We start from the raw sequence: 72,089 nt of genomic DNA on the forward strand, positions 1-72,089 counted from the left end.
TGCCTTCTAGAGCCATGCTTCCATCTTCATTCAACTAGCTACTTGAGTAGCATGGAGTAACTTGTGGCAGTCCAATGTTACCATTGAGAATAACCAGAAAGGCAGATAAGGAGAGAGAGCTGCTGAAGCACTAAGGATGAGGGGCTAAGATTCCATGGAGAGATTAGCTAACAGTTATGGCTACTTTTCATAACAGTTACAAGAGCATTTGCCAAGGCAGGGAATCTGTATTTTACCAAGGTAGGAGGTCACTGCCAGGAGATAGAGAAATCACTGTTGATTGGTGCTGTGGGAATGAAGAGACAAAATTGGAAATTAGAAGGGCCATGCCCCCATCAAGAAGAGAGGGCTGGAGAACTCAACCTACATATAATGAGTTTCCTCTTCAAAACACCAGCCGAATTATGCAGCTGCATGGGGGTAAAGGCAAAAAAAAAAAAAAAAAAAAAAAAATCAGAAAGCCTCTTAAAAGCAGAGCTGTGGTTTTGGCAGGCTTTTTGCTTTTGTTCTTGTTTCATAAAGAGACTAGAGTTATAGTTCATGACTGCTGGGAGAAAATTGAATAATTTTTTAAAAATTATTTCGTCCAGGCCGGACACGGTGGCTCACGCCTGTAATCCCAGCACTTTGGGAGGGCAAGGCGGGTGGATCACGAGGTCAGGGGATCAAGACCATCCTGGCTAACACAGTGAAACCACGTCTCTACTAAAAAATACAAAAAATTAGCCGGCCATGGTGGCGGGTGTCTGTAGTCCCAGCTACTCGGGATGCTGAGGCAGGAGAATGATATAAACCCAGGAGGCAGAACTTGCAGGGAACTGAGATCGCACCACTGCACTCCAGTCTAGGTGACAGAGCGTGACTCTGTCTCAAAAAAAAAAAAATTGTTTCATCAAAAAAAGAGCATAAGACAGGGGGACAAAATAGGGAGGAAGAAAGCAAGATAGTAGAAACAAATTAAAATTTGTCAATAATTACAACAGATGTTCCAGTTCAAAGACAAATGATTGTCAAACTGGTAAACAAACAAACAAACAAAAAACTGTATACCTCATATATGTGACATATCTTAAATATAAGGACACAGAAAGTTTGAAAAAAAAACATGAAAAGAGAAACACTATGTGAAAACTAACCAAAAGAATGTTTGCAGAACTCTGCTCATGGAGAAAGCAGACAAATGGACAAAGCAGACTTAAGGCATGAAGCATAACTAGAGATAAAAAGAGAAATTTTTGAAACAATGAAGGAGGGTTCAATACATATCATAAAGATACATTATTCATCCTTTGTAATTTCCTCAGTATTTGCAAGAATTCCCAGAGTAGAGTATGCTAATATTCCCTGGGCTGTTACTCATCACCCCTCCCTCCTATTTATTGCACACAGCTCAATTCCTGATTAACTTTTGTCATGTTGGCATCTTGTCTGCTTGCTTCACTGCTTTATCCAAAGAGCGGACATAGCCATCTTTCTTCATTTCTCACAAACACAACACTATCGCTTGTAGCAGATGATTGCTCAGGTTTGGGGATGATTAAAGGGGATTACTGCACAGAAAATGAAACAACTTTAAACAAGATAACAGAGTTCCTTAGTTGTTTTTCCCAAAGGGGACTCCACCACAGTCACATTTTTCCAAGCCTGGTCAGCCATCTATTGCTGTCTCATTTTCTCTTTCCCCTGGATTTCAGAACCCTAACATTCTATCCCTCAAAATGCCATGAGAAAAACTAAAAAATTCCTAATTCATTTTATAGTAAACTTTTTTCTGCTGTCCCTTTGTTTCAAGCTCACCCTTCTAATATTGTAGACTGAATGGCTGTAGGGGCTTGCTAGGGTAACAGTCCATCCCAATATCCTTCTAAGTACAGCAGCAGTCTTCCTTCCAATGAGTGATCTTAGGATGTAGAATCAGTCCAAGTCTTAAAAGAGCATCACCTCACCCCTTTATTTTCTGCTACAGATGCCAAACGAAATGGAGAGAGGGTGAGTAGGAGCAAAATTTCTCATGAGGTAAGAACAATTTCTCATGGGATCTACAGTACAGGATTTGCTTTTGTAATAAAGTATTATCTTCTGTGAGATTTTTGAGATGAATAGAAAGAAAAGATGAACAGTGGGGAGCAGGAAGACACATCAGATATGTTGGAATACAGAGTATCTGACAGCTTTTATTTGCAGATGAGCTGCTTATTACTGATATGCCAAAGAAGGTCGCAAATTTCTATTATAAAGGAATTTGGAATAAACTGATCTCTTAATGAAGGTTGTAAATTAAGAAGCCAATGGCCAAAAGTGAAAATATAAATGGCAAAAGAATTTCAAAATGAACAGTGCTGAAGTTGAAGTTTAGTTTAACTCCAAAGAGAGCCAAAACATAAAGTTTAGGGGCAGAAGAATCATAATTGCTGGTTTAAAATATTAAGATGGAGGGAGGACGCAGAAAATAATGAGCCTTAGAAGTTGACAGAATTGCAACTCTGTTGGCTCTTTACATGAGATTTCAAGCCTGCTAAAATCTCACCCGCCCAGATCTCCCTTCTAAGGCAATTTGGTTCTCTGCCAAACTTTTGTTAATAAAAAGAATCTAGACTCCTCTGAACACAGAGCTGCAGCTCTTCAGGGAAGAAATCAAAACAAGACCACAAGGTAAGACTGAATATTCCGGGAGATTTTTAGTCAGATTTTGCAAAGTAAAACCTTGGGAACCATGGAGAACTGTGTTTTTGTTTTTTGTTTTTTTCCTGAAAAATAAACGATAAGGCCAGTTTGTTATTATTGCTAATAGCAATAAAAGTCGATGAAAATAGCTGTTACTTACATAATTCCATTTGCTTTCCTTTGGGTGATTTCTAAAATTAATAAATTGCTAAAAGAGATTATAATGGTTTTTATAGTAAATTCTGCTCCCTCCATGAAACTTTATTTTATTTTATTTTATTTTATTTTATTTTATTTTATGTTTTTTAAGAGAAGGGATCTTGCTCTATAGCGCAGGCTGGAGCACAGTGGTGTAACCCTAGCTCACTACAGCCTCCAACTCCTTGGCTCAAGCAATCATTCTGTCTCAGCTTCCCAGGTAGCTGGAACTATAGGCACACACCACTGTGCCTGGGTAATTTTTTAATTTTATGTAGAGATAGGGTCTTTGCTTTGTTGCCAGGCTGGAAACTTTATAAAGCAAGTTGATACTTCTACTTCAAACTCCTAATGCTTACTTAAGACAAACATGCTTGCAATTGTTTACAAGGGGTTTTCAGTAAAGGGGGGACATCGCCAAGCGTGGTGGCTCAAGCCTGTAATCCCAACACTTTGGGAGGCCGAGGCAGTGGATAGCCTGGGGTCAGGAGTTCATGACCAGCCTGGCCAACAGGGTGAAACCCCATCTCTACTAAAAAAAAAACACACACACACACACACACACACACACAAATTAGCTGGGTGTGGTGGCGGGTGCCTGTAATCCCAGCTACTCGGGAGGCTGAGGCTGGAGAATTGCTTGAACCCAGGAGGTGGAGGTTGCAGTGAGCCAAGATCATGCCATTGCACTCCAGCCTGGGTAACAAGAGCTAAATTTGGTCTCAAAAAAAAAAAAAAAGTAAAAGTGGAACAAACATGTAATTGCCCAATGGGCTCTTCCTGCCCACTGCACAGACAAAACCAATTCGCTGAAACCATGGCATGGCAGTGAAGAGTTTAATTGACCCAAGGCCAGCCATGCCACAGAGGATTTAAAGTTATTACTCAAATCTCCCCAAAAATTTGGAGGCTAGGGTTTTTCAAGGTTAGTTCGACAGGCAAAGGGCTTAGGGGAATAGGTGCTGCTGATTGGTTGGGAATAAAATCATAGACAAGTGAAAAATAGTCCTCGTGTGTGCGCTGAGTCTATTTCTGTGTGGGGGCCACAGAGGAGTCACTGGTCATCAGAAATGCAAAAACCTGAACAGACATCTCTAAAGGTCAATCTTGGCTTATGCAATAGTGATGTTATTTACAGTAGTCACTGGGGAAGTTGCAAATCTTGTGACCTCCAGAATAATGGTTGGTAATCATTTTTCTATGCCTACATCTTGGCAGAATTCAGGCCCCTCTCTAACTCCTAACTTGGTGGTCTTTCATTAGTTTTACCAAGATGGTTACTTTTGGGGAAGGGTTATTATCATTTAAACCATACACTAAATTTCTCCCAAAGTTAGCTTGGCCCAAGCCCAGGAATGACCAAGCAATTTGGAGGTTAAAAGCATGATGGGGGTTGGTTATGTCAGATCTCTTTCACTGTCATAATTTTCTCACTGTTACTTCTCACTTTCAGTTTCAAATACAAGAACTGAGAGGTACCATCCCCTCAAAAATAAACTTTTGTGGAAAAATAAGGAATTGATACCCTAAATGGAGAAACTAAAAAGCTCATCAGTTTTGCTACTATTCTTCATTTACAGACTCTTTTGAAGATTGTTTTCTTTTCTTTATTCCTTGCTCTCTGCCTCCTCACAATTTTCTCTGCCTTTTCTTTCCACACATGAATATATGCCTCCATACTATTTTAATTAAGAAAATAGCACAAATCCAAAAGTATGTCCTGTGGCTGCATACAAGTCCGAGACTTGAGAGTGAAGCGTCTAGGGCAAAGACCCGTACTTCCTCTTCTGCGCTGTGCTTCTCCCACCTGAAGCATCCTTCTGTGCCACACTGAGGTCCTATACTGTTTCCAACATTCTTACTTATTGCTTCTCAAATTTGTTTTTTGAATACTTAATGCTCCTCTTTTGATTTCCACCCAGAAAATGTACCGCTCTGAGTTCAGAAAACTTCAGAATCCTCTATTTCCCAAAGTTTAGGGTGCTTGAACTGAATAACACAGCTCGGTAGTGTCTTAAACAGTTAAGAACTTCTAGCACAAGCATCACACTTCCCTCAGTTCAAATTTCACATTTTCTCCATTCTTCTCTGAAAGGATCCTGGACCTTCTACCAATCTTTGGTTACTTCATAATTGATTTCCTAAGCAACCTAGATATTTATCTCTTTCCCATCACTGTCTAGCTTACAGTATCTACAGCCAGAAAGTACCTCTTTCCCTTTCCCATTTATAGAGAGAAAAGAATCCTGAGGCAAACTTTCACTTAGGGGTTGAAATAGCCAGAACTGAAAATAAGGGAAGAGACTGAGAAACAGGAAATGTCACTCTTGGCCAGGGTTTCCCAGGAATTAAGGAAATAAAGCTTACAATTAACTTCGGGGAAAGAGGCATGAAATTCAATTGTGAAAAGTTAAGCTCCATCAGGGAATTAAATCATTACAAAGAAATACTGAAGAGGGGTCAGCATTGGGAGAAAGATAGATAGATAGATAGATAGATAGATAGATAGATAGATAGATAGATAGATAGATAGATATCCATATAGATATTCTCCATATATATGTGTATGTATATATATGTCTACATCAGAAAATACATATGTCAGTAAATCTGATACCATAAGGGTTTTTCTGGAGATGTGAGTCAGACTGTGCCAAAATCAATGTATCTTTCATTCAAGTTGAAATTTTGGCAAACATGGTGGAAATCAAGAGGATTATTGGAATTCACCTTCTTTGTATCTCAGTTTGTAGCAGGAACATTTAGAAACATTAAGACCAAATATGAACTCCTGGAACAGCAGAAAGAAATGGACCTTAATTCTATCAACAACAAAATGATTGGGTTGGGTTCAAGAACTTCAGGAAATCATGGTAGAACCTCTAATCTCTTCAGTTTCCTGTAGGTTCTCTGGTGCTGACATCTGCAAGCAAAAGTAACTTTTAAGGGGACACAACCTTAGTGGGCCTCAAAAAGTTCAGGCAAAGTTCAGTATGCAGGGAGTGGTAAGGGGGAGTGAGGAATTGGGGGTGCTTCCTGCCTATAGCGGACTCCTGGCACATGCTGCTCATGTTATTATTGGTAGATTACACTATACCTATGAAGGTATTTATTTTTGTTTCGTATGTTTTTAAGTGAAGAGTGCAATATAGCATAATAGTAAAAACACAAATTTTTAGAGGCAGTCAGGCCTCCAGTCCATCATCCATCATTGATCAGCTGTGTAATTTTGGATCTTACTTAACTTTCCTGAGCCTGAATTTTTTTCTTCTGTGTAAAATCTGAAATAAACAAGCAACAAAATCCCACTCAAGACAGGTGTTGTGGTGGGTAAAACAAGTTAGAAGCAGTCATCAAAGGTAGTTTAGTAATCCCTGACCATTTACTAAAAGTGAGACTTTTACCTTCCACATTATCCCTCACAGCACCTCCGTGAGGTAAATATTATCTCCATTTATGAAATTGAGACAGTGGGATTTGAAAAGATTGTAGTACTAACCCAAAATCATAAAGTCAGTAAATTTCAGACCAGAGATTAAAGTCCAGGGTCAGGTCCCATTAAGAAAAAAGAACTAAAGAACAATTCCAAACTACTTCATTTAGTGCATCTCTAATCCTCTTCGTGAAGCTATTTTTTTACTCAAAGTTTCCATCATTTTCAAATATGAAAATATTAATGAGGTGACATTAAAATCTTCTATCTATTTCCTTCAGGGCTACATTCACTGTTGTGTGAGGGAAAGAGTTTCTGCCAGCCATCGTTCTCTTCTGTAACTTTTTTTTTTTTTTGCCATTCCCATTGCTATTTTCAGAACAAAGGAGAAGTTCACTTACAAGCTTGGCTGAGTGCTTTACTTTTAATCAGCACCCAGTTTACATCTAATTCCCCTCCACTTTGAACACTCCATAAATTAAACGATTGTCATAATTTTCCCTAGCCATATTAGTGCATCTGAGACCTTTTGCAATGGTAAGAATGTTTTGCTCACTATTTCCCACATAGTTCCTAGCAAATATTCAATAGTTCCTTAAAAAGTTTCACAGAACTTCATAGTTTTGTGTGTCTGCTGTGCTCAAATCTCAGCCACTCTAACTTCTTAGCCTGCTGACTTATTAATGGCAATTGTTTAAGAAATGCTATTTAAGTTGTTTATAATTTCTTTTTAGAGGACTATATGCTTTTCTTCACTTGTTCTTTTCTTTGGAGAATTATTAGACCCAAACATGAACTTCCTCAAATCTGAATTTACTAGTTTCAAAGATTTTCCCCCCTAAATTTTATTTTTCCATTATCTCTTATACATATATATTATTTGTCCACGTTCTTTAACAATCCTGTTTAACAATACTTGATCAGTAGTCAGCATAACTACTTCATATTGGTAAATAATAATAATTATTATTATTTATTTTTGAGACAGAGTCTGTCACCCTAGCTGGAGAGCAGTAGCTCAATCACAACTCACTACAGCCTTCACATCCTGGGCTCAGGCTATCCTCCCACCTCAGCCTCCTAAGTAGCTGAGACCATAGGCCTGTGCTGCCTCACCTGGCTAGTTTTTTTACGTTTTGTAGAAATGAGGTCTCACTATGTTGCCCAGGATGATCTCAAACTCCTGGGCTTAAGTGACCTTCCTGCCTCAGCCTCTCCAAGTGCTGGGATTACTGGTGTGAGCCACTGTGCCTGATCCATAATTTTAAAGTTTCCTTTAGTAATATTTCATCCTAAACTTTTGAACAAGTTTCAGGCACAGAAATAAGTGCCAATATTCATTCTTATGTAATTTAATGACTATCTCCAGCTTCCTGTTTTTTCCCCCATAAGAAAAAAGGTCCATACTACCTGAATGTATGGCGGCATTATTTTTTCTTCACTGACTTATTCAAGAGCCATATGGTGTGTGGAACCTTAATCATAATTGTCAGTATGTAGTGGTCATTTAATATAATAAATTAGATGCTATTAAATCAAAGGAGTATAAGCTGTTTTACAAAAAAATGTTTGGAGGATACCATGCCTAGGATGTGACAGGTAATGCTTACATCTGGCTGTCCAATTATTATTACTTTTCATTATGTCAAGTGGAAGAATTTCTGCTCAGTGCTATAAGGCCCATGAAAGCAGATTCAACATTTAGAAGCATTTAAAGTCATTTGCACTGTGATGTGACAGAAAAAAAATTTTTAAGTCTTTATATTTCTTAATTCATAAAAGCATAAAACTTAGACAGAAGTCTATTATTTTGTCAGCATTCAATTTTTTTCTAGGTATTTATGGCAAAAGCTGGTAAAAGGGCATCTGGGTTTAGACCCATTGGTTCTCCCTACTATCTAGGTGGAACCATGCAGCAACTAGTAACCTCTAGAATGGCAGTTCACTGTACCTATTTTATGAAAAGTCTCTTGGCAAAGGAAAGGCTACCAGTTATATTTATTTCTCTGTACATCAGTGGGTACACTCAAGAAGAAGTCATCTGTCCACAGTGGGAAAATAATTTAGTCTTATCTTTGGGGGTTAACAGAGTCTTTTCACTTTAGTAGATTTCCCACTAAGCCCAGCTACCAGGTAAGTAAGGCTGAGCCAACTAAGAATTCCACAGAGAAATAATGAAGTCAGCAATTTGGGGAATAGCTGGAGCAGCCCATGAAGGAGGCAAAGTGAAAAGCTTGTCATACTATGGTGCTCAAGCTTCCAGACGTTTGAGCTGCATTTTCAGATCACCGCACAAGGCAGTTCTGTTAAAACTTTATGGAAATGAAATATCCAGGGTGTAGATTGTGGCTTATTTTATTCAGATAAATGGCCAGAAAGTTTCATATCTATGAGAAGAAGGCCTCTATACTCTTAAGTTTTAAATGGCTTGTAATAATCACATTTAATTTCATCTAATAATGTTGTGTGTTAGCAGGCAGCCATTTGGTTGTACAAGAAAATCTCATGCTTTCTACTCAGGTGATATTCAAAATATTTAATAGCTGGCATGGCATTAGCAAAGACAAATAAGAAAGGAACCAGCCTTGCAGCATACCAGCTAAATACCAGCATTGGGAGGGACTCTCATTTTGGCTTTTGACTATGCCAGATAAGTTGGATGGTGTGGCAGTGAAAGTGTTGTGGAATATATTACATGCTTTATAAAACTTTTAATAACCTGTGCCATAATATCAGTTATTTCTGTCACTATTCAATAAGCATATCTCAAACACAAGAAGAAAAGCCTGCAAAAGTTATGCTATCTGTAACTTTAGTCTTGGCACAAGGAAAAACTTTCACATATTTTTTTGTTTTAGTCAAATTGTCACCATTTAGCACATAGAATCCCCTTTATACTAGCTCATTTGTTCTTTTAAAATATAACCACAGAATTTTAAATAATGCATTCCTGCTGTCAGGCAGCAATTTCTTTTTAATTTTGAAAGTGTTGATGTTGTATTAACTGCTTTTTTTTTTTTTTTTTTACTTGGTAGCTACATTTGTTCCTGGAGGTTAGGGAAGTCTGCTTAACAGTTGACTTTATGAGTAGAATGTTAACTGAAGATTGATTTTCTTTCTTTCAAGCTTTTTAATTAAGAAATATATCATACACATAAACTAATATATGGAATGTATATGTAAGTGTAAGTTCTGGAGAAAAATAAGAAAACAAATACCTGTGTATTTATCATGCAGTTTAAAAAATAGAATATTTCTTATACCTTTGAAGGCTCTTCTGTGTCACTACCTAATTGCATCTCCTTTGGTTTCCCCCAGACGTAACAACCAAGAATTTATGTTTATTATTCCTTCCTTTGCTTAGGATTTTATGAAGTTTGATTTTCAAAGTCTTGGTAAGTCATTTCATTTTGTCACTATTTGTCCCACGATGACTTAAGGCATGACTTACATGTATATGATATTCATAATCATTTTGTAGACAAATTTAAATACACTAAATGTTTTGTAAACAAACATAACTGATGTTTTACTGTTTTGCAAAAATAAAATAGTAATAACAGTACTATTACTGGTAATCTGCACTTGTTTTTTTTTTAAAAGAGTACCTCAAAGAGTTACTTATAAGTTTTTAAAATCTTGTTCTGATACAACAGATTTTCAGTTTATTTTTTCTATTTTTTGATATATCATGCTTTTCTATCATATTTAATATTATTTTCTTGATTTTTAGCACAGGAATTTACATATCCATGTTATACTAAAATTTTCTTTAAAACATAACATTATTTAAACATTAAAATGTTTAAACAATTCAACTATAATAAAGACATTATTAAAGCAATGTCCAGAATACATTAGTTATTTGCCATTTCTTTTTAGGATTTAGAAAAAGTCAACGCACATTACACTTACACAAAAAATAAAGAGAATTTATATCACTTGATATACTTTTACCTGCAACTGGGGAACACAAAACTGAACGAGGCTTAAAACATAAGGACACTTTTTGCTCACTTAATCAGAAGTTTAGTCGGGCAGTCTCAGAGTTGGTGTCAAAAATCAAGGATATCATCAAGGACTCAGGGTCTTCCCACCCTTCTACTCTACCATCCTCAGAGCATCTACAATCTCTCTTCATGGTAAAAGATGGTTGGCCCAGCTCTGAGCATCAGATACTCAGAGAAGCCGAAGGAGTAGAGGCCAAGAAGCACTTACTCCTCACATGCCCCTTATTTCAAGCAGAAAAATGTTCCCAGAAGTCCCAGGCCAACCCCTTCTCTTGGTCCTAAGTTGGTTTTTTTTATTGTTGTTTTTTTTTTAAGACGGAGTCTCGCTCTGTCCCCCAGGCTGGAGCGCAGTGGCCGGATCTCAGCTCACTGCAAGCTCCGCCTCCCGGGTTCACGCCATTCTCCTGCCTCAGCCTCCTGAGTAGCTGGGACTACAGGCGCCTGCCACCGCGCCCGGCTAATTTTTGTATTTTTTTAGTAGAGACGGGGTTTCACCGTGTTAGCCAGGATGGTCTCCATCTCCTGACCTCGTGATCCGCCCGTCTCGGCCTCCCAAAGTGCTGGGATTACAGGCTTCAGCCACCGCGCCCGGCCCTTCTTTCCCTATTTCTATAAGCATCTAATTCATCTTTTCAGAAACTCCTCTTGTTATTCCTTGTTATTTCCTAAAGCTGCCTTCAGATGAAGTCTCCCAGAATCAATTCCAGAGGCATCTAGTGGCATCTCTACGTAGTGGGAATAGAACTTAGGCACACTTTCACTGGCTCTAACTATATAACGGTAAAATCTGGAATAAATCTCTTATTAATGTTTTATGTGTTTGAAAAATGTGCCATACCCAAATTAGCCTGCTTTCCTACAAAGAAACTAATTTAAAAATATATATTGTATTCTGTTTCGAAGATGGGTATCAAAATCCAAAGCTTTGCCATCTGAAAATCTCATGCTTCTCTTTCAAAACAAACAGCAAATCAGCTGATAGGATTTAGAGTACTGCCCAAAGAACTATTGTTGTTAGCTTTTGTAATTAAGTCATGCAAACCACTTTAGGCTTTAGAATCTGGGTACTATTCCCAGAATCAAAAGTGACTTAATAGTTAAGTTCTCATCCTTGGTTAAGCAATTTGTTTGATTGTACTGTTGCCAATTACAAATGCTCTCTTACTTTTTGGCATGTATTTGTGATGAATTATGTATAGAAATAATTTTTCATGCATGCATGCACATACATGCAATAGTATCTTTTCATGAATAAACAGGGTGATAAACATTTTGATACATAGGCATTACCTACCCTTGCAAATTGTTTTCCTTTGTGGATCTAAGATACGAACTTTTCAGAAAGCAAACTAAGCCAGGTCCAAAGCAGTGAACTCAGGCAGAATAGATTCTTTTATTTTACAGTTTTGTGAATTTATTTGACCTACTGACTCAGGTATATATAATACATGCTGTGGCTTGGCACCTGCCTTTCCCCTATGTATTTCTCAGCAGTCTTTGTGTGTGCTGAGATTTGCACCTACCTCTTGTTACCCTTACCACCTTCTACAGAATGCTGTGCCATAACTGATTTCCATGACTCAGATTTAATCACATTTTCTAAAACTTTCTTACACTCCCCTCATACTATGTTATAAGCTATAAGGAAACAAATCAAGACTGCATCCCCTTACCCCCATCCAAAAATGTGAGCAGTTTCATTGGTTCCTGGCGATGGGATATTGCACTTTGTAAGAATGTATTCAGTTATTAAATTCTATACATGAAACATAAGGAATCACCAAAAAGTTCCAATGTAAACTGAAACTCTACTTTTCTTCACATTTTGTTTTTCTTTGTTGCTGAATAAAGAAATGGCAGCAGGATAGAGGGAAGAGCAGTCACAACTATTGCTCTGTGAGTTAAGAGACCTGAGTTCTGGTCCTGGCTCCACCACATACCCATTCACTAGCTGTGTGACCTTGGGGAAGACCCTTTGCCTGCTCTGAGTGGCACTTTCCTCATCTGTAAAATAAGGAGTTTTAAGCCACCTCTGCAGTTTTTAATAATGCTCAGTTGACTACAAGATGCACCTTGGTTCTGCAAATATCAAATGTTTATTTCACAAGTTCTAGGGCTACTCCCTAAGACTGTAAACTTCCATCCATATGGATGGGTGATTTTTTTCCTCCTCCAAATAGTTTTATTGTCCTCAATAACTGACTTTACAATCTTCTCTTTTCTTTTTTCTTTTGAAACAAGGTCTCACTCTGTCACCCAGGGGCTAGAGTGCAGTGATGTGATCACAGCTAACTAGAGCCTGGACTTGTCTAGCTCAAGCGACCCTCCTACCTCAATCACCTGAGTAACTGGGACCACAGGCACATATCACCATGCACAGCTAATTTTTCTCTTTTATGTTTTGTAGAGATGAGGGCTCATTATGGTGCTCTGGCTGGTCTTTTTTTCTTTAATAATCTGCAATTGCATAACTAATATATCAAGATGTGGATTTTTCTTTTCTCTCTCTCTCTTTTTAGAGACAAGGTCTTGCTCTGTAATCCAGGCTGGAGTGTAGTGACATAATCCTAACTTACTGCAGCCTCAAACTCCTGGGCTTAAGCAATCCTCCCACCTCAGCCTCCCTACCAGCTGGAACTACAGGTGTCCGCCACCACACCTGGCTAATTTTTTTAATTATTATTTTTTTGTAGAGATGGGGTCTTGCTATGTTGCCCAGGCTGGTCTTAAGACTCCTGGCCTCAAGAGATCATCCCACCTCAGCTTCCAAAAGTGCTGGGACTACAAGGCTTGAGCCACCACCCCCAGTCCTTTCTTTCTCTCTATCTGCTTGGGATTCATTGAAATTCTTAGATCTGAGGATTAGGATCTTTCAACAATTCTGAAATGTTGTCAGCCATTATTTCTTCAAATATTGTTCCATCTTCAAATATTGTTCCATCTCTGTCCTAGCGCCTCCTTCTACCATTCCAAATAGACATAAAACTGTCTCATTTTTCTTCCAAGTCTTTTGCCCTCTTTTCATATTTTCCACCTCCAAGTATCTCTGGATTGTATTCTGTGGAATACTTCAGACATGTTCTCTAGGTCACTGACTCTTTTTATTTGTGTTTAATCTTCTGTTTAATTGAACCATTGAGTTTTAATGTCAATAATACATCTTTTATGTCTAGATATTCTATTTGGATCTTTTACAAATATACATGTTTATTGTTTGTATTTTCAATCTTTTAGAAATATATCTAACAATATTAAAATCAGTTATTTTATATGTTATTTCTGCTTGTTCTAATACACAAAGGCTTTGTGCCTGGTTTCTGCTACCTGTTCGTTTTGTGGGTTCTCACCATGGTGTCTAGTATTCTTGTTTGCTTTGCAAATTTTGACTGCAGACTACTCATTTGTCCTGAAGGCTTTTCTGTGGGAATGCTTGGTGGTTTGCGTAGCAGCTGAGTTCTTCAAGATAAGATTTGTATTTGCCTTGGGGCACTGCCAACCTAAAACTATGTTATATTTAATTCTCTATTTCAGGCTTTCGGAAGCACACAACTAGTATGATTTCAGACTACAAACCCATGTAGGGGCTAACTTGTCCTGAGAAGATAAATTCTTAGAGATATGTGTTTCCTTGAAGCAAGGGCTGGAGTTGAGACAGACAAGGTTTCTGGCTATTCCCTTCTGTGGAGTTTATTTATCTTGATCACCCTTCTATTGTGAATGTGGCCCTTTGAGAGCCCAGGCTTATGCAGCAGTTTCCTGTTAGACTCCCCATCTTAGACATATCCTGAGCTTTATCTCCTGGTCCTGGTTCTTTACATAATTCTTCCTCTTTGTCTCTAGGATATAGTAGACAACTTTAGAAAAAAGCCAAGGTTGCTAGCCTCCCATTCATGCCCCCTCAACGTTGTTTGAAAATATATTTTAAAATACTTCTTGCAGCATTTTAGTTGTTTTATCAGGAGGGCTGTTCATGGCAATTAATCCATTATTATGGTGGAAACAGTATATTTCATTAAATAACTTTATAATGAGTAAATATAAATGTAAACTTATGAAGCATATTTATATTAATAAATTAATGATTTTGTCTTATCTATTAGGCTTCCTATGCAATACTTTTTTCTCAGAAAAGGATTCTACTCTTTACAAAGTTTTGAAAACTTCTTCCAATCATTAAGTGTAATGCTTTCTCCTTATGATGCTACTAAATCTTCTCTAGCTTGACTACCACTGATGGTATATGAGCTGGGTCTCACTCTATCATCCTCCTTATAGGGTCAAATAATTCAGGTAGCCTAATGACATATTTTCAAAGTTTTAATTTTGTTTTCTTACCAGTAAAACCTCTTCTACCTAGAAAACTTTCTAGGTAGGCGTTTTCTGCTCTGGATGCAGGGGCTAGGGAGGAAGATCTGGAATGCAACGGATTTGGATTCCTCCAACCGTTTCCTGAAGCACCTCATGAACTCTGAAAATGTTTGCTTGGGGTTTCAGCTATGAGGCCTTGGGTATTTACTTGATTCCTCTGTACCTCAGATTCCTCATATATAAAAAAGGGATAATAATAATGGTACCCTAAAAAGATTGCAGTAATAATTGAATAACTTAAATATGTGAAGCAGTTACTACAGTTCTTGGCACATAGTAAACACTATATAAGGGCTAATTATAAAAAATACAGGAGAGCTAGGCATGGTGGCTCATGACTCTAATCCCAGCACTTTGGGTGACCAAGGCAGGAGGATCACTTGAGGCCAGGAGTTCAAGGTTGCAATCAGCTATGCACTTCAGTCTGGATTACAGACCAAGACTCTGTCTCTAAAATAAAAAACAAAAACAACAAAAAAAGGAGAAATTTTATTTAACTCTACATACTCTTGCTAAATATTTCATACTCCTTTGAATTTTTACATTACTTGTCCAATTTTATGTAAAATGCATTTAAAAAGTAAAAGAAAAAAATGATCTCAACTTTAGAGTTAAACTAAAACCAAAGGTCTCTATGCACCATGTTGGATTTTTTTTTCCATACATTGCTTTCTTCCAGCACTGAGAGCTTTCTGAATCCATTAAACAACAGCCAGGCATGGTGGCTCACACCTGTAATCCCAGTGCTCTGGGAAGCCAAGATGGAAGTATCACTTGAGGCCAGGAGTTTGAGACCAACCTGGGCAACAAAGCGAGACCCTGTCTCCACAAAAATGAAAAATTAACTGGGCGTGGTAGCACATGCCTGTATTCCTAGCTACTTGGAAGACTGAGGCAGGAAGATCCCTTGAACCTAGGAGTTCAGTGAGGCTATGATCATGCCACTGCTCTCCAGCCTAGGTGACACAGCAAAACACTGACTCAAAAAAAAAAATCAGCTTTCAGATATTTGGGTACTAAAGAAAAAAACAAATAAAAACAAAAAAACAAAAAAAAATGCTGCAGACTCTGTGGACTTTTCTTTTCACTGTAATTTTGTCCTGCTGTAAGGTTAGTAGAAAGGAGAAGAGGAGATCACAGGACTGAGGCAGAACTTGTATGTTTTCTGAGGATGGCACCCTTTGTGTTAGTGGAGCTGCCAGGATAGAAGGGGCCCTGGGAGAAGGAAAGAAATGGGCTAAATGAGGAACCTGTACAGGAACACAGGAAACAGGGAGGAAAATGCTAGCTTTAGCATACCCTCCTTGTTTTGAAGACAAGGAAACTGAGACCTGGAGAGCTACAGGGACTTGAGGGAAGGGAGAAAATCCTGGGTCTAAGCTTGGGAAGGGGACGCCAATCTACCTTTGCTTCTTAAAGAGTACTACAGACTTGATCCACTGGGGCTCCCAAAGTATGTGAGGCATGGGCGGGGGCCCAGGAGGGGAATAAAACAACTTGAACTGAATAATTTGAAATGTTCAGTCACACTAAAACTGCAGAGCCACAGGCCAGCTGGAAAGTCAGATTTTAAAAATGCTTTACAAAGAGCACTGACCCAAGAACAAGAAGATGTGAGTCCTAGTAGACTGAGGCATATAAGACTGTCATTTCTGTAGGTCAAAAATGGTGAAGTAGTGCCAACCTCATAACAGCTCAACCAGGGAGTCTAGCTCCATTTCTCTGCAGATCTTTGGGATTTGGGTAGGATCCCTACATCTGCCTAGTGGATGATGCCTGCCTTACTTAGTTTATAGCGTTTCTGTAAGGACTGATCCAAATTACAGAACATTTACTGAGTGCCTGCTATGGATAATTTCTGGGGAAATAAAGATGACTAAAGCACAACCCTTGTTCCCAAGGACCTAGCAATGGAGGAGGCAGGAAAACAAACAGAGTTGGATATATTATGTATATAATATATAAGGAAGGGAGAGAGGAAACAATAAAGTCAGCTTGATTGTGGGTTGTCAGGGAGATCAAAACATTTGAATTGGGTTCCAATGGTTAAACAGAAGTTTCCCAGACAAAGGCAAGAGGTAGCACTAGCAAGAGGAATAGTTTGAGCAAAGCCATGGAGGTGTAAGTGCATGGTGAATTGAGGAACAGTAAACAGTCTAATCGGTCTAAATGTAGACAGTATGGAGGAAGGGGTAAGTAAGGTTGGAAAGCTTGATGGGGCAGGTAGTGCCAATGTATAAAAATGACTGGATAAGACCGCATCCAGGAAAACCAAGGCAAAGCATAGACGTGCTTTACAAATGATAAGTACTGTTTACCTTAAAGACATAAAAGAAAGCTTCCCTAAAATCTCACACCATTCCTCCCTCTTCTCACAAGGAGTTTGGCTTGACTCATAGATTGATCAACTAGATATCTTTATAGAGTATTTCCTTTCTCTAGGAGAAGTTTCTCCCCAGGGTCCAGGAAAGTGGCAGATGGAAACTTTCAGGGTAGTGGATAGGGGACTGGAAGTGATCCAGTTTGGGTGAGGAGGGTGCTGTCTCATTGTTCCCCAAACTTCAATCTTCCCTTCTTCCATATCACGTATTCTAATCTCCCTTAAGAAAGAAGTGAAACTGCTACACCCAAGGGAGGAGAGGATTGGTGTGACACCCTCCTCTGTGCTGCCACCCCCTGCTTCTTCTCCACTTCTGCCCCTTTGCAAAATCTCCCAGAACGAAGTCATATTCTGTTGGCAAACTTAGTCATAATCCCCATTTCCTCTCCCTATCAGCCAGGACCAGTCTTCTTCCACTGGTTCCACTGGTATTGCTTCCAGTACCCAGCAATATGTTCATTCATCCCAGTATATCCCCATAGATCCTATTCCCATTCAAGAAAAAGCAAGCTTGACAAAGAGGTGAATGAAATATAAGGTCCTGGGATTCAATTATGCCCCATTCTACCAACGTTCTCCATGAACTAAGAGAAAGAGCCAGATAGCCCTAATATCAGATTCTGGCTTTGCTACCTCTTACCTATGTGACCTTTTGCAAGAGCCACTATTTCTTCACTTCTAAAAGGGAGACAATCATACCCAAACTCCAGAATCACAGTGACATTAGAGATAATATATGTAGAGCATCAGTCTTACAGAAGACACCAAACACTGCAGCTAGTACTACATCATTATCATCATCACCACAACCACCATTATTAAGCATCTGAATTAATGCAGACTCCTGGCTGGTCTCATCCCTTCCCTCTTATTGCCCTCCGTCTGTTTCTCACATGATAGTCACAGCACTAATTTAAAAATAAAAATCAAATCACATCCTATATTATTCAAAACTCATCTATGGCTTCTCAATACACTCTGGATAAAATCTGAGCTTCTTCCTCTGGCCTCCAGGGCCCAGCCCAACCGAGCTTCTGTCCCTTTCTGTCTGCAACCCCTTCACATTATACTCTCCCCATTGCCCACTCTGCTCCAGCCACACTAGCACTCTCTGTTCACTGAGCACTGCGGCTTCTGTCTATCTCAAGGCCTTTGCCCCTGAGGTTTTCTCTTCTCTGTGTCTCTTCCCTTTCATATGTTCCTCGTACCCTTTAGGGTGCAGTTTAAATGTCACCTTCTCTGACTACACTACCTTAGTACCATTCTACTTTATCTTCTTTACCAGTCCAATTCTTATTTATCAGTGTTCATTAATAACATATTTGTACTACTATGTGAGCAACTTCTTTCTCCCCAATAGAAAGTAAACTCCAGGAGGGCAAGACAGTTTGCTTTGTTCAGTACTGTATCCCCAGCACCTAGCCCAGTGCTAGAAGTAGTATTTTATTTATTAATGTTTTTAGGCAGCACTCCATGCTGTAGTACAAACAGAGGCAAATCCAGCATCATTTGTGCCCTCAGGATCTCGGGAAGGTTAGGATTTCCTTACAATGATTCCCAGTTGTGTCTCTTTTCAGATAATTTAACTACTCTCTAGGACATCAAAGGTCAAACTTTCTCTTTTCTGTATTATCTAAATTTTCCATAATGAGTATGTATTTTTCGTAAGAATTTCTCATAAACTCTGCATTGTAACAAGACTCATCACAGCAAATCAATCTGATTAAATGAATTTATTCTGAAAGTAAAATTCAGAATAAAAGAAGAAAGGCCAACAGCCAACTTAACATTCTTAAATGTATTAGCATTTAAAAGTGGAAAATTGTTAATCAAAGAGCATTGTCCGGCATATAAAAGGTTAGTGATTCAATAAATGATTTTCCAGCTGATCAGATGTACATAATATGACAATGTGCAATGCAAATATTCATGCAGCACCTCATGAGTTAATGCTGGTGGAATACATAGTCCCTGGCATGTAAAGGGTGCTCAATATTTCTTGAATGTAAGTTTCTGGAAGATTTCTTCAGCCAAAAAGACAACTATGCGAATTTGCAACTTTGAAAAAGACAATATCTCATATATTTCTCATTGTTGTTGTTGTTCAGAGGTGAATGACCAACTAATAAATTTATATTTAAATTATTTTATTTAATTATCATTTCTTGACAGGTTAAAATCTTTCATGTTGTTTCCCTAATTTAAATGTATGTCATTTCCTCTGGGATGTTCCCTACCCACCCACATGCATACACCTTACTCTCTCCCTCCTTTTCCTTCAAAAGCACTATTTCCTGATTATCTAAAATGTGACTTTCCCCTGGTGATGCCATATTCTGAAAACCCACTCCATTTTCTTGTGTGCACATTTCCCAGGGCTAGTAGAGAAGGCCTTTCTAACCCCATCCCCAACCCAGGGCCCAACTATTTATATTAATGTCTTTCCTTTGCGGTCACTAGGGACCCTGACCTCCTTTTCTGTTCGCTGTTGCCTCTGCTGTTGTCACCCTTGGCAACTTCATTGCTGTTGTCACTCTCGGTCATTGCTTTGACTCTTTAACATTCCTCAGCATTCACCCAAAAAATCTCATTCTGACCACCATCATCATTAGAACATCTTTCTCTCTAAGACAAGGAACACTGGAATTCTTCCATTTATGAACAAACTCCCATCTTTCTACTTCTTACACTCCCATTTAAAAAACTCTTTTTTGAACCATTTTTTAAAATTGTGGTAAAACATACATAATATACAATTTACCATTTTGACCATTTTTTAAGTGTACAGTTCAGCGGCATTCACACTGTTGTACAACCATCACCACCCTCCATCTCCAGAACATTTTTTTATCTTCCAAAACTGAAATTTTCTATGCTCACTGAACAATAATACCACGTTCCAAAGTTAATTCTATTTTATATTCTCTAAGGATCTGTTTCAGATTTTTCCCACTTATCCTTAAAACTTCAAACCAATGCTTATTTCTGTTAATCTCTGTAACTCTTTCAGAACCTACATTGCAAAGATTGAAGCCATTTTATAAGACCCTTAAGTTCACATCCCTAGACCTTAAAACCTCACATATTCTCTCATTCTCTCACTGGTTCCTCCTCTCCTGCAGGAAGAAGTGTGCCTCTTCCTTTCCAAGCTGATCCTTCCACTCGTGTTCTTTCCCCCTCTCTTCTCTGTCTCCTCTGGAAATATTATATAAGTTTTCCTCTTTTCATTGGCTACTTTCTTTCTGCATTGAAGCATACTCAAGAGTCTATCACATCCCAATATAAACCTCAATATTAATGACAATAATAATAAACATATTGAGTGTCTACTGTGCACCAGCTATTGTGCTAAGTGCTGAAAATATATCTTCTCATTTAATTCTCACAACAACCTAATAAGCTAAAATTATTATGAAATTATTATGGGTAATATAACAGTTATTATGATGAAAATTATCATTATTATTAAGAAACTGAGGCTTCAGAGACATCAAGTAACTTGCCCAAGGTCACCTAGCTAGTAAGTAGCATCTTCCCTTCTCCACACCACTGTGTAAAGATACCATTCTTTCTTTCCTTGTTCCCTTTCATTACTATATTATACTTCTTGGAAATGTCGTACTTCCTCCTTCTCCACTGTGCAGTCCAGTGCAGTTGTTTTGAGAGTCCCACCATACTTAAATGACTCCTCCAACATCTCTTAATCTCCAACCAAGTCTCTAAAGTACTCATTACCAACTGTTCCTGCTTTTTGAGACAGTGTTCTCTCCTAGTCTTCATAACATGAACTCTTGTTTTTTCTGCTTCTCTGCCTGGTGTTCTTACTAACTTTGTTTCTCCTCTTTCCCCTTACATGTTAGATATCCCAGAGTTTTATCTTCTCAGAGCTTTCTCTTCCTGCTCCACACTCAGCCAAGACAATCTCATTCACTCCCACACAATCAACTATCATGCCTTCACAAATGAAGAGCAAATCCACAAGGCTAATTTTGGCCTCTGGCCACCTAGTTCCAACTCCCTGCTGAAATGTCCATATAACTGTTCCTCAAGTATCTCAAACTCCATCTGCCCCACATCAAACTCATTCCCTGTCCCTGTCACTGAACTCCCCACCTGAGTTTCCCATTATTAACCACTAGAATTATGTTCACTTCCCTTCACCACCCTGTTTCCCCTCTTCCCCAGTCCAGAGCAGGTACACCCACATCCAGAAAGAGCTGAAGAGGTATTGTGGCACATATGCCCCTAAAATGGGAGTGAGACTTGGGTTTTAATCCTGGCTCAGCCACCCAGTAACTGCATGACTTAGTGGAACTAGAACAGGAATCTCTGGGGCTCTTACTCACACCAACCTGCAAGGACTCTAAGAAGTACATGTAGCACTCATCATTCCATCCCCTCCTCGTTAGTCCCATTAACATTGCCCTCACTAGGTCCTCATTGCTTTTTGCCCGGGATATTTTAATTGGCCTCCTAATTATTCATTCATTTCGCCTCCCTCTCCCTTCTTTCCTTCCTTCAGATGGTGCTTCACACAGACATAAAATTATATTCATAAAACACTCTCTAGATGATGTTTCTCACTTGCTTTAGAGACTTTCAAAAGATTCATGTTGCTCATAGGATAAAATTCAAACTCCTTATTGTAGCATTCATAGCGCTCTGCATACTGGTCCCAAAATAACATGTGAAACTTCACTTTGTCTGAATTGAATTTCAAATGTAGTTGGGGTATGTATTTGGAAGAAAAAAAAATCCCAAACGTATTCTTTTTTCATTATCTTTATTTTTTTCATTTTTGGAGATAAGAGTCTCACTCTGTGGTCCAGATTGGAGTATAGTGCTATCAGAGCTCACTACAACTTTAAACTCCTGGGCTCAGGTAATCCTCCCACCTCAGTCTCCCAAGTAGCTAAGACTGCACATGCACACCACCAAGCCCAGCTAATTTTTTTTTTTAATTTATTTATTATTATTATACTTTAAGTTGTAGGGTACATGTGCATAACGTGCAGGTTTGTTACATATGTATACTTGTGCCATGTTGGTCTGCTGCACCCATCAACTCGTCATTTACATCAGGTATAACTCCCAATGCAATCCCTCCCCCCTCCCCCCTCCCCATGATAGGCCCTGGTGTGTGATGTTCCCCTTCCTGAGTCCAAGTGATCTCATTGTTCAGTTCCCACCTATGAGTGAGAACATGCGGTGTTTGGTTTTCTGTTCTTGTGATAGTTTGCTAAGAGTGATGGTTTCCAGCTGCATCCATGTCCCTACAAAGGACACAAACTCATCATATGTACATATGGTACATCTAGTCATATGGTACATCTAGTTCTAGATCCTTGAGGAATCGCCATACTGTTTTCCATAATGGTTGAACTAGTTTACAATCCCACCAACAGTGTAAAAGTGTTCCTATTTCTCCACATCCTCTCCAGCACCTGTTGTTTCCTGCCTTTTTAATGATCGCCATTCTAACTGGTGTGAGATGGTATCTCATTGTGGTTTTGATTTGCATTTCTCTGATGGCCAGTGATGATGAGCATTTTTTCATGTGTCTGTTGGCTGTATGAATGTCTTCTTTTGAGAAATGTCTGTTCATATCCTTTGCCCACTTTTTGATGGGGTTGTTTGTTTTTTTCTTGTAAATTTGTTGGAGTTCTTTGTAGGTTCTGGATATTAGCCCTTTGTCAGATGAGTAGATTGCAAAAATTTTCTCCCATTCTGTAGGTTGCCTGTTCACTCTGATGGTAGTTTCTTTTGCTGTGCAGAAGCTCTTTAGTTTAATTAGATCCCATTTGTCAATTTTAGCTTTTGCTGCCGTTGCTTTTGGTGTTTTAGACATGAAGTCTTTGCCCATGCCTATGTCCTGAATGGTACTACCTAGGTTTTCCTCTAGGATTTTTATGGTATTAGGTCTAACATTTAAGTCTCTAATCCATCTTGAATTAATTTTCGTATAAGGAGTAAGGAAAGGATCCAGTTTCAGCTTTCTACTTATGGCTAGCCAATTTTCCCAGCACCATTTATTAAATAGGGAATCCTTTCCCCATTTCTTGTTTTTCTCAGGTTTGTCAAAGATCAGATGGCTGTAGATGTGTGGTATTATTTCTGAGGACTCTGTTCTGTTCCATTGGTCTATATCTCTGTTTTGGTACCAGTACCATGCTGTTTTGGTTACTGTAGCCTTGTAGTATAGTTTGAAGTCAGGTAGCGTGATGCCTCCAGCTTTGTTCTTTTGACTTAGGATTGTCTTGGCAATGCGGGCTCTTTTTTGGTTCTATATGAACTTTAAAGTAGTTTTTTCCAATTCTGTGAAGAAAGTCATTGGTAGCTTGATGGGGATGGCATTGAATCTATAAATTACCTTGGGCAGTATGGCCATTTTCACAATATTGATTCTTCCTATCCATGAGCAAGGAATGTTCTTCCATTTGTTTGTGTCCTCTTTTATTTTGTTGAGCAGTGGTTTGTAGTTCTTGAAGAGGTCCTTCACATCCCTTGTAAGTTGGATTCCTAGGTATTTTATTCTCTTTGAAGCAATTGTGAATGGGAGTTCAGTCATGATTTGGCTCTCTATTTGTCTGTTATTGGTGTGTAAGAATGCTTGCAATTTTTGCACATTGATTTTGTATCCTGAGACTTTGCTGAAGTTGTTTATCAGCTTAAGGAGATTTTGGGCTGAGACAACAGGGTTTTCTAAATATACAATCATGTCATCTGCAAACAGGGACAATTCGACTTCCTCTTTTCCTAATTGAATACCCTTTATTTCTTTCTCTTGCCTGATTGCCCTGGCCAGAACTTCCAACGCTATGTTGAATAGGAGTGGTGAGAGAGGGCATCCCTGTCTTGTGCCAGTTTTCAAAGGGAATGCTTCCAGTTTTTGCCCGTTTGGTATGATATTGGTTGTGGGTTTGTCATAAATAGCTCTTATTATTTTGAGATACGTTCCATCAATATCGAATTTATTGAGAGTGTTTAGCATGAAGGGCTGTTGAATTTTGTCAAAAGCCTTTTTGGCATCTATTGAGATAATCATGTGGTTTTTGTCTTTGGTTCTGTTTATATGCTGGATGACATTTATTGATTTGTGTATGTTGAACCAGCCTTGCATCCCAGGGATATAGCTAACTTGATCATGGTGGATAAGCTTTTTGATGTGCTGCTGGATTTGGTTTGCCAATATTTTATTGAGGATTTTTGTATCGATGTTCATCAGGGATATTGGTCTAAAATTCTCTTTTTTTGTTGTGTCTCTGCCAGGATCGGGTATCAGGATGATGCTGGCCTCATAAAATGAGTTAGGGAGGATTCCCTCTTTTTCTATTGATTGGAATAACTTCAGAAGGAATGGTACCAGCTCCTCCTTGCACCTCTGGTAGAATTCGGCTGTGAATCTGTCTGGTCCTGGACTTTTTTTGGTTGGTAGGATATTAATTGTTCCTTCAATTTCAGAGCCTGTTATTGGTCTATTCCGGGATTCAAATTTTTCATGGTTTAGTCTTGGGAGGGTGTATGTGTCCAGGAATTTATCCATTTCTTCTAGGTTTTCTAGTTTATTTGCATAGAGGTGTTTATAGTATTCTCTGATGGTAGTTTGTATTTCTGTGGGGTCGGTGGTGATATCCCCTTTATCACTTTTTATTGTGTCTATTTGATTCTTCAGTCTTTTCTTCTTTATTAGTTTTGCTAGCGGTCTATCAATTTTGTTGATCTCTTCAAAAAACCAGCTCCTGGATTCACTGATTTTTTGGAGGGTTTTTTGTGTCTCTATCTCCTTCAGTTCTGCTCTGATCTTAGTTATTTCTTGCTTTCTGCTAGCTTTTGAATGTGTTTGCTCTTGCTTCTCTAGTTCTTTTAATTATGATGTTAGGGTGTCAATTTTAGATCTTTCTTGCTTTCTCTTGTGGGCATTTAGTGCTATAAATTTCCCTCTACACACTGCTTTAAATGTGTCCCAGAGATTCTGGTACGTTTCATCTTTGTTCTCATTGGTCTCCTGAATACAGCACACTCATGGGTCTTGACTCTTTATTCCGTTTGCCAGTCTGTGTCTTTTAATTGGAGCATTTAGCCCATTTACATTTAAGGTTAATATTGTTATGTGTGAATTTGAGCCTGTCGTTATGATGTTAGCTGGTTATTTTGCTCGTTAGTTGATGCAGTTTCTTCCTAGCATTGACGGTCTTTACATTTTGGCATGTTTTTGCAGTGGGTGGTACCGGTTGTTCCTTTCCATGTTTAGTGCTTCCTTCAGGAGCTCTTGTAAGGCAGGCCTGGTAGTGACAAAATCTCTCAGCATTTGCTTGTCTGTAAAGGATTTTATTTCTCCTTCACTTATCAAGCTTAGTTTGGCTGGATATGAAATTTTGGGGTGAAAATTCTTTTCTTTAAGAATGTTGAATATTGGCCCTCACTCTCTTCTGGCTTGGAGAGTTTCTGCCAAGAGATCCACTGTTAATCTGATGTGCTTCCCTTTGTGGGTAACCCGATCTTTCTCTCTGGCTACCCTTAACATTTTTTCCTTCATTTCAACTTTGGTGAATCTGACAATTATGTGTCTTGGAGTTGCTCTTCTCAAGGAGTATCTTTGTGGCATTCTCTGTATTTCCTGAAGTTGAATGTTGGCCTGCCTTGCTAGGTTGCAGAAGTTCTCCTGGATAATATCCTGCGGAGTGTTTTCCAACTTGGTTCCATTCTCCTTGTCACTTTCAGGTACACCGATCAGATGCAGATTTCATCTTTTCACATAGTGCCATATTTCTTGAAGGCTTTGTTCGTTTCTTTTTACTCTTTTTTCTCAAAACTTCTCTTCTGCTTCATTTCATTCATTTGATCTCCAATCACTGATATCCTTTCTTCCAGTTGATTGAATCGGTTACTGAAGCTTGTGCATTTGTCATGTAGTTCTCATGCCATGGTTTTCAGCTCTGTCAGGTCATTTAAGGACTTCTTTACATTGGTTATTCTAGTCAGCCATTCATCTAATCTCTTTTCAAGGTTTTTAGCTTCTTTGCGATGGGTTTGAACTTCCTCCTTTAGCTTGGAGAAGTTTGATCGTCTGAAGCCTTCTTCTTTCATCAAAGTCATTCTCTGTCCAGCTTTGTTCCACTGCTGGCAAGGAGCTGCATTCCTTTGGAGGGGGAGAGGCACTCTGAATTTTAGAATTTTCAGCTTTTCTGCTCTGTTTTTTCCCCATCTTTGTGGTTTTATCTACCTTTGGTCTTTGATGATGGTGATGTACAGATCGGGTTTTGGTGTGGATGTCCTTTCTGTTTGTTAGTTTTCCTTCTAACAGTCAGGACCCTCAGCTGCAGGTCTCTTGGAGTTTGCTGGAGGTCCACTCAGACCCTACTTGCCTGGGTAGGTTGCAGTGGAGGTTGCAGAAGAGTGAATATTGCTGAACAGCAATTGTTGCAGCCTGATGGTTCCTCTGGAAGCTTTGTCTCAGAGATGTACCTGGCCGTGTCAGGTGTCAGCCTGCCCCTACTGGTGGGTGCCTCCCTGTTAGGCTACTTGGGGTCAGGGACCCATTTGAGGAGACAGTCTGTCCATTCTCAGATCTCAAACTCTGTGGTGGGAGAACCACTACTCTCTTCAAAGCTGTCAGACAGGGACATTTAAATCTGCAGAGGTTTCTGCTGCCTTTTGTTTGGCTATGCCCTGACCCCAGAGGTGGAGTCTACAGAGGCAGGCAGGCCTCCTTGAGCTGTGGTGGGCTCCACACAGTTGGAGCTTCCTGGTGGCTTTGATTACCTACTCAAGCCTTAGCAATGGCAGGCACCCCTCCCCCAGCCTCACTGCACCCTTGCAGTTAGATCTCAGACTGCTGTGCTAGCAATGAGGGAGGCCCCGTGGGCGTGGGACCTCTGAGCCAGGTGCGGGATATAATCTCCTGGTGCACCGTTTGCTAAAACCCTAGGAAAAGCACAGTATTAGGGTGTGAGTGACCCGATTTTCCAGGTGCTGTGTGTTATGGTTTCCCTTGACTAGGAAAGGGAATTCCCTTACCGCTTGCGCTTCCCGGGTGAGGCGATGCCTTGCCCTGCTTTGGCTCTTGCTTGGTGGGCTGCACCCACTGTCTGGCACCCACTGTCCGACACACCCCAGTGAGATGAACCTGGTACCTCAGTTGGAAATGCAGAAATCACTCATCTTCTGCGTTGCTCATGCTGGGAGCTGTAGCCTGGAGCTGTTCCTATTTGGCCATCTTGGAACTGTCCTCCTAATTTTTTACATAGAAAAAAGAATGTCAGGGTCTACCACACATACACTTTCCTCTCATTTACACATTTCCAGCCTGGGCAGCAGAACGAGACTCTGTCTCAAAAATAAAATAAAATAAAATGAAAGTGCTGCAGCTAAAATAATCTCTGTTTAGGATCTGATGGTAGGAAAAAGATAAGCTCCCACATGTTCTAATGCATTTAAGTAGCTCCATCTGCATTGCCTCATACATCAAATGCTGTCATCCAATGTTGCTTAATCCATGTGTGTGTCTATATAAGTAGTACTGGGATGTAACTGCCTTAAATACTACAAATGCTGACTACAGGAAACCACATCATCTGAGACCAGCACTTTATAACTTAGGTGAGTATCATAACCAGTGTGCAGGGATATTTGCTGTATATCACTGGGAATAGCAGCAAAAAAGAACCAGTGATGTTTCCATTGCCATATGTTCTGAAATATTTCTGACATAAAAATAGGAGAGTAATGAGTAAATTTTAGTCTAGAAAAAAATGGTGAAAACAGTGATCAAGGCAAAGAATTTGCAGGTTATTTGAAGAAAATACTTTTTCAGAATAGGATTTGAAAATACTATGCTTTTGACTTATCATGCGGTTCTATAAAGGGTGTTGACTTTCTCTGTGTCAATGACTCCATTGTAAATGTGGTATTTTCAGCTTCTCTATCTTGCTCAATTATGCAAGCCAATACTGGTTTATGGCAAAGTTCTTCCAAGTGCATTCTCTCAAACTAGTCCATGAGGGTGATTAGAGGGGAGAAAAAGGTTATGAGATCAAATAACTACTGAAAACAATAGTTAAACAAAGGTACCCATGATTCTTCAATAAAGGACTATCAACACCTTTTCTATGCTAACATGAGTCTGACTCTCCTAGAGATAGAATGTAGATTGGAACGTTTCCCATATTTATTTGAATGTAACTTCTTTTTATTAAAGTATTCTAAGATTATAACAAAAGAAAAAGTAACTTTTTTTAATGACCAGGAATTGTTTTTTCTAGGATGTAAGTATCCTTGGGTAGAAGAGAAAACAAACAACATCAAGGCAATGCAGTTTTTATGTTAGTAAAGTGCTACTTCATTATCTACTCTGTGTAGGTTACTATTTAAATTATTTTATGTACAACTTAAAATGTAACTACAATTGGACTCCCTATCTTATTATTCCAAATGTGTGATTACAAATTAACAACCATATTCAGAAACTTATTATTTCAAAGAAGTTGGACAACTGCTTTGTGTATAAGAAAGGCTGAGTGTTTGGAGTTAAATTCCCAGTTCTGATTATTTTCTTCCTATTTTGAGCAGGAAAGGGAGAAAGAACAGAGGCAGACAGGATGGGGAAGTACTGGCATCAAGATGGAAGTCAGGAGGCTAGATTCTGTTCCTGGTTCTGTTTCATAATCCTGGGCAAGGCACTTAATCTTTAGAGTTTCAGTCTACTCATCTGTAAGTTAGGGGCTCAGTAAAATGATATGTAAGATCCTCTGTTTCTAAGCACTCTTGACCAACAAAGGTGGGAGAATCAGAGGAAGAAAATAAGGGTTGATGTGAAGTCTTCAAGCTGTGTGAGCACAACATTTACTCCCATGGCAGAAGATTGAGGGGCAGAATAGGTAGTCTTTAACTGGCTGACCATCGGGGATTTTGCCCATGGGACTGGATGTAAATAGGTAGCATGCACATAAGGTTATAGCAGTTCTACCTAGACAAGATCATTTGGAGTTTCAGCCTCCACAAGTTTGTCCAGGAACAAAATAAGGGTGCATAAAGTTTACCTTCTAATGAGTCCTCTAACCCAAGAACTCAATGCTCTTCTTTTAACTGCTAGAAGAGATTGTTCATATGAAGTTCGTAAGGGATTTACACTGTAACCACTGCTGGCATAATTTGATTTGTTTGGTTGGTTTGTAGTGTAGCAAAACAAGAGGCCAATACTTAAAAAGAAGAAGCAATAATTATTGATAGAATTGCAGGCAATGTCAGAGAGTTTAAGACTGGAGAAGAAGTCCTGCTCCCTCCACAAACCACAGCACAGTGTCATACCCTAATGCTGAAGCCAGACTGTAGAACCATACTAAGAGAATATGGAGTTTTCTTCAATTTATGATACAGAACTCCATATTTTTTCAGTATGATACAGTGACCCAGCTTGACCATCAAGGTTTCATATCAATTGATGTCCCTTGCTTGAATCAAATATTAAATTGGGGGTTGCAAGATGGTGTTTTGTCTGATTCTGAGACAGAAAGAAAGAAGAAACCAGCTAGGCAAATAGATCAAGCCACAAACATAGATAACGAAGCAAGCCCTGGTACAAAAGAGTGCCTTCTGTGTAATCAGCAAATTTCATATACATTCAGTTGGCCTCAGTGAACACATTCCTTTCCTTCTTTGGATATATTCAAAAAAGGAAGCTTGCTCAGGAGGGCATGCTTGGAACATGCCTATAGCTACACAGAGAAGAGGAGTTACACTGAGCTAGGTATGTCCACAATGGAGGATTTTACCCCCAACACATGTGCAGTAAGGGAAGTCAAACAACATGAAGTAACTTAGGCTATGAGCCCACATACACGCTACACTGGAAGGACAGGGTGGGTGTTGTTGTCAGGAATTCATGCCTTCTGAAAATGACACACCTAGTCCTAACCAGTTTTTCACATCTTATGTAAATAAAGCACCCCTTCCCCACTAGCTCATTTATAAAACCCTTATATTCCACTATAGAACAGCAACCCTTACTCAGGACCCCTCTCTGCAGCAGAGAGCTTTCTCTCCTTCTTTCGTTTATTAAACTTCTGCTCTAACCTCACCCTTGGTGTGTCCACCTTCCTTGATTTCCTCAGTCATTAGACCAAGAACTCCAGGTGGCACCCCAATGAGGCCAGTTTCAATGCTATCATTCCTTCTGTAACGACTAGACCCCTCCCTATTCATTCAATTCCTGAGAAATGCTATGAACTTGTGGGTTTCTTTAAATGCTTTATGGTCAATTATCACCATTATTCTTTTTGATCCTTAAATTGTATTAAGTTTGGCCAGCAGGAGATTTTTCCTGGTGGCTTGTGTATATGCTTCTGACACAATCTCACTAGTTTTTTAGTGACTCTGCTTTGTAGCAGGATGTTCCATGTTCACCACTATTTTACAGCTCCAGATCTGGAGCCGCTGTTCCTTTCAGTGCAGAAAGTATTAAGAAACTAAGATGTGGGCACACTGATATTGCTGACTCAAATTTAACATTCCATAGGTTTTCTCATGACTTCTTTTATGTTTGTATCTCTTTTCCCCTACAGTCAAAACCATGTAACATAATATATCTACTTATTTCCTCTATACTAAAGTATAAGAAAACAGTCTCAGAATTGCAGTACCAATATTTCCACTGTCTACAAAAAGAGTGAAACTTTGTAAAATAGTTGAAGAGATTTATTCTGAGCCAAATATGAATGACCATGGCCTGTGACAAAGCCCTCAGGAGATCCTGAGAACAGGTACTCAAAGTGGTCGGTGTGCAGCTTGGTTTTATGCATTTTAGGGAGACATGAGACTTCAATCAAATACATTTAAGAAATACATTCATTTGGTCCAGAAAGGGTGGGATAACTTGAAGCAGGGGATGGAGGGGTTCAGCTGGAAGATGGATAAGGAATAAAAGGCTATAGTCAACTGGGATCAATAAAAAGGAATGTCTGGGTTAAAATAAAGGATTGTGGAAACCAAAGTTCTTATTTGCAGAGAACGCCTTCAGGTTGCAGGCTTCAGAGAGAATAGATTATAAAATGTCAATTCTAACACAGCAGTATTTGTGTATCTAAACATACCTAAACACAGAAAAAGTAAAGTAAAAATATGGTATGAAGATTAAAAAATGGTACACTTGTATTGGGCACTTAACCATGAATGGAGCTTGCAGGATGGAAAATTAGTCTAGGTGAGTCAATGAGTAAGTAGTGAGTCAATGTGAAGGCCTAGGTCATTACTGAGCATGACTATCGACTTTATGACCACTGTACACTTAGGTTAAGCTAAATTTATTTGAAATCGTTTCCTTTTTTCCATAATAAATTAACCTTGCTTACTATAACTTTTTTACTTTATAAACTTTTAAGTTTTTTAACGTTTTGACTCTTATAATAACACTTAGCTTAAAACACAAACATCGTACAGCTGTACAAAAATGTCTTCCTTTATACCCTTCTTCTATAAGCTTTTTTCCATTTTTGAAATTTTTAATTTTAATTTTTTACTTTTTATGTTTTTTCCTTAAAATCTAAGACACAAATACACACACCCTAGTCTAGGCCTACACAGGGTCAGGATTATTAATACCACTCTTTCGCTTCCATATCTTGTCCTACTGGAAGTTCTTCAGGGGCAATAACATGCATGGAGCTGTCATTTCCTATAACAATGTCTTCTTCTGGAATACCTTTTTGACAGACCTGCAGGAGGCTGCTTTACAATTAACTGATTTTTTTTTATAAATAGAAGGAACACAATCTACAATAACGATAAAAAGTATAGTATAGCAAATACATAAACCAGTAACATAGTCATTTGTTATCAAGTATTATATACTACGCATGATTGTATGTGCTACACTTTTATACAACTGGCAGTGCAGTGGGTTTGTTTACACCACCATCACCACAAACACGCAAGTAATGAATTGTTCTAGGATGTTACAATGACTACAATACCACTAGGTGATAAGAATTTATCAGCTCCATTATAATCTTGTGAGACCACCATTGTATATGCAGTCCATTGACCAAAGCCTCATTATGCAGTGCAGAGTACCATATCCTAGCATGAATGCATAGTTAGAATACTATGTTCAAACTTTACTGAAATAATTATTTCCTCTATATGTTTATGTTACCAATTTGGTAGTAAGCTAGCCACAGTTGTTCCTGTTTGTTTTTAAGTTGAGACAAATGAACTAATATTATATTTTAATCCAATAGAAGCCTGAAAAATGAAGCCTAAAATGAAGTATTCAACCAACAAAATTTCCACAGCAAAGCGGAAGAACACAGCAAGCAAAGCCTTGTGTTTCAAGCTGGGAAGTAAGGACTTAAGTTACTTATCTCTGAATGTTTTACACACATTTTTATCTGTTATCAAATGTTTACTACTCCAATGTTTATACATGCTCTCTTATGAAAATCTACTAAGAATAGAAGAACTGAAATAAAAAGGGATGGCACATAAGGATATAATACAGCAGACTGGTTTTGAACAGACCATATATAGCCAACTTTGGCATATCTGATACATCACCGGGCAGGAATAGCTGAGATAATCTGCACCTGTGAATAGTGATACACTTGGTTATAGCCTTTTATATCAACCATTTCTTGCTCCACACATGTCCTGCCGCCAAACCCCCAAAACCTTTTCCCTGATAAACTAGCAAAATTTTAAGCAGGTCCACTTTTATTCAACAAATATTCATTAAGACCTTTGGTGATATCACGCATGTGGTCTTAACTTGCAACTACTGATAAAGAAGAGAATAACAGATGAAGATATTTGAATAATCATCTTAGTCAATTTGTGTTGCCATAAAAATATACCTGAAGCTGGGTAATTTAACCCTTTTCCCATTTAGAAAAAAAAAGTGCAGCTTGCTGCCAGTCCTTATTTAATTTTACATAAATATCTCTTTGAAGCAGAAGCAAATCTGATTTTCAATGCAAAAACAGAATATAAAAACTGTTCTTGGAGTTATTTCTAAACAGAACTACCATCAGCATTGTCTATTTCAGAAAAAATGAGATTCACCAAATGAAACATGAAGGGGGCCAGCCCCTCCACACCTGTGGGTATTTTTCGTCAGGTGGGACAAGAGACTGAAAAAAGAAATAAGACACGGAGACAAAGTATGGAGAAAGAACAGTGGGCCCAGGGGACTGGCGCTCAGCATACAGAGGACCCGTGCCGGCACTGGTCTCTGAGTTCACTCAGTATTTATTGATCACTATCTCTACCATCTCGCAGAGGGGAATGTGGCAGGACTATAGGGTAATGGTGGGGAGAGGGTCAGCAGGAAAACATGTGAGCAAAGATCTCTCTGTCATAAATAAGTTTAAGGATAGGTGCTATGCCTTGATGTGCAGGTAGGCCAGATTTATGTTTGACTTTACACAAACATCTCGGTGTATTCAAGAGCAGTATTGCCGCCAGCATGTCTTACCTCTAGCCATAAGGCGGTTTTCTCTTATCTCAATAAATAAAATGTACGATCAGGTTTTACACCGAGACGTTCCATTCCCAGGGACAAGCAGGAGACAGATGCTTTCCTCTTATCTCAACTGCAAAGCGGCTTTCCTCTTTCACTAATCCTCCTCAGCAGAGACCCTTTACGGCTGTCGGGCTGGGGGACGGTCAGGCCTTTCCCTTCCCACGAGGCCATAACTCAGGCTATCACATGGGGAGAAACCTTGGACAATACCTGGCTTTCCTAGGCAGAGGTCCCTGCAGCCTTCAGCAGTGTATTTAGAGAACTGTGATGACTTTTGCCAAGCATAGTGCCTTCAAGCCCTTTTTTAACAAAGCACATCCTGCACAGCCCTAAATCCATTAAACCTTGTGTCAACACAGCACATGTCTCTGCAAGCACAGGGTTGGGGCTAGGGTTGCAGATTAACAGCATCTCAAGGCAGAAGAATCTCTCTTAGTACAGAACAAAATGGAGTCTTTTATGTCTACTTCTTTCTACATAGACACAGTAACAGTCTGATATCTCTTTCTTTTCCCCACATTTCCCCCTTTGCTTTTCGACAAAACCGCCATCGTCACCATGGCCCATTCTTGATGGTCGCTGTCTCTTCGGAGCTGCTAAGTACACCTGCAGACTAACAACAGACAGAACAGGCACACAAGGATTAATATGAAATTGATAATAGTAGTACTTTTGATGGTCTTAACCCAAGTGACAGGGTTAAGATTTGCGAGGCCGTCAGCAACTCCCGCGATTGTCTCAGTTCCTGGTACCAAATTTAAATGGCTTTTGATGCTTCAAAAATTTGTTCTCTTCTCTGTAGATGGCATCTAACCATGTCCCAGTAATGCTCAGACTCATTATAAACTCGGGGTGTAATACAAAAATCTGACATATTCCAGTCACACTGTAACTGGAAATGATGTTCTAAGATCATGAGCCTATCTCCCATCCAAATGACAGTTTATCTAAGAACATTAATTTGATTTGCCAATTTTCGATCAATACCAGATTGTGAATTCCACAATCTTGTAGAATTCTTTTGCCAGTCATTAACAAAGTTTACTGCCTGAACAGAAGAGTGCAATGCAACTCCTGCCACAGCGGCCGTAGCTGTGGCTGCAATTAATCCCATAATCATTGAAATTAAAGTAAAAATGAATCTTTTGGATCTATTTAAAATGGCTTTTAATACTTCAGTAAAATATGGATGGATGGCAAGGCCTCCCACGGTTGGTCCATGGACACAGGGATCCACACGCCTTCTCTTGCTCTCATTAGCAGAATACAGTGTTGCTAATTGAAAGTCGAATCAATGCAAGTAAACAATCTGCAATTTTCACAGGTTGTAGTTTGGAAGTCTGGTTTAATAACTATATTTCCTAGAACTAGAATATAAGGGGGCTTTATACAACTTTGCAAACGAACTGTTAGACTGGAATTTAGGTCGATAGTATAAAATGGCTTACGATCTCTTGATCTCTTGTTTCTATAGCTTGATTTCCAGACCAAATTCTAATGCAGTATGAGGCCACAGTATGCCTCCATAATTCTGGATGTTCAGGGCCAGAAACAGGACTTATTATTTTTGGTCTTGGAGTACAGATTCCTTTTTCTCCCCATTCCCAAGGGTAGAAAGACTGTAATTTTTTGTGCTTATGTTTGTCTAAACTTTCTGTTAAGTCACTATCAATAGCTGGACTCACTTGTGCACTGGGACACAATTGAGTTTGTCTGTGCAATTGTGGTGGGATTGACCTCAAGGTGCCCAATCTATAATAGTTCTGAATTCACTGTTTTATAATATCACCACACTATTGGCCACACATTCTTCTCAAACTAAAACTTCTGTGCCTTTTGATCTTTTTGAAATGTCTTTGGGGCAAGGCTTTCATTTAGGACTAAATTTTAATGATCTTTGTTAAGAAAAGTCCTATAAATAATTTACCTGTGCCCTAGGTGACATTCCACTTACCATGTGATAAGTAAATCTACTGATGGTACCGACAGTAGGTACTTCTACCAACCAATTTTGGATTGCAGGGAATATGTACCAAGACACCCAACAGATACCTAAACAATGGATAGTACCTAACCCTACATATACTATGTTTTTTCCTACAGATACATACCCATGATAATGTTTAATTTATAAGTTAGGCACAATAAGAAATTAACAATAACTAATAAAAAAGTAGAGCAATTAGAACAACATACCATAATGAAAACAATGTGAATGTCTGCTCTCTCTCTCTCTCTCTCTCTCTCTCTCTCTAAATATCTTACTGTATTTCACTGTGGGCAACTGAAATCATGGAAAGTAAACTCACAGATGGGGGCGAGTGGGATAGAGCTACTGCACTAAAACTGTGATTATTTAAACAATACAGGTGAAAAATCTGACAGATATCTCTGGGGTATGTGACAGGTGTAAACTGATTCTCAACTCAAAATGCAAAAGATGTGTCATATCTTGTTTTTCTAAATAAGCTTCTTCTCTAAGATCCCAAGAAACAAGGCAAGAAAGCACATTTAATGCCTTCTCTACTCTTTAGCTACCAGGATCTGACACAAGTCACAGTTCACAATGCCACAAAACTTAGTAGCCAACCACTGCAGGTGTCCCCACAGTCAGTCCCACATTGTGATCACCCCCAGGGCATTTTGCCTCTAATGTCAACAGGGTACAGGACTTCATGGCCTGGAGGAAAGCCTCTCTCACAACCCTTCCCTTCCCAGTTTACAGGAAGCTACTTCCCAGGGTCAGGCTTTTCTCTTCTCCCACTTTCTCCCCCCCACATCTGTCAACACTTTCTCTTCCCTAAAAATCCAGCCGTCTTCATTCATGGATCTAGCCAGAGGTCACAATATGGGAGCCTTGGGATAGATCCATCCAGCAGGAGTATTTTATAAGGACTGAACAGTGTTATTGATATTTTCTAATTGAGTCAATTTTTTAAAAATAGGATATTTTAAATGAAAATCTAAATGTGTATAGTTTCTCTAAAAAATCCAAAGATCTAGAAACACTGGGTCCATATGTTACATGGCAATAGTTAGCTAGAACTGAGTAGAGATCAACCCCTTTAGTTTGAGTCTATCCATAGAAGATCTTCTGTTACAGTAAAGGAGATTTGACTTTATCCTGTAGACAGTAGGGAATCATTGAAAATGTTGAACTGAGGAATGATAAAATATTTTTACTTTACAGATATCACATTGGTGAAGTGTGATGATAGTAGTGTGATGATAAAGTGAGGAGGCAAGAGTGGAAACAGAAACTGGTTAGAGGTCTACTGCATTAATCTAAGGGACTAATGATCAAGGCGTGACCTAAGACAACAGAATAGAGAGGACAGACTAGATTTTAGATATATTCAGAAGGTGAAATCAAAAAGACTTAATGACAGATTGAATGAATTGTAAGAATGGAAAGAAGGAAAAATAAATGATTCTCAGCTTTTTTATTAAAGAATTGGGTACAGGCCATGCGTGGTGGCTCACGCCTGTAATCCCAGCACTTTAAGAGGCCGAGGCAGGCGGATCACAAGGTCAGGAGATCAAGACCATCCTGGCTAACATGGTGAAACCCCGTCTCTACTAAAAATACAAAAAATTAGCCAGGCAGGGTGGCAGGTGCCTGTAGTCCCAGCTACTCGGGAGGCAGGAGCTTGCAGTGAGCCGAGATCGCGCCACTGCACTCCAGCCTGGGCGACAGAGCAAGACTCCATCTCCAAAAAAAAAAAAAAAAAAAAAAATGGGTGGATAATGATAGATAGTTCTACTATTTCTCAAGATAGGCAATTCAGGAGAAATATATTGGGGGTAGAAAAAGAAAAAGAAATTTTTTATTGTAAGTACTGCTATGGTTTGAATGTCCCCTCCAAAACTCATGTAGAAATTTAATTATCATTGTGATAGTATTAAGAGGTGGAACCGGCCGGGTGCGGTGGCTTATGCCTGTAATCCCAGCACTTTGGGAGGCCAAAGCGGGTGGATCACAAGGTCAAGAGATTGAGACCATCCTTGCCAACATGGTGAAACCCCGTCTCCACTAAAAATATAAAAATTAGCTGGGCATGGTGGCACACCCCTGTAGTCCCAGCTACTCGGGAGGCTGAGGCAGGAGAATCGCTGGAACCCAGGAAGCAGAGGTTGCAGTGAGCCAAGATTGCACCACTGTACTCCAGTCTGTCAACAGAGAAAGGCTCCATCTCAAAAAAAAAAAAAAAGAAGAAGAAGAGAGGTGGGACCTTTAAGAGGTGATTAGATTATAAGGGCTCTGCCTTCATTAATGGATTAATGCCATTGTCGTGGGAGTGAGTTAGTTACTGCAGGATTGGGTTTCTGATAAAAATGATGAAGTTCAGTCCCCATCCTTTCTTTGCCTCATGTGCACTCTCACCATGTGATGCCTTCCACCATGTGACGACACAGCAAGAAGGACCTCATCAGCTACAGCCCCTCAATCTTGGACTTCCCAACCTCCAGAACCAGACATCAAATAAAACTCTTTTCTTTATAAATTACCTAGTCCATGGTATTCTGTTATGGCAGCAGAAAAGAGACTAAGACCAGTGAATCTTAGTTTAAGGTAGCTGCAGGTCACCCAGGTAGAGATATCCAGAATTCACAAGATATACACAGAAAGAGACAGTGATGCTTTGAAGTAGCTGGGTCAAAATGACTTGTGGAGAAAGAACAACCGATAGAAAGCTCAGGAAAAAGGCCAAAGATAGAGTTACAGTCTGGGGAGTCATCAGCCTCTAAAAAGGTGATTGAAATCATTGAAGCAAGCATGATTGCCCAGAAAGAAAGTTTAGAGTGAGAGAAGAAGAAAAAGTCGAAACCCTGAGGAACACCAACATTTATGAGCAGACAGAAGAGGGATAACTAACAAAGAGACAAGGTGCACTAGTCAGAGAGAAACAAGAAGAACCTAGGGAAACTGGTGACATGGCATAAGGAAAGAGGGGTTCAAAGAAAGAAGTAGTCCTGAGAGTCCATTGCCACAGACAGGTAAAGGGTAGTAAGCAGTAGGAAGACACCTTGGTAAAATCCGTGCTTGGGGAAGAAATGAAAGATGGAGTACTTCACCTCTGTGGTTTCTATCAGGCATAGTCTTGTTCTCTGAATGGCAGAATTATAGAAAGATTTCCAGGGTCCTTCCTATTTACTCACCAGAAATCCCCGAGGGATTTATGCTGCTGTTATGATGAAATTAGCTATGGGAATTTTCTTAAAATTCATACTAAGCTATTGCCCTCAGGGAGCAGGCAGGATAGAAACATAGAAAGTGGTAACAGCCTTTATATACATTTGAGCTGGCTCTTTGACCCCAGTGGAATGCTCTCTCCTGCAAAGTCCACATGTCCATGCCAGCTTTACACTTTCCTCTCCAGAACACAACCCTCACACTTTCAGCTTCCCAAAACACCAAAGTATATCTTCTTCAAAATTCTCCCGATGCAAAGTGTTTTCAATACTTCAAATGTAGTAACCCCCATCCTTGAACTATAACCAGTGCTTGTCCTACTAGATGCTAGCCCTCACACCTGTATCTTTAACTCTCTTCTTATCTCCAAAAGTCTTCTACATCTTCAGTACTTCCTCAGTATTGTGACCCTCACTTTTAACTACCCAGACTGATATCCTGTTCCCCCAGAGTCCACACTCAGTATTAGGCATGCCTATCATGCCCATGTGATGCTGACTAAAATATAAAGAATATAAGGAGTGAGCATTCTTTCAGTTATCATATTATGCCTTTTAGCTTTGAAAAGACAATGTGGTATAGTTGCTATGGTTTGCATGTTTCCACCAAAACTCATGTTAAAATTTAATCACCATTGTAACAGTGTTGAGAGGTCAGATCTTTTTGACAGAGTCTCACTCTGTCGCCAGGCTGGAGTGCAGTGGTACTATCTCGGCTCACTGCAACCTCTGGAGAGGTCGGATCTTTAAGATGTAATTAGGTCATGAGAACTCCACTATCACGAACAGATTACTGCTGTTATCATGGGAGTGGTTTGGTTATCAAGAGACTGGGTTTGTTATAAAAGTGAGTTCGCCGGATTTCCTCTCTGACTCATGTACTCACTGCTGCCTTCCACCATCAGATGATCCTCACCAGATGCCTGCACAATATTCTTGGATTTGCCTGCCTCCAGAAGTGTAATAAATAATTTTCTCTCTGTTTTTTCTTTTTTTAGAGATGGGGTCGCACTCTGTCACCCAGGCTGGAGTGCCATGGCATGATTATAGCTCACTACAGCCTCAAACTCCCAGGCTCAAGCAATCCTTTGGTCTCAGCCTCCCAAGTTGCTGAGACTACAGAAGCAGGCCATCATACCCAGCTATTTTTTTTTTCTTTAATTTTTTGTAGAGACAGGGTCTTACTGTGTTGCCCAGGCTGGTCTTGAATGCCTAGCCTCAAGCGATTTTCTTGCCTCAGCCTCCCAAAGTGCTGGGATTACAGGTGTGAGTCACAGCACCTGGCCAACAAATTTTTTTGCTTTATAAATTATCAAGTCTATGGTATTCTGTGATAGTAGCAGAAAACGAATTAATACAAGGGTCAGTAAAGTACTGCATTAAATTACTTGCTAGGAGAATAAGTACAATGCTGGCTCTAGCACTAGTTTTCTTTATAAATTATCTTTGTAAGTGTAAAAGCACTAAAATATAAATACAAGATACCACAGTTGATATTTCTGAATTGAGAATCAATGGTAAGGAGTTCCAGAGTGGGTGTGAATATAATTAAGTGGTCTGCCCTTGTTAAATCAGTTGAAGATAGTTAAAAGTACCTACTCATCTGAATTGGAGGCAAGATGTGGATTAATTCAAAATAATAGCTAATAAAAGCTTTTCTACTTATCTTTGAAAAGCATTATTTTAGGAAGGCAAATCCTCTGGAGAATTTTTTTAATTCATAAAATGAATCCCAAAGTCACAAATAATTATTTTATTTTCTGAATTACTGTGACTAATTGAAATTTGACTTTACTGTATAAATTGCTTGATAATTCATTTACTACATAATGTTAAAAATTGAGGTCCTATGACTCATGTGTTATAATTTTCTTTTCTACCTGATTCTGAAAGATTTTTTATGATTTTCCAAGTACCAAATTTAATTTTCCTTTTGAGACCTAGATTTTTCTTTAGCAAAATGAAATAATTGCTGAATAATCAATTAACTTTTTTACTTCAACTGATTTAATTTGAATTTGCGTTTTGTTAGTCCCTCAAATTGTAGTGTAGCATTTTCTTAGATGGCGGTAAGTGGATGGTAATGGAAAGAATAGGTTTGATTTTAGACACACTTCAATCACAACTTCTCGCCAGCCCTGTAATCTTGGGCAAGTGTCATGACTGACTCCTGAGAGCCTCAGATTATCATCTGTAAAATGGGGACAATAATGCCTATGTTGCAAGATTATTATGAGGAATTAAATGGAGACATATGTAAAATCATTAGCACGGTGTTTGGCTCACTGTACACACTTAGTAAACAGTAGTTATTTTAATATCAATAACCTTCGTAGACTTCAGCAATCTCCCCAAAATTATTAAAGGTGTATTCTAGATAAGGAGAAAAGATTGCACATTTCATATGAGTAAAAGATCCCCCTCAATTAGGCAAAGGTTGATATATGTTGGATACAGGTTCGCACTCCCTCATATGGAATTCTGAAAACCAAAATTTTTTTCTAAAGACCTAAAGTTTTTCAGAACTTATTTGACAGCAAAATATGACCTAAACTCATTTCTTAGTTAACTCCTGATGTGAACTAACATGAGGTCTTTATTTCACTTTGTGTAAATTTTCCTATGTTTCAACATAAAATTAACTAATTTTGATTATGGGGTGCTGCCCCCCTCTCTTCTGGGGTGCTACATAGATATAGTATATGCTCTATATTACAACCCTAAAACCTAAAAAATTCTGAGTTTTGAAACACAGCTGACCTAAGGGTTTCTGATAAGATACTGTGAACCAGTACTTGCTTTCTGGGTCTGCTACACTCAGGATTTGTAAAAGGATAAAGATGAATGGAATGTAACAGTCTCACAAGTTTTTCAATTGTTTAGAATCCCAACAGAAGGCCAAAGAAGTTTGCCACGTGTACTTTACGAAGCTCCGCTCTGGCCTTACGATAAAAAAGGAGGCCTGTTACTTTAGGAGAGAAACCACCAAAAGGCCTTCACTGAAAACAGGTAAGGGGAACTGTATATTCTCTGGCAATAGTGGTAGGTATCTATTTGCCTTTGCTTACCACATCTAAATATGCAATTATTTTTCCTCACTCCAAGGTTCCTTTTAGAAAATATTAAGGATGACGAACTGGTTTTTAGCTATTTTAAAAAGGGCATACAAAGAATTTGCATGACAGAAATGATTATGTTATAATGTTAAGTGAAAACAAAAGATACACAACTATGTATAAATATGTTTACAATATTTTTAAGTGAATTTTTTTAATTTAAAGGAAGTAGGCTTAAGTGTTAGTAGTGCTTACCTTTTGGGTGTTGAGATTGTGGGTGACTAGTTTTCTTCCTCCTGATCTCTAATGAATGTGCTTCTACTGGGGTATAAGTGTGCCAGGAGGTATCAATCCCTTTGGTCCACGGAGTGGCCAAAGCCCTGGAGTCAAGCACTACTCTCAGCAAGCAACCTTAACTGGGAATTCTCAAAGGGGTGTTTGTGCAGAGTGGGGATTGATGGTCCATCCCTAATCCCATCTGGTCTGCAGGTGGAAAGCACAAAGGACATGTGGTACTCGCTGCCTGTCAACAGCAGTCTACTGTGGAGTGCTTTGCCTTTGGTATATCAGGGGTCCCGAAATATACTAGAGCACTTCATGATTCAAGTATCACAGGTATGACTGGTTACAGGAGTGACGTGGGAGTGAGGAGGGAGGTGTGACACAGGACCCTGGAAAGTGCTACTCCAGGTAGCAGTCCCAAGTCTGTGTCTTTAATGTGTACCAGAAACTTCTGCCCATTCGCAGCTGATGTACCCATCTAATAGTATGCAAAGTGGCACAAGGGAGCTGTTCTAATAATGCACAGGCATTCTCTAGTTAACACACCATCATTATTTTGAAATACTTGCTATGGATTGGAATCCCATGGTCATTAGTTTTGGTGAAAATATGTTATCTTTTGGGAAAAAAACACATTTTCCCCCCAAATTTCAACATTTTGACCATTAAAGAAAAAAGCTATTGTATTTTTAAATGTAATTCTAACACTTTATACACTTTAAGTAGTAGTTACAATGGTTTTAAATTTTATCACATCCTTGTACAAGGTTCCAAGTTGATGATGACTATCAGTAAGTGAAGAGATCATCATTAAAAAAAAAAAAACTTGACCAGGCGTGGTGGCTTATACCTGTAATCCCAGCACTTTGGGAAGCTGAGGTTGACAGATCACCTGAGGTTAGGAGTTCAACACCAGCCTGGCCAACATGGCGAAACCCTGTCTCTACTAAAACTAGAAAAATTAGTCAGTTATGGTGATGTGCACCCATAATCCCAGCTACTTGTGAGGCTGAGGCACAAGAATCGCTTGAACCCTGACAGAGGTTGCAGTGAGCCGAGATCATGCCAGGGCACTCTCGCCTGGGCAACAAGAGCAGCTGTCTCAGGAAAAAAAAAAACAAAAAAACTTTTCCTGGAATTGCAGTTGCCATTTCAAGCATTATTCCTGCTATAAATGTCCTAAATTCCCAGAAGCAACACTGAAGTTTCTCATTCAGTATTTCTAAATCATTTACTTTAGAAGTTCATGTACAAATTCAGTATGTAACATTCTCCTTAATATTTTGTATACTATTTTTTTCCAGGCCCCATATAGGTAGTCCCTAAATCTGCTCCAGTTTACCTCAGCAGGCTATAAAAATATTATCATTTTCTATGTGTATTTTGACACTTTTTAAAAGTTAGGAGCACTGCACTAAGTGTCCCTGTTATTTAGCCAGAGAACAGGGTTCATACCCACATTCTCCAGGACTGTCAGAAACTTCTGGGTAACTCCATACTTTATAGATGAACATTTATTTATCCATATCTATCAAAATACAGTTCCTTCTTTACCACAGTCCCCAGACCACGTGGTGTCATGAAGTGAAGGTTTCTTCAAGCAATGTCTGTTGGTTTCCATTTTCTTTTTCCCCACCAAACACTCCCATAAGCACACTCACATGGCCTCCCAGGGCCTTTGTGCAGGACACTAGCACCTTTAATCCCATTCAAGGGTCACATCTCAGCCTTTGAGCTATGTAAAACTTGTGCCAAAGGCTTTCATCTAGCCAACAGTGACATACAAAATGCAACTCAAATTGCAAAAATGTTTTTTGAGAGAGCATTTTTTAAAAAGGTTGCCAAAAGAATTGTACCTGACAAGTTTTTGAATTCTTAACAGGAATTTCACCTATTACAGAATCTCTTGCTTCTCTAAGCACATACAATGATCAATCCATTACTTTTGCTTTGGAGGATGAAAGTTATGAGATATATGTTGAAGACTTGAAGAAAGATAAAAAGAAAGGTAGATTATTTTCTTTTTCTATAACGATGTAATAATGACTAATAAAAGTAAAATGTTTTAATAAAACTAAATCTACCAAACTTTAAACAATGGATTAACTTAGACATGGCAAACAAGTCATGCTGTATGCTAACTCTAATGCATTGGCAGTGGATGCCGGAATCCACTTGTATGTCAAGATGGATTCAGAAGTTTTGTCAGGTTCATCAAAGAATGCTGACATTGAAATGTAGTATCTGTTGTGAAAGATGGAAAGAGGGACCACAGGTATTTGCTATCTCTAAATTATCCAATAGATCTTTCTAGCCTTATTAGTATCACCAAAGTACAACTTCTTTGTCAATGCTATGAAAAATATTTTAAATATTTTAATAACAACTATATTGGAGAATTCATCAGAGCATATTCATGCATTTTTGAGACCTTTCTCAAAACCACAAAAGTTTTGCTTTTATTGATATATAATAAAATGGGAGGATATTTTCTGATGTTATATATGTGTTGGAACTGAAAACTTAAGAAAATTGTGTCTCACCAGAGGGATTTTCTGTATTCTCTTTCAGATAAGGTGTTACTGAGTTACTATGAGTCTCAACACCCCTCAAGTGAATCAGGTAATTTGGAGAGCTGGGTAGCTATAATGCTTGAATTCTTAAGTATGGGGTAAAGATAAATAAAATCCTTTTCACCCCATAGGAAAAAAGATAGTCTCAGAAGGTTATCTCCAACCCAAGCTCATGGTAAAACCTTAGATTCTCAGAGGATGCATTCTCATCCATTTTACAGCTTAATCGTTAGGATAAAGTTTTGGCTACACTTAATAGAGATCCAAAACAAGAGTGGCTTATGGTAGATAAAACTTTCTGTCTTAGCCACGGCTGGAATGGCTCAACAAGTTGTCCAAGGAACCCATCTCCTTCTATCTTGTGGTTCTGCCAACATCTACATGGTTCAAGAGTACTTGGGAGCATGATAATGTCCGGTCAACAGGACAGAGAAAAACAAATGCATGCATTCTATTTCCCTTTAAGGGTACAATCTAGAAGTTGCATCTAACACTTCCTCTCATCTCACATTGGTCAAAACTCGGTTGTATTACTACACTTAGGCAAGCTGGGGAATGTCGTATTACCATCCCAAAAGAGGAATGAATATTGGGGGACACTATGAGTGGCTTTACATGCAGACAGGAAAGCTGATGCCCAAAGAAGTACCCATTAGGGTCACAACTCTCCAGTTAAAAAGCATATAAAAAAACTAATTTCTCTCCGGTTTATAAGCACCCTCTGCTTATCAGTGCCTCTTGAATTTGGGTACAAATACTTCTAAGTTACCTGTTAGTGAATGAAGTAATTATTTTAATGTAATGTCTTAGAGTCTTTTCCTGGGTGCTGAATTCATTTAAATAAAGATGAGTTACAGTTCTTAACTTTATCATTTATACTTTCTTAATTGTAAGGTGATGGTGTTGATGGTAAGATGTTAATGGTAACCCTGAGTCCTACAAAAGACTGCTGGTTGCAAGCCAACAACAAGGAGCACTCTGTGGAGGTAAAAAAAGAAAAGAAAAGAAAAGAAAAGAAAATTATACATATATAAATGATTACAGAACTGTCATGAATGATTCCACCAACTTGTGTAGATTTGGGTGTTGGGGTATTTTGCAGAAGGATTTTTTTTGTGCTATTGTATATAAAGCACAATCACTTACTACAAATGACTTTCTTCTAGAGTAAGGAAGGTAGGAAAGTGGCATGTATGGCTTTGCTACTTAAAGTCTGCTCTCTGCCAGCAGCACAGCATCACCTGAGAGCTTGTTAGAAATGCAAGATTCCAAGCCTCCCAGAAATAAATCGGAATCAGCATATTTTAACAAATCTCCAGGAAATTCATATGTGCCTTAAAGTTTGAGAAGCACTGTTATATAGAATGATCTCAAATCCTTGCTATTTGGTTTTAGGAACTACTATGTTCCTCTAGGAAACATTTCTTTGTATAATATTGTTTTCTTAAACAAATATCAAAAAATAATTTTCCATTCTGAGCCTGCTTAAGGGAGGGTCATAAGAGTTTCCATGTGCCAAGATTTATAAATAATCTAACATCTACATTCTGAACATAGGATTCATTGCATATTCTTCTTTAGTTAGTAAATGGCATTATTATATTGGTCATGATGTGTAATTATAACTATTTTGACAAACAAGTCAAAGGTAGAGGCATGGAAGAAAACAGAAGAGCATAATATAGAAGATAAATTATATAAATACACAAAATTATAAAGCTAACACACACAGCCATGTAAGGCCTTATTAACATAAACAGTGGATAGTAACCAGCATCTTCCTAACCAAAACATTCCTAAACATATATAATCTAGTGTTTGGCATGTATAACTACTCAATAATAGAGCTACTTAGACTGAGCTCTATTATGTAGCAAGCACTGTGCTAAATGTTTTACAAATATTATTTTATTTAATACAGTAACTCTACAATGGAGTTGTTGTATTGGTCAACTGTTGCTATGCAACAAACCATCCCAAAACTCAGTGACCCAAAATAATAATCATTTATATTTATTCATATGTCTGTAGGTATTTTGAGGATTGACTGATCTAGAAAACTAGTTAGACTAAAAAAATGAAGCTTGAGAGATAAAGCAACATGCCCAAGGTCTCAGAGATAGTACATGTCAAAAGAAGGGCACAAATCCAGAACTGCTGCATCCAGATCCAATCACCCCAATCCATACTGCCTCTCTAACTATATTGACTATCAGTGAATCAAATCAAATCCACCCCCCACCCCTCTGGCCCTGTACTCACTTCTCCCCATCTCCCCTCCACTACTCACTAAGCAAGCTTGCTAGAAATATCAAGTCATACATAAGTATTCCCCTTTAGTTTCCAATACAGGCAGGTAACGTTGACTCTGAACTTCCCATTCACATATGGATTGCTTTCTCTCTTGTTTCCTCAGCTCCATAAGTGTGAAAAACCACTGCCAGACCAGGCCTTCTTTGTCCTTCATAATGAGTCCTTCAACTGTGTTTCATTTGAATGCAAGACTGATCCTGGAGTGTTTATAGGCGTAAAGGATAATCATCTTGCTCTGATTAAAGTAGACTATTCTGAGAATTTGGGTCGTGAGAATATCTTGTTTAAGCTCTCTGAAATTTAGTTGATGGAAACTTGTGGGTCTTGGGTTGAGTACCCAAATGCTACCACTGGAGAAGGAATGAAAGATAAAGAAAGAGACAGTGACATCTAAGGGAAACGAAGAGTGCTTAGCATGCTGTGGAATGTTTTCCTTATTATACATAAAAATATTTTTTCTAATGCTTCAGTTCTTTTTTTCTTTCCCTCTGTATAACTGCATATTCAATGCAAGTATCAGTATATTAAATAGGGTATTGGTAAAGAAACTGTCAACATTCTAAAGAGATACAATCTGACTTTCACTTTTCTCTAGTTTCAGTCCAGAAAGAACTTCACATTTAGAGCTAAGGCCACTGAGGAGAGACAGAGATCCTTGTCTCTCTGTAGACAGGGATCCATTTTAAAGAGCTACTTAGAGAAATAATTTTTCCCCGTTCCAAACAATAGGCTCAAACACTAGAGCTGCTAGTAAAAACAAGACCAGATGCTTCACAGAGTTATCATTTTTTCAACTGGAATAAAACACCAGCTTTGTTTGTAGATGTCTTAGGCAACACTCAGAGCAGCTGTCCCTTACTGTCAGGGGATACGGAACTTCAAAGGCCCACATGGCAAGCCAGGTAACGTAAATGTGTGAAAAAGTAAACATAATTGAAAAGACAAATAAATTCAGTATTTATAAAGTGAATAACTTCATTTCTAATTGTTTAATTTTTAAAATTCTGATTTTTATATATTGAATTTACTTTAAGCAAGGCATTCTTACATTAGGAAGTGAAGTAAATTTTAGTTCAGACATAAAATTTCATTTATTGGGAATATGTAACATGCTAAAACTTTTTTTTTTTTTTAAGTACTAAGCCACAACATGTTTTAGAGCATCCAGGTACCATATAATTACAATCCATGGTAAGGCCAGAAATCCTCTAACCTACTACAGCCTAGATGAGACACCGAATTAACATTAACATTTCAGTAACTGACTGTCCCTCATGTTCATGGCCTACCATCCCTTCTGACCCTGGCTTCCACAGACCTATGTCTTTTGATATACTCGCAGTCACACTGGGTGAAGTTGCTTTTAATCCTTGCTTCCCATGTGCTCAAGTCTTTTTGTTGTCCAGCTTCCTGATAACCCTGCTTACTGCGGAATATTCATTTGACATCTGTCTCTTTTCATTTCTTTTAACTACCATGTCCTTGATATATCTTTTGCACCCCCTGAATTTCATTTCTGTATCACCTGACCTCTGGATGCCAACACATTTATTCTGCTTTTTCTATTGTAGAATTTTAGATAAACCTATTAATGGCAATATTTTTTGCTAAACATCTTTGTTTTTCACTGTCACTAGGGCAATAAGATTTATACTCAACGATATACCATTTTTTTAACTAGTAAAGGAATAGTTTTTAAAGTCTTAGCAATTTCTTTTGCAATTTTTCTTAGACTTAATACTTATGATAAATGACTAACATAGTAACAGAATATGAAATATGACCTTTTCTGAAAGTATGTACTTTTAAATTTCTACTATATTGAAACCTATTAGATGTAAGTGCTGGTAGAATATAAGATAAAAGAGGCTGAGAATTACTATACCAGGGAATTACAATTGTAAAACAATATATCTTTGTTTCATTGTTTTGTCAATAATTGTTACCAAAGAGATAAAAATAAAAGCAGAATGTGTATCATCCCTTCTGAAAAACACTAATTATTGATGTGTGCATCTGTACGATAAACTTAAAATGATTATTAAATAACCAAATATATCTACTACATTGTTTATATTATTGAATAAAATATATTTTCCAAAAGTATGTGAGACTATAATGATTTTATCATACGATGACTCAATATTCTGAAATTCTTAAGTGAAAGTAAGCATATTCCAACCTACCAATGTTGGTATCCAGAGTAGGTCATTACCTGATAATTTTGGTGATTAAAAACTAAGTAACATTTTCAAGAGAAGAGATTGTGTCTTTTTCACCTGTGTACTGTCAGTGCCCATACTGGTGGGTGACACAAAGGTGTTCAGTGACTTTTACTCAGGATCAAACAGCCAACAGGTACCTGCACCAGAACCTTGATCTTACTATTCTGACTCCTTTTGTAGATAACTTTCAACTCAGCTCGCTTATTTTCAGTGTTTAATTTTCCTTTTCTTAAAAAAAAAATTCCACCATCATTATAGTCAGTACAATTTGATTAAAATATTCAAATGTGGGGTGGCATTTTTGTCACTTACCTGTATGTGTTTTGATGGTCCAAATACACATTACTGGAAATAATTTGTTCATTTAATTGTATCAGAAAGGATAATTGTGTCAAAACTTACTTTTTCCGCATTTTATTTGTGTTCTTTAGGTGTTTATGTATTTACTGAATATCGTGAAATATTGTCAAGAAAATTTTATCTGAATGAGTAAAATGACTTAGAATTGGGAAATAATAGGTAAGAGTTGAGATTTAGGTGGAATTTGGAAAGAAAATTGCCAATCTAATTAGAAAACAGCAGCTTGATTTAAGACTAAAACAATTTATTCATAATCCCCACTTTGCAGAACAAAATAAGCCAAAAAATAATTTCAATCTTTGTGCCTCATGCTGAAAAATTTCATGATGGATAGAAATCTTCAGCTGCAATCCCATTACTGGGTATATACCCAGAAGAATAGGAATACAAATCATTCTACATAATATATATCTACATACAAATGATATAATACAAATATAATACAAATCATATCTACATAAATATACATACATACAAATGTTCACTGCAGCACTATTCACAATAGCAAAGACACAGAATTAACCTAAATGTCCATCAGTGACAGACTGGATAAAGAAAGTGTGGTACATACACACACTAGAATACTATGCAGTCATAAAGAACAAGATCATGTCTTTTGTGGGAATATGGATGGAGCTGGAGGTCATTATGAACTTATAAATACAAGTAGACTGGGGTCTACTTGAGGGTGGAGGGTGGGAGGAGGGACATGAACAGAAAAACTAACTATTGGGTACTGGGCTTAATTCCTGGGTGATGAAATAATCTGCACAACAAACTCCCATGACATGAGTTTACCTATGTAACAAATCTTCACAAGTACCCTCAAACCTATAACAAAAATTTTTTAAAAATTAAGTAATTTAAAAAAAAAGAAATCTTCAGATGTGGTACTCCAGTGGGAGTTGGAGCAGTAGGCTTGTCCCAAAACTCCTTCTCCCTTCAAGTATAAGCCTATACAGCCCTGAAATCTCATCTTCTAGCAGTTATACATCAAATAGGTGCCATATGTACTGGACTTTGCTAGGCACCATGACAGCACAAAAGAAACCTAAGCCATGCTCCTTGTTCACATGGAAATTAAAACATATGAAATATGTATTATTATTATTCTTTTTAAACAGAGTCTCACTCTGTCGCCCAGGCTGGAGTACAGTGGCATGATCTCAGCTCACTGCAACCTCCGCCTCCTGGGTTCAAGCGATTCTCCTGCCTCAGCCTCCCGAGTAGCTGGGACTACAGGTGCCCACCACCATGCCCAGCTAATTTTTGTATTTTTTAAGTAGAGACAGGGTTTCACCATATTGGCCAGGCTGGTCTTGAACTCCTGATCTTGGGATCCGCCTGCCTTGGCCTCCCAAAGTGCTGGGATTACAGGCGTGAGCCACCGTGCCCGGCCCCCTAAAACATGTACCATATGTATTATAACTCCAATTCTGCAGTACAGTTGTGCAAAGGTGAGAAAGATCAGTGTGGGTTTGTCATCAGGGAAAGAAATATAACTGAATTGTCTATCCCTATACCCTAAAACCTACCCTGATCTATTCTTATATCCATTCTCAAGGTCTTGTTAAGCAGGTTCCTCATGCAGGTCTTAGGTAAAAGGGGTAAATTCAGTTGTTTTAACCCCTTTAGTGGTCAGGATTTGGTATAGGGACTTAGGAGTCTGAGGAAATAAATCAAGAGATGAAAGTGAATGCAAGTTGGTAGAGAGAGAATCGATTAATTATTTCCTGCTGAAGTGCCAAGATGACTGTGATGGTTAATATTAGGTGTCAACTTGACTGGATTGAGGGATGCCTACATGGCTGGTAAAGTATTGTTTCCGGGTGTGTCTGTGAAAGTGTTGCCAAAGGAGACTGACATTTTTGTTTGTTTATTTTTGAGACAGGGTCTCACTCTGTCTCCTAGGCTGGAGTACAGTAGAGCAATCTCAGCTCACTGCAACCTCAGCCTCCCAGGCTCAAGCGATCCTCCCACCTCAGCCTCCTAGGTAGCTGGGACTACAGGTATGTGCCACCATATCCACCTAATATTTGTATTTTTTTGTAGAGCCAGGGTTTCACTATGTTGTCCAGGCTGGTCTCAAACTCCTGGGCTCAAGCAATTCACCTGCCTCAGTCTTCCAAAATGCTAGAATTACAGGCTGAGCCACCATATCCTGCCAAGATTGAGTTTTGAGTCAGTGGACTGAAAAAGGAAGAACCACCCTCAATGTCAGTAGGCACCATTCAATCAGTCACCAGCACAACTAGAACACAGCAGGTGGAAGAAGGGTGATAAACTTGCTTACTTAGTCTTCTCATACTCTCTTCCCTTGCCAGGTACTTGCTTCCTCTCCTCCTATCCTTGGACATCAGACTCTAGGTTCTTCAGTTTTTGGACTCTGAGATTTGCACTAGTGGCCTCCCAGGGACTCTTGGGCCTTTGGCCTCAGACTGAGGGCCACACTTTCAGCCTCCCTGGATTTGAGACTTTTGGTCTTGGACTAAACCACTCTACCAGCTTCTCTTTTTTCCCCAACTTGTAGAGGGCCTATTTTGGGACTTCACCTTGTAATTGTGTGAGCCAATTATCCTTAATAAACTCAGATAGATAGATAGATAGATAGATAGATAGATAGATAGATAGATAGATAGATAGATAGATACAGTGTGTATATATACATTGTGTGTATGTGTGTGTATATATATCCACACATATATAGATATATACACACACACACACACACACACACATATACATACATATATATATCCTACTGGTTCTGTCCCTTTGGAGAACCCTGACTAATACAAAGATGAAACACTCATCCAAGCTTAATTACAGTCCCTAGCACAGAGGATGCTCCCACAAAGAGATTACGTGAATCAGTGTCCAGTGGATTAAGAACAGGGTTGGTTTGCTGCTTATAGGCTGTGCAACTTTGGCAAGGTAAGTAACCTCTCTCGATATCTATTTCTCCTCTGTAAATAGGGAGCACCAAATATTGTAATTGTCTACCTAATATCCACAACCACCACCCTTACTGCTTTACCAATAGACCCTCATTTTTTTTTTTATCAGATAACAGTGCACATAACTAAAAATACACTCTTTCCCAGATTCCAATGCAGCTAGATAGGGTAACCATTTGGCATAGTTCTGTACAATAAAATATAAGCAGGATAGTGGTTTAAGAAAAACTTCTTTTAAAAAGACATATTTGACTGGCAAGCCCTTTTTCAGTCTTTTACCCCTTCTTCTCTTCCTGCCTGAGCCATAGATAGGATGCTGAATGCAGAGCAGCCAACTTCTGACCACAAGGTGAAGAGCATGGGGACAAAGGCCTCCACATTAGAAGAAGTGGCAGGAGGAGCTGGACCAGGCTCACGCCTATAATCCCAGCACTTTGGGAGGCCAAGGCAGGCAGATCACTTGAGGTCAGGAGTTCGAGATCAGCCTGGCCAACATGGAGAAACCCCATCTCCACTAAAAATACAAAACTTAGCTGGGTGTGGTGGTGCACTCCTGTAATCCCGGCTACTCGGGAGGCTGAGGCAGGAGAATCGATTCAACCTGGGAGGCAGAGGCTGCAGTGAGCTGAGATCATGCCACTGCACTCTAGCCTGGGTGACAAAGCAAGAGTATATCTCAAAAAAAATAGAAAAAAAAAAAAAAGGCAGGAGGGAAAGATAAAGGAATCCTGGTGTAGTGGATGATATTGGTACTCTGCCCAAATTCCCTTGAATTTCTTTATATTGGATTATTTGATACCATTACCATATGTGCCACACACCCATACCACCACCATCTTCCATGTTCTTTCAATATCCAGCACTTGCAGCTCTTACAAGGATTGCCTTTGTTGTAGTGATGCTGCTTTGCCCCCTTGCACGGAGAGATGAAAATGTCTATGAGTGTGCATTACTCCCACCAGCCTCACAAGGCTTTTGAAAGCCCAACTCCCCAGTTCTTGGGTGGAATACCTCTGTCTTAAATTTCACTCAAAAATTCTCCTATGGGGCTCATGGTGAATCTGCCCTGTGCTGCACTTTAGCATGAGATCACATTCTTAGATTCCTGTTCGTTTCTGCCCTGTCTTGCCCTGTCCTGCCCTGACTGCCTTATCAGTATTTCTCGGGAATACTTCCTTAGTAAGTCACATTATCATAATCCTTAACTCAGGATCTGCTCCTGGGGAACCTAATGTAAGATACCAGGTCACAGGTGACATTGGAGAGCTGCCATATCAATCTTCTAGTACTAACTGCAAACTTTATGTTGAGAGAGAAAAATAAACCCATGTCTGCTTAAGCTAGTGTTGAGTTTTCTGCTGAATATGCCTTAAAGCAAAATTTACCCATAGAAGACATGATGTTAACACCTGCTCCTTAGGCCACTGATAAGAATTTCCTGGAACATAGCAAGCACTCAGTGAAAGTTAGCTTAGAAAAACAAACCAACCTGACTGATAAGGATAACGACTTTTCTTAGGTAAAATTAGAACACAGAAAGACAATCAAATGACTCCACAACTTTAACAGAATTTATTTTCTGAGAGATAAAGTAGGAGGCAGAAATTAGAAGATGAGATCTGCCAGGTATTAATCTACAAAACAAATCTATGAAACAAATAGGTATTTATTTATACTTCTCAACCTACAAATAGGTTACATAAATTCTGTCATATATGTCTTAGTTCATTCAGGCCACGATAACAAAATTAACTGAGTAGCTTAAAAACAACAGCAACTTATTTCTCACAGTTCTGGAGGCTGGGAAATCCAAGATCAAGGCACTGGCAGATTCATTGTCTCATGAGGGCCTTTTCCCTAGACAGCATCTTTTGGTTATAACCTCACATGGCCAGAGTGAGGCCACCTAACTCTCTGGGGTCTCCTTTATAAGGCACAAATCCTACTCATGAGGGCTCCACCTTCATGACCTAATAACTTCCCAAAGATCTCGCCTCCCAATACCATCACCTCGTGGGTTAGGATTTCAACACATGGGGGGACACAACCATTCAGACCATAACAATATGCATCGAATATTACATTATAAATATAAGAAAATTTAATAGTAAAAATGAAAGACTGATATTCCTTCAAAAGATCATTGGACAAAAGTGTAGATGTTCCAAGATACAGGAATTGGATAACTAAAAATTTATATAATAATTTATTAATATTAAATAGGTCAGAAAAAAAATAGAGAAATCAAAAGCTGTATATTGAAGAAAAATCAATAAAATTGGTAAACCTTTGTCCAGACTGATCAGGGAAAAAAAAAAGAAAGAGGACACAAATTACCATTATCAATAATAACAGAGTTGACATGAGTAGAGATTCTAAAGATTTTAAAAAGAATAAGATGGAAATATTATAGGCATCACTACATCAATAAATTTGACACCCCTAATGAAAACACACAAATTCCTTGAGAGGCACAGACTACCAAGATTCACTCAAGAAGAAACAGGAAACATTAATAGCCCTCTATCTATTAAGGAAATTAAATGTAAAGCTCAAAGTCTCATAAGAAAACTTCACCCTTCATTAGTGAATTCTTCCAAACATTTAAGGAAGAAATAATATGAAATCTACACAAATTCTTTCAGGAAAACTGAAAAGGAGGAAGTTTTATTGAATTTTTCTATGAGGCAAAATACACTGACATCAAAAACAAACAATACAAGAAAACTACAGACCAATGTTTTTCATCAACATAGACACAAGAATTCTACAGAATTCCATAAAAATTTTTAGCAGCCAGGCATGGTGGCTCACACCTATTATCCCAGAACTTCAGGAGGCTGAGGCAGGAGTATTGCTTGAGAAAATGACACTGTCAGAAACAGAAATGAGGAGGTGGGAAACAAGTACGAAGGAAGATAATGAGTTTGTTGGGACAGGTTGAGGGTGAACTGACAACGGGATTATTAAATGGAAATACAGTTGGAAATATAATTGGTACATTCGAAAATCTTGAAGCACAGTTGGTAATCAGAACATTAGTTATCTTCCACCATCCCTTTATTCAACTCCTCCCTCTTATAGTTTTCCATTCATTCTTAAGTAGTAGACAGTCCTGCTGTCATATTAAGTTGCCAATACAGCCTCAATTCAATAATTAGAATGTCCAGTTCCATGAATAGACAAACCTCTGAACTCAAGTTAGCCTCCCAAAGCCTCTGCTGGTTCACTTTGCTCTATGTGGCCCCTGATGGCATGTGGGGGTGCTCTTTCCCCACCCTGTGTGTACCTGTGACTAATAAACCACTGCCAATCTCATCTGACCGGTGCTGGCTGTTGTGTGTTCCGCCATCTCAAGGTCCTCCTTTCCCCTAACTAAGAGAGTGGATAGGAAGTGTTCAGAACAGCTGGAAGCCTGCTGCTGGTTGAGGAAGGAGTAGTTAACAGACATCAAAGACTCTTAGACCCCGACCCTCTTCATTTCTCACTTCACATTGCCTTCCACACTCCCCTGCCCAAGATCATCAGTTCCCAGGGTTTTAGCTGCCCCTTTATTGACTGATAACTCTCCAGACCAGATATCTTTCCTGAGTTGCAAGTCAACTGTGCTTCCAATTGCCTATGGGACAGCACCATTTAGATATGATGCATGGTCGCTGATCACCTGGACTTTAGGTTACTTCTTTGCATGATCTTCTCTCTCATAGCAAGACCTTTTGGGTCTATAATATCTGAGACCCAAAAGGATTTGTTTTATCCTGAATTCTGACACCTGGAGTTGCCTGTCTGCCTGTAAGCTTTCTCTTTGTCAATCTTTGGACTTTCCTAGTCCTCCCTTCTTGCCTAGGCTGAGGCCCTAAGCTGCTGCTCACTGTTCAATCCTGACATTGAGCCTAATATTTGCAAAGGCTGGAGTCCAAAGAGATGTCAGTATTGTACAACGTCAAATTTATCTAAGACAAAAATATTCAGGCTCTGCTTAAAGTACATGACATGATCAAAGCTTCCCTAACACACTGAACCTAAAGAGAAATGTGGCATTTTTATGGACTCAACTGCCAATCACATTTGAGCAGGACCATTCCAGAAACCACAGACCTAATCAATAAATCAGCCATGGATTGTGGGTTACTTTTGTGCTGGGCCTCCATATTAGTAGAAGCATGATGGACAACAAAGAGCATGAACTTTGGCACTAGAGAGATCCTGGTTCTAATTTCAATTTCTTCCAGCTATGGGACTTCATTCCACTCTGAACCTCAGTCTCTTTGCCTATAAAATGGGGCTAATATTTCACTTAAATAGAGATCTTGAGAAGACGGGATAAGGACATGGCCGTAAGCACTTACCACAAAGCCTAGTGTATATTAGGTCAACCAATGTTAATCCTATTTCTCCTCCTCCACATTCATTTATAATTTAAAACCCACCAGCCTTTTTCTTTCCCCTCAAAAGAGGCCTACTTATCAAAGAGTCACACTCAAGGAAAACAAACAAAACTGGTTAAGTTTCCTGTTGCTTAGGCTCAGAGGAACTGGCCAGATATTCCCTTAGGTCAGAACGTTGCAGCTGTATGAGTCCTCAAACAGTATTTTTTAAGTTAAACACAGCCAAGAGAGCTAAGTATGTTTCTATTTGTTGGTGTTAATAATATGATATTGTGCAATACTGGCCTTTGCTTCTGTGAAAAGAATTATTTTATTCTATGACATTAAACAAACAGTTTGGAATTTTGGAATGAGCCTTAGCTGGGACACTGCCAGTTTGGCCTAAACAGTGTCTACTCAGTGAGAAATCTTAAGTAATTACGATAAAGCATTTTAAGGAGAACAAGATAAACTGATTTAGTAATTCAGTTTCATGCAACTACAACTTATTTAATAGAACTTTTCCTATTTTTCCCTGGAACTATCACCAAGACCCCATTGCTGGAAACAAAAACAATAAAGTATCCAATATTTGAAATTCAGCTATTTGGGGCAGCAATCTCTCCTATGACACATCCTTCCCCTTCCATATAAAAGAGCACTAGGAGGTGATAGAAAAGTCATGTTACTTTTTTTTTTTTTTTTTTTTGAAGCAGGGTCTCGCTCTGTTGCCTAGGCTGGAATGCAGAGAGGCAATCATGGCTCACTGCTGCCTCAACCTCCCACCTTATTAAATGATCCTCCTGCCTCAACCTCCTGAGTTGCTGTCACTACAGGAATGTGCCACCACGCCTGATTAATTTTTTTCTTATTTTTTGTAGAAATGAGGTCTCACTATGTTGCCCAGGCTAGTCTTGAACTTCTGGCCTCAAGTGATCCACCCCCTTGCCCTCCCAAATTCCTGGGATTACAGATGTAAGCCACTGCACCTGGCCAAAAAGTCATCTTTTTGAGGAGCACCAAGTTTGTAAAGAGAAAAAAATTTCCCTTCCCTTTATTTCTTGGAAACCAAAAGTGAACATTTTCCATAAAATCGTAAAATATGGCTAAATTTGGGGAGCCAGCCAAAGGACACTAATATTTGATTACTTGGCTGGTGCCCGCTCTACTACAGGCCCTGCCCAAGTACTACTGAGCCAGGGAAGGCATGTTTAGGAAAGAATATGGAATGGTCACAATAACAGTTTGAGAAACTTTATAAGACTGTTCTTTCAGTATTTGACAGAATAATTATACTAAAAAAAAATCATTAAGGATAGAGAAGACTGACAACACTATCAACTAAATTGACCTAGTAGGACATTTACAGAACATTCTACCTAACAATATCCATTATTTTCAAGGCACCTAGAACATTCACCAAGAAACACAAAACAACTAAAATCATATTAAGTATGTTCTCAGGCCAGGGGCGGTGGCTCACACCTGTAATCCCAGCACTTTGGGAGGCTGAAGTGGGTAGATCGCTTGAGGCCAGGAGTTCAAGACCAACCTGGCCAACATGGCTAAACTCCAACTCTACTAAAATACAGAAAAAATAGCTGGGCATGGTGGTCCCCACGACTGTAGTCATAGCTACTCGGGAGGCTGAGGCACAAGAATCTCTTGATCCTGGGAGGCAGGGGTTGCAGCAAGCCAACATCATGCCATTGCACTCCAGCCTGGGCAACAGAGTAAGTTTCTGTCCAAAAAAAAAAAAAAATTATCTGACCACATTGGAATTAAATTAGAAGTCAATAAGAGAAAGATATTTGGAAAATCCGCAAGTATTTGGAAATCAAACAATACTTTTCCATAACTAATTTTCTAATGAAAATTAGAAAATATTTTATTTAAATGAAAATAAATATAATATGTCAAAATGAGTGGGGCACAGCTACAGTAATGCTTAAAGGGAAATTTACAATATTAAATGCTTATTTTAGCAAAGTCTCAAGTCAATGCTATAAACCTCCACCTTAAAAACTAGCAAAAGAAAAGCAAATTAAACCCAAAGCAAGAAGAAAAGATATAATAAATGGGATAAATCAGTGAAATAGAAAACAAACAAACAAAAAAACAAATAAATAAACCCTGGTTCTTTGGATAGCTCAGAAAAACTGACAAACCTGCCACTAGACTGACCAACAACAACAAAAAGATGTAAATTATCAATATCAGGAATGAAAGAAGAGGCATCACCATCAATCCCATCGGATAATAATAGAATACTTTTAAAATATTTTTGTTAATGTATTTGAAAGCTTAGATGAAATGGGCAAATTCCTTGGAATCATTACTAACACTCACTGAAGAAGAAATAGATAACTTGAATAGCCATGTTTATTAAAGAAATTGAAATCATAGTTAAAACTTTGACACAACGTGAACTCCAGGCCTAAATGAGTTCACAGGTGAATTCTAGCCAACAATTAAGGAAGAAATTATACCAATTTTACACAAACTTTTCCAGAAAAATAGAAAGGAGGGAAATACCAACTCATTTTATGATGACAGCATTATCCCCAATAGCAAAACCAAATATGTTTCAAGAAACTAAAACAGAACAACCAATATCCTTCCTGAATATCAACTCAAAAATATTTAACAAAATATTGATAAATTGAAACCAGTAATATATAAAACATAATACATCATTAAATGTGATTTATTCCAGTATGCAGGGTTGGTTCCACATTTGAAAATCAATCACAGTCAAATTCATCATATCAACAAATTCAAAACCAAAATGATATCTTAATAGATACAGAAAAAGATTTGCAAAATTCAACATCCATTTGGGATTAGAAACTATTAGCAAACTAGAGATAAATGGGAACTTCCTCAACATGATAAAAATCACCTACACAAAACATAAATTTAATCTCATCTTCAATTCTGAAAGGCTGAATGCTTTCCCTCTATAGCAATCAGCAAGGACGTCTGTTCTCACCATGTCTACTTTAATATTGTACTGGAGATACTAACCAGCACAATCAGGCAAGAAGAAGAAATAAAAGGCAATAGATCAGAAAAAAGCAAAACTATCTTTGTTTGCAGATGACATGATCCTATATATTGAAAATTCTAAAGAAGCAATGAAAAAAAGCTATTAGAACTTACAAGTAAATTTAGTAAGGTCACAAGACATAGGGCCAATATACAAAAATGTGTACAGTATACATTTCTTATATACTATCAAAAATAATTATAAACTAAAGTGTGAAAAAATATATACAATAGAATCAAAACAAAAAATATATAGGAATATACTTAACAAAATATTTCAAGGCCTATACCACAAAAACTATAAAATATTACAAAAATTAATTTTAAAAGACACAGACCTAAATATAAGAACTAAAACTATAAAACCTCCCTAAGAAAATGCAGGAAAAAAATATGTACGAAAGAAGACATCTGTAAGAATCTGTAAGGACATCTGTAAGAAAGAAGAGGGAGGGAGATAGGGAGGGAAGCAGGACAAAAGCATGGAGAGAGGAAAGGGAAGGAGAGGAAAGAAGAAAAGGTAAGGAAGCAAAGGAAAAAATGAACATCTGTCTTTATTTCACGTTATACACAAAAATTAATTTAAAAAGACACAGACCTAAATATAAGAGCTAAAACTATAAAACTTCCCTAAGAAAACACAGGAAAAAAATCAGCACCTGACACTGAGCAACAGAGCATGGGACATGGCCTGCACCTTGCACAGGGCCTAGGAACCCGCGGCCGCCTTGAGGGCTGAGGGCGGGCACTACTGACGCTGCCACGGCCAGGTTCAGCCCTTGTTGCATAAATTCACCTAATAATAATAATAATAATAATAATAATGATAATGAATGGATAAGAGAAAATGGTATTGGAACAGTGGGAATCAGCAATTTTGCACAGGAAACTTTTTGGGAGATGTTTACTGTAGTCTGCCTGAAATTGGGACAAAATCGAACAAACAAAACTAGTTCAGTGCTTTGGAAAGTGTGAAAGCTGCTACTGAACTTTACTCTCCTATATCAGAAGAAGTTACTGAAATTAATGAAGCTCTTGCAGAAAATCTAGGACTTGTCAACAAATCTTGTTATGAAGATGGTAGGTGGATCAAGATGACACTGAATAACCCTTCAGAACTAGATGAATTAATAAGCACAGAGGCATATGAGAAATATGTAAAATCTACTGAGAGGTGAAACTGGAACCCCTAGAAAAACTAGTATGAAACAAAATTATTTAAAAAGAGTATACACTCTATGATTCTATTTATATAGCATTCTAAAAAGCCAAACACTATATAGACAGTAGTGGTTGCCTAGGGCAGGGATGGATTACAAAAGGACAACCTTTTGCAGTGATGGAAATGTCCTATATCTTGATTGTGGTGGTGGTTATACATCCGTATATTGCTAAAACTCATCAAACTATATACTTTAAAATGATGAGTTTTACTGTATTAAAATTATCATTCAATAAACCTGACTAAAAAGTAAAGTAGAATGGCAGCGAGACTGATTCCATGCAGTGTGGAATTCATGTACTAGCCTGTGAGTGAAACCTTTTGACATTTTTAGAGAGGACTGAAAGTACAATGGTTTTTATAGGGTCTCCTTGTTTGTTTGTTATTAACCAGTTTGAAGTCTGGTGCAATGCTAAATTCCGCAGTGGGATTGGAATTTGGTTTTGCCTAGAATAACAGGAAGATGAACTGCTGCTTATAGTGAGAGGTGGTAGAATATAATGGCTAAAAAGAAAACATGATTAAAATGAGATACAACTACATACCTATTCAAATGGCCAAAATCCAAAACACTAATAATACCAAATGCTGGCAAGGATGTGCAGCAGGAATTCTTATTCATTGCTGGTGGGAGCAAAATGATACAGCCACTTTGGAAGACAATTTGACAGTTTCTTACAAAATGAAACATAGTCTTGCCATATAATCCAGCAGTTTTGCTCCCAAATAATTACTCAAATACTTATTTAAATTCTAGTCAAATACTTGAGTTAAAAACTTAAATCCACATAAAAACCTGCACATGAACATTTATAGCAGCTTTATTCATAATTGCCCCAAATTAAAAGCAACCAAAATGCCCTTCAATAGATGAATGGGCAATCCAGACAGTGAAATACTATTCAGCAATAAAAGGAATGAGCTATTATGTCACAAAAAAATATGGAGGATCCCTACCTTGCTAAGTGAAAGAAGCTAGTCTGAAAGGCTACATACTCTGATCCCAACTACAGTCATACACCACACAATGACATTTCAGTCAGCGATGGACCATATATATCACTGTATCACAGAAGATTATAATGGAGCTGAAAAATTCCTATTACCTACTTATGACATAATCATAACATCCTAGCACAACACATTCCTCATGTTTGTGATGATCCTGGTATAAACAAACCTACTGCACTGCCAGGCATATAAAACCAGAGCACATGCAATTATGTACATAACTATTTTTTATGTACATACACAAACATTGTACAGCTGTATAAAAATATTTCATTTATATCCTTATCTATAAGCTTTTTTCTATTTTTTTACATTTTTAAATTTTTTTACTTTTTAAACTTTTTTGTTAAAAACTAAGACACACACACCTTAGCCTAGGCCTACACAGAGTCAGGATCATGAATATTACTGTCTTCCACCTCCACATCTTGTCCCACTGGAAGTTCTTCAGGGGCAATAACACACACAGAACTGTCACCTTCTATGATAATGATGTCTTTTTCTGGAATAGCTGGAAAAATCTGCCTGAGGCTGTTTCACAGTTACCCTTAAAAAAACAAATAGAGCACACTAAAATAATAAAAAGCCTAGTATGGTAGATACATAAACAAGCACAATAGTTTGTTTATTATCATTATTGATAACTACAGACTCTAGTTAGTAACAATGTACCAATATTGATTCATCAGCTATAACAAATGTAACACACCAACGCAAGATGCTAATTATAAAGGAAGCTGTTGGGAGGTGGGAAGCAGTATACGTGGGAATTCTCTCTACTTTCCACTCAATTTTTCTATAAGCCTAAAACTGCTCTAAAAATAAATTTTATTAATTTTTATATATATATATATTTGTAAACATGGATGATAGATGCAGACTACCTGAGTTTAAATCTTGGCTTTGTTCCTTAGTTGGGTGAACTAGGCTAGTGATTTAATCTCAACTTTCTTGTGTATAAATTAGAAATACTGCAGTGACTACTACATTATAAGATTGTTTTGAGGATTAATATGCGTAATTTCCTTGGAAACTTGCTATTTAAAATATGGTTCTTAGACATACAACATTCTCATTCACCTGGGAGCCAGTTAGAAATGGAGAATTTCAGCTGGGTGCAGTGGCTCACACCTATAATCCCAGCACTCTGGGAGGCCAAGGCAGGCAAATCGCTTGAGCCCAGGAGTTCAAGACCAGCCTGGGCAACATGGAGAAACCCCATCTCTACAAAAAATTTAAAAAATTAGTGAGTGTGGTGGCCCGTGCCAGTATTCCCAGCTGAGGTAGGAGGATCGCTTGAGCCTGGGGAGGTCAAGGCTGCAGTGAGCTGTGATTCTGCCACTGCACTCTGGCCCGGGTGGCAGAACAAGACCCTGTCTCAAAAAAGAAAAAAAAGAAAAGAAGAAAAAGAAAGAGAATGGAACATTTCACACCTCATCTTTGTCATACTGAATCAGCATTTTAATGAGATATACAGACTACTTATACACACATTATTGCACTGATTCATGTGAATGGTTCTCCCTAGTCATGCAACATGGGGCCTCTGAGGAAAGCACAATAAAATCTGAGCTCTATCCTAGCCTCCCAGAGATTTTTAACCTCTACTTCCTCCATGAATTTTTGTTCCTGGACTTAGAAGTCAGGGCAGAGGCAAGCCAAGAAAGGCAGCAAACCAGTTTAAACCCCTCCTCTCTCTTGTTGTCTTATATCTTCTTTTGCCCCTTTGCCGTCTGCCCCAGTCCTCACATTAGTTAACAGCTACTTTACCCAAACATCAAACTAGCCAGTGAAGCTACTGAACATGGTCATTTAAAAAAAAAGAACTCTCTTGGCCAGGCACAGTGGCTCAAGCCTGTAACCCTAAGCACTTTCGGAGGTCGAGGTGGGCAGATCACGAGGTCAGGAGATCAAGACCATCCTGGCTAACATGGTGAAACCCCGTCTCTACTAAAAATACAAAAAAATTTGCCAGGCATGGTGGCGGGCCCCTGTAGTCCCAGCTACTCGGGAGGCTGAGGCAGGAGAATGGCGTGAACACAGGAGGCGGAGCTTGCAGTGAGCTGAGATTGCACCACTGCACTCCAGAATAGAAGAAACAACAATAAGAATAATAAAAAAAAAAAAAAAAAAAATTAAATTAAAAAAAAAAAGAAGAACTCTCTCAACCAGGAAACCTCTTTAGCCATTACTCTTCATGGTTGGGTTGTTTTTGACAATATTAGGACTTGGCCAATCTAAAATTCTAACAAAGCAACTTGCCAAAACGGAGAGGATACTGACAATCTGCCAGACATTGCCATCACAGCTTCCATTCTCATGCTCAAAAACAAAGGCTCCTTCAGTGTGCCAAAGATTTATAATGTGTCAGTTAAATTCTAGTGAATAAGACCACAGTTGACTGAACTCTTTGCTAAAGCAACCGTCCTCCATACAGATGCCTTTGTTTTTTTAAAAAAAATAAATTTTTAATTTTTGTGGGTATATAGTAGGTATGTATATTTATGGGTTACATGAGACATTTTGATACAAGCATGCAATAATAATAATAATCACATCAGGGTAAATGGGGTATCCATCACCTCAAGCATTTATCTTTTGTGTTACAAACCAATTATACACTTTTTAGTTATTTTTGAATGTACAATTAAATTATTTTTTACTATAGTCACCCTGTTGTGCTAGCAAATACCAGGTATTATTCATTCTTTCTATTTTCTTGTACCTATTAACCATCTTCACCTCCTCCCCAACTCTCCCTGTTCCATTACTCTTCCCAGTATCTAGTAACCATCATTCTATTCTACTTTCTATCTCCATGAGTTCAATTGTTTTTAATTTTTATTTCCCACAAATAAGTGAGAACATGCAAAGTCTGCCTTTGTGTGCCTGGCTCATTTCACTTAACACAATGACCTCCAGTTCCATCCACGTTGTTGCAAATGACAGAATCTCATTCTTTTTTATGGTTGAAAAATATTTCATTGTGTATATATGCTACATTTTATTTATCCATTCATCTGTTGATGGACACTTAGGTTGCTTCCAAATCTTGGCTATTGTGAATAGGGCTGCAATAAACATGGAAGTGCAAATATGTCTTCAATATATCAATTTCCTTTCTTTTGAGCATATAACTAGGAGTGGGATTGCTGGATCACATGGTAGCTCTATTTTGAGCTTTTACAGGAACCTCCAAACTGTTCTTGATAGTGATTGTACTGCTTTACATTCCACCACCAGTGTATGAGAGTCCCTTTTTCTCCACGTCCTCAACAGCGGTTGTTATTGCCTGACTTTTGGATAAAAGCCATTTTAACTGGGGTAAGATATCTCACTGTAGTTTTGATTTGCATTTCTCTGATGATCAATGCTGTTGCACACCTTTTCACATACCTATTTGCCATTTGTATATCTTCTTTTGAGGAATGTCTATCCAGATATTTTCCCCATTTTTATCAGATTATTAGATTTTGACCTACAGAGTTGTTTGAGCTCCTTAGATATTCTAGTTATTAATCCCTTTTTAGATGGATAGTTTGCTAATATTTTCTCCCATTCTGTGGATTGTCTCTTCACTTTGTTGATTGTTTCCTTTGCTGTGCAGAAGCTTCTTAACTTGACGTGATCCTATTTGTCCATTTTTGCTTTGGTTGTCTGTGCTTGTGGGGTATTACTCAAGAAATCTTTGCCTACTCTAATGTCCCAGAGAGTTTCTCCAACGTTTTCTTTTAGTAGTTCCATAGTTTGAGGTCTTAGATTTAAGTCTTAATCCATTTTTATTTTATTTTTGTATATAATGAGAGATAGGGTCTACTTTCATTTTATGCATATAGGTATCCAGTTTTCTCAGTACCATTTATTGAAGAGACTGTCCTTTCCACAATGTATTAAATATGTTATTGGTACCTTCGTCGAAAATGAGTTCACTGTAGATGTATGGGTTTATTTCTGGCTTCTCTACTCTGTTCCACTGGTCTATGTGTCTGTTTTTATGCCAGTACCATGCTGTTTTGGTTACTATAGCTCTATAGTATAAATTGAAGTCAGGTAAAGTGATTCCTCCAGTTTTGTTCTTTTTGTGTAGAATAACTTTGGCTATTCTGGGTCTTTTGTGGTTCTGTATAAATTTTAGGATTGTTTTTTCTATTTCCGTGAAGAATGTCATTGATATTTTGATAGAGATTGCACTGAATCTGTAGATTGCTTTGGATAGTATGGACATTTTACCAATATTGGTCCTTCATATCCATGAATATGGAATCTCTTTCCAATTTTAAGGTCCTTTTCAATTTTTTCATTAATATTTTATAGTTTTCATTGTAGAAATCTCTTACTTCTTTGATCAATTCCTAGGTAATTGTTTTATTGGCAGCTATTGTAAATGGAATTGCTCCACTGTTTCTTTCTTACATCATTCACTCTTGGCATATAAAAATGCTACTGATGAACAGACAGTTCTCAAAAGAAGACATTCATACAGCCAACAGACACATGAAAAAATGCTCATCATCACTGGCCATCAGAGAAATGCAAATCAAAACCACAATGAGATACCATCTCACACCAGTTAGAATGGCCATCATTAAAAAGTCAGGAAACAACAGGTGCTGGAGAGGATGTGGAGAAATGGGAACACTTTTACACTGTTGGTGGGATTGTAAACTAGTTCAACCATTATGGAAAACAGTATGGCGATTCCTCAAGGATCTAGAACTAGAGGTACCATATGACCCAGCCATCCCATCACTGGGTATATACCCAAAGGATTATAAATCATGCTGCTATAAAGACACATGCACACGTATGTTTATTGCGGCACTATTCACAATAGCAAAGACTTGGAATCAACCCAAATGTCCATCAGTGACAGACTGGATTAAGAAAATGTGGCACATATACACCATGGAATACTATGCAGCCATAAAAAAGGATGAGTTTGTGTCCTTTGTAGGGACATGGATGCAGCTGGAAACCATCATTCTTAGCAAACTATCACAAGAACAGAAAACCAAACACCGCATGTTCTCACTCATAGGTGGGAACTGAACAATGAGATCACTTGGACTCGGGAAGGGGAACATCACACACCGGGGCCTATCATGGGGAGGGGGGAGTGGGGAGGGATTGCATTGGGAGTTATACCTGATGTAAATGACGAGTTGATGGGTGCTGACGAGTTGATGGGTGCAGCACAGCAACATGGCAAAAGTATACATATGTAACAAACCTGCACGTTATGCACATGTACCCTAGAACTTAAAGTATAATAATAATAAATAAATAAATAATTTTAAAAAATATTACTGATTTTTGTATGCTGATTTTGTATCCTGCAACTTTACTGAATTTGTTCATCAGGTTTTTTTTTGGTAGTGTCTTCAGATTTTTCCAAAAATAAGATTATATGATCTGCAAACAAGGATAATTTGAATTATTTTTCAGTTTGGATGCCCTTTGTTTATTTCTCTTGTCTGACTGCTCTAGCTAGGACTTGTAGTACAATGTTGAGTAAAAGTGGTGAAAGTGGGCATCCTTGTCATGTTCCAGATCTTAGAGAATAGGCTTTCAGTTTTCCCCACTCAGTATGATACTAGTTTTGGGTCTGTCATATATGGCTTTTATTATGTTGAGGTATGTTCCTTCTGTACCCAGGTTTTGAGGGTTTTTATCCTGAAGAGATGTCAAATTTTATCAATGCATTTTCAGCATCCATTGAAATAATTGCATAGTTTTTGTCCTTCATTCTGTTGATATGACGTATCACACTGATTGATTTGCATATGTTAAACCATCCTTGCATATCTAGGATAAATCCCACTTAGTCATGATGAATGATCTTTTTAATGTGCTACTGAATTCAGTTTGCTACTATTTTGTTGAAGATTTTTACATCAATATTCATCAGGGACATTGGTCTATAGTCTTCCTTTTTTGATGTGTCTTTGTCCGGTTTTGATATCAGGGTAACACTGGCCTTGTAGAATGAGTTTGGAAGTATTCTCTCTGCTTCTATTTTTTGGAATAGTTTCAGTAGAATTGATATTAGTTCTTTAAATGTTTGGTAGAATTCAGCTGTGAAGCTATTAGACTCCAGGCTTTCTCTGCTGGGAGACATTTTATTATGCCTTTAATCTTGTTATTTGTTATTGATCTGTTCAGTTTTTGAATTTCTTCATGGTTCAATGTTGGCAGGTTGTATGTGTCTAGCAATTTATCCATTGCTTCTGGATTTTCCAATTAATTGACATACAGTTGCTCACAGTAGCCACTAATGATCCTTTGAATTTCTACAGTATCAGTTTTAATGTCTCCTTGTTCTTTTCTAATTTTTTTTTATATGGTGTATTAGTCAGGGTTCTCTAGAGGGACAGAACAAATGGAATGTGTGTATATGTGTGTGTGTGTGTGTGTGTGTAGTGTGTGAGTTAACACTTAATACACTTAAGTCACCACTTTATATATATATAAAGGGGAGTGTATTAAGTGTTAACTCACACAATCACAAGGTTCCTCAATAGGCCGTCTGCAGGCTGAGGAACAAGGAGAGCCTGTCCGAGTTCCAAAACTGAAGAACTTGGAGTCTGATGTTCAAGGACAGGAAGCATCCAGTACGGGAGAGATGTAGGCTGGGAGGTTAGGCCAGTCTCTCTTTTCACATGTTTCTACCTGCTTATATTCCAGCTGTGCTGGCAGCTGATTAGGTTGTGCCCACCCACGTTAAGGTTGAGTCTGCCTTTCCCAGCCCACTGACTCAAATGTTAATCTCCTTTGGTAACACCCTTACGGATACACTCAATATCAATACTTTGTACCCTTAAATCCAATCAAGTTGATACTCAGTATTAACCATCACAAGTCCACCCCTCGTCAACTTCAACACATACACATCTCCTGAGATCATACATAATCTCCAAATAAAGACAATAATGAGGTCATAATTACACCTAACCTAACACAACTATCCTACGTACAACCGGAAATGCACCAATCCCCAACCCAAATACTATTACATAAAGTTAACAACACTTAAACGCTGATGTGAAGTCAATAAATCTTATGTCACATAATAAAGAAGAAAGGAAATAAAATGAAGATATTTTCTTAGTACAAGTGTATACATGCACAAACATGTTTTAACAAAAGAAGGAGGAAATAGTCATGACAATTACAGTCCCCATTTCTGCAGCTGGTCCTGTGGTCGTAGCTGGTACTGACAACTACCTTCTTCTACTACCCATTCTGTATTCCCTTTGCCTTCAGCAAGCACCTCAGCAGGTCATGGTTTTTTTCCTGGTGGAGTAACCCAAACCTTCATTCCTGAAGAGTCTGGGTCATTTGCAGTCCTGCCTGGATTGGGCTGTTGTAGTTTCCCATTTACCTAAACCGCAGGGTAAGACAGCGTAATGGATCTCCTGTATTCCATGCATACTCTTCTTTACCTCCATTGTGCAGTAGTAGACTGATTTCATCTTGAGAGTCTGGGTAAATCACCCCAGCCAATACTGTAACTCCCTTCTTCTTAGCCTGTTGACTTACAGGTAGAAGGAACCCAAAGTGTCCAGGTGGCAATCTTAACTTCCAGTTTAATGAATCGTTGTTGTGTCTCCTGCTGGCAGTTTTCCTCCCTCTGGAACTAAGACCTCTAGGCCAGCAGAACATAATATCGTGGGAACAGGAAGCAAATATTTTGCTAGTGGATCACTAAGGGTGATGGTAGGTGATGCCACTTCCACTTCCACCCCTTGATTCCTGGACCCATGAATCCTGGCTATGGGAGAAACAGTACCATATATTGGATACTGATTCAGAGCATACATGGCCTTCTGGAGAACCTTGCCCCAGCCCTGCAAAGTACTGTCACCTACTTGGCATTATAATTGTGACTTCAAAAGGCCATTTCTCCATTATATCAATCCAGCTGCTTCAGGATGATGGGGAACATGGTAAGCGTGAGCACCCTGCTGCAGTTCTTTAGCCATAAAATGAGTGACTTGGTCAGAGACAATGCTGTGTGGAATACCATGATGGTGGACAAGGCATTCCGTGAGTCCACAGATGTTAGTCTTGGCAGAAGCACTGCGTTCAGGGCAGGTAAACCCCTATCCGAAGTGTTTATTCCAGTGAGGACAAACCTCTGTCTCTTCCATGATGCAAAAAGTCTAATATAAACAACCTGCCACCAGTTTGATCACCCCAAGGAATGTGCCACATTGAGGGCTCAGTGTTGGTCTCTGCTGCTGGCAAATTGGGCACTTAGCAGTGGCTGTAGCCAGGTCAGCCCTGGTGAGAGGAAGTCCACATTGCTGAGCCCATGCATAACCTCTAACCCTGCCACCATGGCCACTTTGTCCATGGGCCCATTGGGCAGGAACAGGAGTGGCTGGGGAAAGAGGCTGAGTGGTGTCCACAGAATGGGTCATCCCATCCTCTTATTAAAACCCTCCTCTGCTGAGGTCACCCATTGGTGAGCACTCACATGGGATACAAATATCTTCACAATTTTTGACCACTCAAAGAAGTCCATCCACATACCTCTTCCCCAAATTTCTTAGTTACCAATTTTCCAATCACACTTCTTCCAAGTCCCTGACCAACCAAACCACTGGCTACAGCCCAGTAATATAATCATACATCTGGCCATTTCTCCTTCCAGGCAAAGTGCACAATCAGGTACACTGCTCAAAGTTCTGCCCATTGGGAAGATGTCTCTTCACTGCTGTCCTTCAGAGACGTGCTAGAAAGGGGCTATAGCGCTGCAGCTGTCCACTTTTGGGTGGTGCCTGAATATCATGCAGAATCATGTGTGAACTAGGCCCTGGTCTTCTCTTCCTCGTCAACTGAAAATAGGCAACTCTCCATGAGGTCATCGCTGCAGACTGAGGGAGAGAAGTCCGGGTGGCAGGAATGGAGACCAAGGGCATTTGAGCCACTTCCTCAGGCAACTTACTTGCACCTTCAGGACCTGCTTGAGCCCTATCACATATATACCACTTCCATTTGATGATACAATGCTGTTGTGTACGACCCACTTTATGCTAGATGGGTTAGAAAGCACTCAGTTCATGACAGGCAGTTCAGGTTGCATGGTGACCTGATGACCCATAGTCAAAAGTTCAGTTTCCACCAAAGCCCAGTAACAGGTGAAGAGCTGTCTCTCAAAAGGACACTAGTTACCTGCAGAAAATGGCAGAGCCTTGCTCCAAAATCCTAGAGGCCTTCACTGTGATTCACCTAGGGGCACCTGCCAAAGGCTCCAAACAACAGCCCTACATGCCACTGACACCTCAAGCACCATTGGATCTGCTGGGTCATATGGCCCAAGTGGCAGAGCAGCTTGCACAGCAGCCTGGACCTGTTGCAGAGCTTTCTTCTGTTCTGGATCCCACTCAAAACTGGCAGCCTTACGGGTCACTCGATAAATGGGCCAGAGTAACACACCCAAATGAGGAATGTGCTGCCTCCAAAATCCAAATAGGCCCACTAGGTGTTGTGCCTCTTTCTTGGTTGTAGGAGGGGCCAAATGCAGCAACTTATCCTTTACCTTAGAAGGAATATCTTGACAGGCCCCACACCACTGGACCCCTAGAAACTTTACTGAACTAGAAGGTCCCTGCATTTTAGTTGGATTTATTTCCCATCCTCTTGCACTCAAATGTCTCACCAGTAAGTCCAGTGTTTGCTACTTCTTGCTCACTGGATCCAATCAACATAATGTCATCAATGTAATGGACCAGTGTGATATCTCACAGAAGCAAAAACAATCAAGGTCTCTCTAAATAACATTATGACACAAAGCCAGAGAGTTGATATATCCCTGAGGTAGGACAGGAGAAGTATATTGCTGGCCTTGCAGTTACCCTGATAAAAGGCCAGAGGTCTCCTTGGGGAAGGATGGGAGAAAGGTTCACTGCAT

At 38.7% G+C, this 72,089-nt stretch overlaps 1 protein-coding gene and 1 pseudogene across 8 annotated transcripts; one reads left to right on the forward strand and one right to left on the reverse strand.

Annotated features, from left to right (window-relative positions):
• The first annotated feature begins 2,575 nt into the window (after positions 1–2,575).
• Positions 2,576–49,089, forward strand: IL33 (interleukin 33). 8 transcript variants are annotated; one of them, XM_017949876.3, is made up of 10 exons: positions 2,584–2,652; positions 9,614–9,690; positions 30,613–30,810; positions 32,287–32,388; positions 41,643–41,768; positions 42,305–42,430; positions 43,980–44,105; positions 44,669–44,719; positions 45,565–45,656; positions 47,087–49,089. In XM_017949876.3, exons 4-10 carry the CDS (start codon positions 32,298–32,300, stop codon positions 47,285–47,287), a joined length of 813 nt encoding a protein of 270 aa, XP_017805365.1. In that variant the 5' UTR covers positions 2,584–2,652; positions 9,614–9,690; positions 30,613–30,810; positions 32,287–32,297; the 3' UTR covers positions 47,288–49,089. The 8 variants fall into 8 exon arrangements, with proteins under 8 accessions (XP_017805363.1, XP_017805365.1, XP_017805367.1 ...); XM_017949878.3 differs by having other exon boundaries at positions 30,661–30,810; XM_017949877.3 differs by having other exon boundaries at positions 2,614–2,652; positions 9,660–9,690.
• A 20,192-nt stretch (positions 49,090–69,281) lies between these two features.
• Positions 69,282–72,020, reverse strand: LOC116270119 (annotated as a pseudogene).
• Between the last annotated feature and the right edge of the window lie 69 nt (positions 72,021–72,089).

This window comes from Papio anubis, chromosome 13 (genome assembly GCF_008728515.1).
Source record: "Papio anubis isolate 15944 chromosome 13, Panubis1.0, whole genome shotgun sequence".
Lineage (NCBI taxonomy): Eukaryota > Metazoa > Chordata > Mammalia > Primates > Cercopithecidae > Papio > Papio anubis.

Coding starts and splice junctions, on each gene's coding strand:
- IL33 (XM_017949874.3), top strand. CDS start 32,298: ATGAAGCCTAAAATGAAGTATTCAACCAACAAAATTTCCACAGCAAAG. Junction 41,769..42,304: donor AAGGCCTTCACTGAAAACAG/GTAAGGGGAACT, acceptor TCTGGTCTGCAG/GTGGAAAGCACAAAGGACAT. Junction 42,431..43,979: donor TCATGATTCAAGTATCACAG/GTATGACTGGTT, acceptor AATTCTTAACAG/GAATTTCACCTATTACAGAA.